Here is a 58,209-nt window from a genome sequence, read left to right on the forward strand (position 1 = left end):
GCATTCTGATTCCATCCTAACGTATAGGTATACACAAATCAATTTCTTGTTAATAAATTTGTTATTCCAAGGTATATTATTATATGTTTGAAGGGAAAAAATTAGGTTAAATTATGATTGAAACAATAAAAACTTAAAATAATTTATACAATAGATTAAAGTGATTTGACTTTTAAATGAATTCTACCTCTATTATCTTAATACAAATCCTAATAACAGAACTTAATATATTAAATAATTTTTATTTTATTTAACATTAATTTTTTAAAATTGATAAAATAAAGCAAATTATATTAGAGATATTAAATCTGTAACATACATATAGCAAAAAGACTAATAAAAAATGGACAAAAAACTCTACATATAAATTTAAAATGAGTGATTAATGGGTGAATTTACCCTAAAAAAATATTACAAAATAGTCTAGCATAGTAGAAAGTCTATCATCTTTTTCTACGCTACGCGGTTCAAAGAAAGAGAAATCGAGAATTCCTGATATTCCCGGGAAACACAAGGAAAGAGAAAGAAAAACCCTCTGATTTCTAAAACGAATCGCCGGTTTGTTTGTTTGTTGGTGGTTTCTAAGTCCGGGTGTCATCACCTCCTCTGCAACTTCGCCTCTTTTTTTTTGTTTTTGTATTTTCTGTATATGGTCTGTCTAAGGTAACAACAACTCAACTAACTCTCGTGACCCATTCATCAAATTCTAATTATTAATTTGTTTTCACGTTGCTTTTGCTTCAAGTTTGTCTCTTTCCTAATTCCTTTTCTTCATTTCATCTTCTGCAAGAAAATTAGAATGAAAGAGCTTTGACTGTGATTGTAGTAAGACTGTTTAGCGACTTGTAAAATGATCGATAGTTTCCAAGTAGTAACAGAATTGTAGAGGGTTTCTTTTCTTCTTCAATTCTTTTTAGTTTAATTTTTGTTTTGATTTTGGCTTTTGTTGAATACAGGAACTTTGCAAGTGATGTTTGTTTTTGTTTTCAATCTGAAGCTGAACTTGAATGATGCATGGTTTGTGATTGAAGGACAAAGTGTTTTATTTTATTGAAATTTGGAGAATTTAGGGGTTAGAATTGGATTTTTAGGGTTTTTTCTGCCTACATTGAAGCAGCTGACATCTTTCACTGGGTTTTTATCAAGGAGGAAAGGGTTTTCTTGTATTGATCTGGGTTGTGACTTTTGGATTTTAAGAGGTCGATGAAGCTCTTGTTTTTCTTTACGTTCAATGTTAGATGCTACTACGATCAAGGGTTTACTCTTGATTCAGATTTGTAGATTTGGAACTCGAGAATCTTGATTTACAGCCTTTGGCAAGTTATAGATCCTTATTAGTAAGAGATAATAATCTTCAGTTGCATACGATATATGGGCGGTTGAAGGTTTATTCTTTTGATTGATATTCATTATTGGAGTGAGGATGTTCGTTTCTGTGGTCTGAGAGTTTGATTTGTGGGGTAATTGTTGCAGTTGCTTGACATTTGATTGCTGAGAACCAACTTTAGGGTGTTTGAGATTACATATACTGGAATTTTGGTATGGAGGAAAATCAGGGCAGCTCGAGTTCTCTCCCTCCTTTCATTGCAAAGACATATGAGATGGTGGATGATCCTTCCACGGATTCTATTGTGTCGTGGAGTTCAAGTGATAAAAGTTTCATTGTATGGAATCCACCCGAGTTTGCAAGAGATTTACTTCCCAGATTTTTCAAGCACAATAACTTTTCTAGTTTTATCAGACAGCTTAATACATATGTGAGCCACTTGTTTTTTTGTCTCCCCGCATTTATTATTCGATTACATTTTTGTTTCTTATGGCTTGAATTAAATTATTTCAATATTTTGGCAGGGTTTCAGGAAAATTGATCCCGAACAGTGGGAGTTTGCGAATGAGGATTTTATAAGAGGTCAGCCCAATCTTCTGAAAAACATACACAGGCGCAAACCAGTTCATAGCCATTCCATGCAGAATCACATAGGACAAGGAGCTTCTTCATTAACAGAAACAGAGAGACGGCATCTAAGGGATGAGATTGAGAGACTTAGGAATGAAAAAGGGTCGCTTGCTTTAGAGATAAAGAGGAATGAACAGGCACGACAAGGATTTCAGATGCAAATGCAGCTTTTGAGGGAGCGTTTATTGAATATGGAACAGCGGCAGCGAAAAATGATATCTTCTGTGGCTCAAGTCTTGCAGAAACCAGGGCTTGCTATAAATCCGACACCACAATTGGAGGCTAATGACAGAAAGAGAAGGTTGCCTAGAATTGCTTACTTATATGATGAAGCTGGGATTGAAGATAGTCAGACAGGCAATTCCCTAATCGCTAGAGAAAATGCAAATTTCGCACCGTTGTCCAACATCAAGCCATTTGAACAATTAGAGTCATCTATGGTGTTTTGGGAGAATGTGGTACATGATTTTGGTCACACTAGCGTTCAAGGTAATTCAAACCTTGAATTAGATGAATCAACAAGTTGTGCAGAAACCCCATCAATATCTTGCATACAGCTTAATATTGATGCTCGTCCTAAATCCCCCAGGATTGACATGAACTCTGAGCCTGCCCTCGTTGTTACATCTGAGCCTATTACAGAAAAAGAACAACCTGCAAGAACTACCGAACGTCCAAGAGCTGGGGTCAATGATATGTTCTGGGAACAATTTTTGACTGAAAATCCTGGTTCAACTGATACACAGGAAATCCAGTCAGAAAGAAACGATTCGGATGCTAAAAAGAATGAAAGCAAACCTGGTGATCAGAGAAGATTTTGGTGGAATGTGAAGAATGTAAATAACCTTACAGAGCAGATGAGGCATCTAACTCCTGCAGATAGAACTTGATATTTGTTGATTATTTTTCACGGCTTTTGGTGCCTCAATAGTTCAGTGTATTAAATCTAGGTATGACCGGTGTGATGTGGAAATAAGTAGATAAGTTATGTTTGAGTTCATCTTCTCAAGCATGTCATTAACGTTCACATGTTCAATTGTTTTTTGGTGCTATACAGCTATAGTGTGATTTAGATGGCCTTTTTTGTCTGCTTCCATATAGTTCAGATTCACATAATTTTTTGAGAGAATAACGCTGACTGATTTTATAGTGTATTTGCAAAGTTGTCTTGTTCCTGTACTTCATGGCAATGGCATATGTGATGATTATCTTCAGTCTGCATGCTTTGTTAAAATCTTGAAAATATGTACCAACGGTGATTAACAATATGAGTTTTTTGTCTATAAATCCTTTTTTCTCACCATTGTCATCTTCTAAGCTTCAACCTATTGGTATACGGTTTACCTAATCCTATTATATGCATGTTAGGCTATTGAAAGGCACTGACTTCTTCAGGTAGTAGGAAATTTTCCAGATCCTCTACATATTACCTTTGAAGTGTTTGTAGTGTAGTGTAGTGTACTTCTATTGATTGGTGTAACTTTACTGCTTCGACTCTGTTAAATCTGTTTTTTCTACTGAATATCATCTGTATCACTCTTTTTTCAACCATCCAGTCGTGGTTGACGATTATGGGGGTTCAGCAAACTATTGAATAATAATGCTTCATGGTGGATCTCCTAGATGAGGCGGGATTTGTTCATCATCCGTTGGAAAATTTATTGGTCGCATGAACATTGTTCACTCTGTAAGTCTGTGTCATAACCGGTCCGATCTGGGTTGAACCATACCTGATGAAATACTTTGATGATAAGAGCATGGTCTTCATCAAATTTTAGTTTCAGATAACATGCCAAGAGTTTTCTAGTTCTGGTTGGCTGATCTATTTCTGCTACTGGAGTCTAGTTCTTAAATCAGAGTTAGGATCCATGGCACTCCAGATATTGATGCTTTATCTGATAATCACCAGTTACCTTCAAGAGCCTCCCTTTCAATCGTGAAATTTTCTCACAGGCTTTAGTTCCATGGTGTGCTTTATTGCAAAATTTTCTGCTTTTGATCCACAACTGCCATGAGTGTGTAGAATCAAGTTCATCATCTGAATTATTATACCAATCCTACTATCAGCACTATCTTCCCCAAATGACAGTCCCCAGAATGCATCAGCAGAACTATAAAACTTTGGCCAGCGCACTGGTATTCTATGAATGCTGGGCGCAGGTATATTCAATTTTTCATACCTATGGGTCATTTGGACATAGATCTCTGTTGAATATATCTGGAGGGTTGTCATTGGATCATATTCCCATATGGATAATTCTGATACGAGTCGCTCCGATATGGATAATTCAGCCGGAACAACATGCCATGTTCCTTTTTTTGTGTGTGATTAATTTGGGGGTAAGTAAGGTATATATGTTCACAAGCATTTGATATTGAATGCTCACCCTGATATGATATTCTTGATGCTTGAACCTGAAAAATAACAATTCCAAGACGTGGTTCATGCTCCAAATAATAGAAAAGTTGGTAAAACACATGATTTTGGATTTGCAGAGTGTTGCAGGCAAATCCAAAATTAAGTGTTTTACCATCTTTTCTATTTATTTGAAATATGGAGACCTTGGGTTGAAGAAACAAGCTCGTTTCAATGGAACATAAATTGGTTGCAGATTTTGTCATTCAATCAAATATCGTTGACAGTTCATCAGGCGTTGCAGGTGAAGAGTTTTTTAGAAGGCGAGAATATTAAAATATTTTGTATTTCCCTGCTGACTGCCTGAGGAGGAGATAGCGGTCACATACTGATAAAAATGACGGCTTTATATAACTATAACCAATTCAATTGTGTACAAGTTACTATTAATGCTCATTTGAAACATTGTTTCCTGTCGCTTACAAGTTTCGACAGAAAACCGAATTATTTTATGGGTAAACTACATAGTTAGTCACCAAACTTTAATTTCTATATCAATTTAGTTATTAAATTTTAGAAAGTTTCACTGTAACCGTTATACTTTTGACATTGGTTGTTTTTGCTACCGGATTGTTAAATCCTCAGTGATGTGATTTTTCTTCTTTTATTTTTTTTTTCAAAAATTTGTCACTTCTTTGGTCATTGTTGTTTGTCAATTGCAATTTGTTGTTAGTAGTCTTCTCTAGAAAGATTGGTACTGAAATGTTTATATTTTACCATTCTTTCTTGTCGAAATATTTTTTTTTCTGAAATCGAAAATTTGAAAGTTTGATGTTTTAATATATGGGCCTCAATCGAAGATCATACGATAAGTCTAATTTTGAGATATATTATTCCTCTTGAAAGAAAATTATCAATGTTAAAATTTTTTAACAAAAATATTAAATCTTTTAACATTTGAGAAAGTCTTTAAACCTTTAAAATTGGTAGCTAGTTGTTTAAATTTATAAATTTTAATGAGATTTTTAAAAAATCTAAATCAATAAAATAGTAGAGGACAATAAGACATTCGAGAATAAATATTTTAAGTAATGACCGAAAATAAATAGGTAAAAAAACTTATCTTAAAAGAAGGAAGATATGAAATAGAAACATTTTTTTAACTTTTATGTTAGCATTAAACTGTCATACCATATGATTGTTAATAATTTAATGATCCAATAATAAAAAAAAATCAATGTTGAAAGTTTTTTTATTAATAACAAAGCAAAACAAGTTGGGTTAAAAGATTAATGGTAAAAATGAAGCTTTTTAAGATTCAATGACCAACTCGATATGTAGACTAAAGTCTAGTGACTAACCTTATAGTTTATAAATTAGTTAATTTTCAAGTGGGATAAAAGTCGTACGCTCATCAATGTGCATTCGGCCATTGGCCCCATAACCACAATAAATCTTTCGTCCTTACAATTAAGCAATTATTAGGAAGAAGATATGTGTGGTCGCTGCTGCGTTTGCTTTACAATCAATATATGCAGTAATGAATCTTCAAGCATCTTAAAATGCACAAATACAGCATTCAAGGTTGTTTCATGAGCTGTCTCAATATGCAAAAGTTTAAGTTCTAATGTTTCTAAATGAGTAGTTGATATCAAACAATTAGACCTTTTAACAAGTCGAATTCGGGTCTATAAATAGGATACAATTGCAGGTGAAGCAAAAAGTAGGCATCATTCCACTTGTACAGACACCAATGGTTATCAAAGGAAGTTGGCAATCCCCCTGCCCCACTTGGTGCTTCTCCCATTCAATAAAAAATGGAAATACCATTGGAGAAGGCCATACCCCACTGAGCAAACACCATTACCATAATATCAGAGCAATGATGCTTGATGACATGTATCAGCAATAAGAATCTAATGGGCCAAATAGTCTCCACTAAATCTTGATATCACTCATGGGACAAGAAAATTCTAGATTCCAAGCAAAATTCAGCTGGTTTAAGTGCTAAATTGTCCATGAACTTGTAACACTTTTTCAGTATTATTGGATCAATGTGCTCCAATTACACTGGATTTACATATATATATAAGATCAATGTAATTTAAACAGTACACTTCTATGAACTCTTTTTCTTCGAAATATCAATGAAAGAATCTGTAAAATGTATTTGCCAACAAAAATGGGAACTGGTATAGGTGATTACAGTACTGAAACGGACATAGAGACGGATACATCGCCGGGTAGACTTGAATTGTTCATGGCTGAGTTGTCTGCAAATGCATATCTGACATCCGATTGTCCAAATTGTAAAGATGCATACTCGCACCTCTGGAACACTCTGGCAAGTGATGCAGCCTTTCTTCTTGCTCGCTTTGTACCGGTGAACAACAATGCCTGAAGCAGTCCGGCTAATGCAGGGGCCTTAAGTACTCTTTTAGTTGCGGCAGCCCCACTGGTGCGGCAAAACTCAAGCAATGCCGCGACGGCATTCTCTTTTCCTCTTGGTGTTCCGCATCGCATCATCGATATTAGCCCTGCTACAGCCGTTTCTTCCTTCCCCACCGCTTCGGCCCCGACTGGCTGCCTGACGATTAAGGCCAATGCACCCGCTGCTTCCTCAGCCACCCCTTCATCTTCCAAAGCTCTTACAAGCGCTGTAACGGCTCCAGCTTCTATCATTCTCGCACAATTGTCGGAGTGAGTCGCCAGATTAAATAAAGCAGTCACGGCATCCTTCTTCCCCCTTGGTGCCCCCACTCTCAACAACTCCGCTAAGGCTTCAACTGCCTCTTCTTGATCAGCTATTCTCTTCTTATATTCATGAACAGCGGAGAGGCTGAACAATGTTGCTGCAGCATTTTGCCTGGCTTCCATTGTGAGCCCGTGCCTCAATACTTCAACGATCGATCCTAGACAACCATCCTCGTCAATAATTCGACTTTTGTTCTTCTCATAAATGGATAAGTTCAGCATTGCAGTAACAGAATTCTCTTGAGCAACAGGGTTTGAGGATGACAGCAACTTTCGTAAGTGCGGTATCGCCCCAGCCTCTGCAATAATAGCACGGTTTTCCTTTCCTGTTTTAGCCAGCAAGCGAACTTCACGAGCAGCTACAGTCTGAGCTCCCTGAGATCCATTTTCTAGTTGTTTAATAAGAAGTGTTGCTGCAGCTCTATTGGCTTCAGTTGCTGCTTTGATCGGCAAAGCCGCAGCAAAAGTCTCGGCAGATGCATCTGTGCTCTCCGGAGGATTGTATGGAACCCCATGAGCAGTGCACCACTGCATGATCAAATTCCTCAAAGCCCGATTAGGAACAAGGCGATTATGGATGAGTGTTTGCCCTGTCTTTGGACAAGTACAATGCCCTTCCTCCATCCACCGTGCGATCGAACTCCGATCATAAGTCTGCCCTGTCGATATTATCACAGGGTCTCTCATCAAGTCCAAAGATATAGGACAACAAAAGTCTTTCGGAATAGTTAAAAACGTATCCGCAATCTCCCGAGCAATCAACCCTTTTCTCGGTTTCTTCTTATTCCCAAAAGACAACTGCAACTCATCTTCCTCGAAACCGAACAGCAAAAACCTACAATATCTGGCAATCGCAACAAATCCATTAAGCACAGAAGCCGTAGGTTCGATATCTCCTTCGTGATTAACAATCTGCTCCTCCAAAAACTCGATTTCGGAGCTGCAACTCTTGGCATCCTTAATCCCCAATCTCTCCACAAAGAACAACCTCAACTCGACATGATTCGGTATCCTCCCATTCTCAAATTCATCGAGAAATGAATAGAATGCAAGCCTTAAATTCTCATCACTTTTATCAACATACAATATTGCTTTCCTAACCTGTTTCTGCAACAGCTCAACTTGTTCCCTAACATCATCACTCAAATTGATTTCTTTTATTGGAAAAACATCCAAAAGGGTAGAAATCTCTTGGTTCAAGTCATGGAAATGGCCCGAAATCGAATGGTTTTGAAGCAAGAGCCACAACTTACTGGATTGAGAGCAATAATCAAGCAGTATCTTGGACCTATAAATCAAAAAATAAAGCTCCTTGAAGCACAATACGGCTTTTGAAGGCAGATCCGACATGAACCCAGAACCCGAATCCCTCAAATACTCCAAAAGGAGGAGGAAAACTTCAACCTTCCGAATCAAAGATCGAGAATTTCTCCGTTGAAAGAAAAAAACATTGTTGGAATAGCAAGAAACAAGGTCGGACAAGAGCGTTGCCAACGTTTGAACGAGGGCTACCTCGGTTAAGTCAACGGGGGCCAAAAACGCCTCCAGAGACGGCGACCTTCTCCTCCTTAGAGAAGAGAAAATAGCTGCCGACGCCATTGCTGATAAAACCAAAGCTGAATTCTAAAAACAAATTGGTTCTTCAACAAGCAAATGAAATGAGGAAAAACAAAAAAAAAAGCACCCAAGATTCTCAGCCTTATCCTAGTCTTTGGGTCGCTGGTAGAATCTTCGAAGGATGTTTGTATATAGATGAAATAGCAAAAGATTTGGTTTTCAACACACAAAAGAGATAGATGTCTTCTATAGAGTAAGTGAAAACCGGGGATTCTTTTTAAAGAGTGGAATCCGCGTTTCGCTTCTTCTTGTTTTTTTCCTTGCTTGTGTAAGGATTTCAATGGAGTTGCTGTGAAAAAATAATGAACGGTGCGGCTTTGACTGATGATAATCAATCTTTCTCCAGACTTTTGTCCATAGTATACAGTATGAGAAAGAGAAATGGGTATTTAAATGTGTAGAGCTTTGATTACTTTACCCTTTTCTGGTTTGTTTGTAGAACTGGACTTTGTTACAATGTAAAGGACGGCCCTTTTTTTTAGAGTTTTTAAGACAGGTGATGTCACTTTGTCTGGTTAGAGTTGTTTTAGACCCTTTGCCTCTTCTAGGGTTTGGTTTTTACAATGTTGTTGTTCGGTGGCATTTTGTATTTTTCCCTGGTTTTATTGAATATTATTTATTTTATATAACGATTAATAGGTTATTTTTATAGAAATAAACACATATTTCAAACTTATTTAATTAAATAATATGAAAATTAAATTTAGAAAGTGGCATTCTTTCGGTAAAAATATATTATCTTGATCTCATTTTTATAAGATGTATCTTTATTTACATGACAATAATGTTGGATGTAACTTTTAATATTTGTAACATATATAAGATTGAAAAAAATAAAACAAAAATAATGTCAAAAATATTAAAATATTTGTATGAATTGTATCTAAAAAAGAAATATGCAATGAATATGAGCTAATCAAATCGACCCGTATGTGTAAATATTATCTTCACCAATTAGTATATATTTAAAATATTATATTTAAATTTTTGAAGAAAAATTATATCTAAATAACGTGAGTTTTGCTAGTCTCATAACGACATTTAAATTAAAATTTTAAATAAAATTAAAACTTTCATAATATTATTTTTATTATTCACAAAATATAAACTCAGATTTTTTTTAAATGATATCAACTTCTTGAACATATATATGACCTAACGAATGATGATAATGACGTAAGATTTACTTCAATGCAAGGGTTGACCCTTTGGAAAAGCAAAGGTCCACGCGCCTTTTAGGTGCGTGAATTACGAAGTCATTAGCTTTATGCCTTTATCTCTTTTCAGTTAATTGCCTACACCGTTTTGGCAATTTTTCCTTTTATTTTTTCTTGGAAAATGGTGAAAACAACCTTTGGTCCATAAACTTGACTATTTTTTAATTTGGTCCCTATATCTCTTCCATATATATTAATCTTTTAATTTTGTCATTTTTAATAGGGTAAACTATACAAGAAACCACCTAACTATAACACCTTTTCATTTTAACCATCATTTTTTAATTTTTGTCAACCAGGTCACTCAAATATTTAAATACATTCAATCAAGCCACTTGTCGTTAACCGTTAACGATTGTGCTGATGTGTCAGTTAGAATAATTTATATAATTATACATTTAGTCCTTATTATTTATATATTTCATCATTTTGATAATAATTTTAGCTTAATTCAATATATTAATCCTCCAATAATATTAGAAAATATGTCATGAGACAATTGGAAGACTTTTTTATATTTAATTTAAATATTTTTTTTCTCCAGTGACAAGGAAAGGAAAATAAACAAAAAAAAAAGGAAGAAGCTTATTTGAACCTGGGAAGGAGAGATGAATCACGCTACAACCACTGCACCAACACCTACATTTGCTAATAACTTGCAGCATATTTTTTCTGTAGAGAAAGTAGAGATAAAAATATATTAAACTTATTTTTATTTTAAATATTATATTGAATTTATTTTAGTTTAAAAATATTACATTTTTTATTTTAAATATTATATTATTAAATATATATATATAACGTATTCAATTATAATTTAAGAATTAGATTTTCTTTAATGATTTAAATGTTTTTATATTCCTAATAGACTTAGGCTTGAGTCCTTTAATTATTATTTTTATTTTCATTTTCTGGCATTACTTATAATATAAAATAAATAAAGAAAACTGTAAGTTTATAAACAATTGTGGTTGTTGGTGCAATGGTTTTAGCTTGTTTTACCCCTCCTACAGACCTTGGTTTGATTCCCTCCTGCAACAGGCTTCTTTCTTGTTTCTTTTCTTTTCCTCTCACCATCTGGTTGGAGAAAAATATTTAAATTAAATATAAAAAAAGTCTTCCAATTGTCTCATGACACACGTCCTCATAATGTCCTCATAATATTGGAGGATTAATATATTAAATTAAACTAAAATTATGATCAAATTGATTAAATATATAAATAATAAAGACTAAATGTGTAATTATAAAAATCATTTTAATTGCCATGTCAACACATCCGTTAACGGCAAGTGATTTGATTGAATGTATTTAAATAATTGAATGATCTAATTGACAAAAATTTAAAAATAATAGTCAAAATGAATGTGCTATAGTTATGTAGCTTCCGATATAGTTTATCCTTTTTAATAATGAAATATTTCTGGACCGTCTCACGTGATATGATCTTATAGTGAGCGTCATGTTAACAAAATGTCATAAATGAAAAAAGAAATCATATAATCTTAAATAAAAAACTAAGAATTAAATAAAAACATAAAATTTAAGGACTGAATATTATTTAATCCATTAGAAAACTACTTTAACTAAAAATGTCTTCCCACAAGTTATAAGCTGACCTTGTAAACACATATAGGCTAAACTAAGAGTGTAGTGTGATATTCTCCCTTAATGTTTTGGATTTGAATAATTATATTAGTAAGATATGTGTATATATTATTAATGATTAAAAATATTAAAATTTTTATTAATTTACAATCATTTCAAACTAATAAGAAAATGGGTAAAGAATACAAATGGTCCCTTATAGAGTAATAAAGCTTTATTATATTCATCGATTATTAAAATTTACATTTTTATTTTCTTATAATTTGGTCTTAAATTATAATGTAAAAATAAAAAATCAAATATAATTATTAACAACTTCATTAAAAATCATATAATACAATCTTTACTTTATTTCTCTAAATATTTTTTACAATATATATTTCTATGTTTTTCATTATAATAATCCCTATTTTTTCAGTGTTGGTCAAACCAAACATACAGCTAACCAGAAAAAAAAGTCATTAAATCTGACAAAAATTAATTGTTTGGTGTTTTCAAGGAAAATCGAGTGGTTCGTGATACTGGATGGACACAGCTGGCTCAACCCTCTCGTCGGCTGAATCGTACGCTTCCACGTGTATTTTAACCACACCGTTGCCCCCAATCACACGTCGGAAAGCCACGTGTTGCGTTTCCTTTCCGTCAAACCGTAAATTACTGTTATCGGCTACGATTAAGCCACGTACGTAGAATGTGGTCAAGCCCTTTTTTAAAAAAAGAAAAAAAGTCAAAGAAATGTTTGGACCGTAAGAAGCCAACACACACCGACTTAGGGGTTGTTAAACTTTTAAACTCAAAACGGATTAAGAGAGATTTATTTATCAAGAGTTAATATTTTATTATATTTAATCCCATTAATTATTTAATATTTTTTCTAAATATCGACATCATAGTTTTTATTATAATAAATTAAAGTATATAATACAACTCTTTAATTTTCATAAAATAAAAGGATGAAATTCAAAAGTAAATAAAGAAAAAGATAGTATTAATATTTTATCAAAATATTATAACTACGGCCCAAAGATCGTCATATGGTCCAAATCCTTCCACACGGCTACATTATGACATTGATAAAATAATGGGATAATTTTATTTTGTCTTTGTTATTGTCAAATTCTATGTCTAAACTGTTGTAATATCAATATTAAGGTATGACAAGACGTGTGACCTTAGACATTTTTTGATACTTCTGGATCTTCTCTGTGACTAAGTAAGCCTTACTTAAGATTAATAAGCATGTAAACCCAACCAAACCCTCAAAACTTTTAGTATGCAGAAACTTTAATACCAACATGACTACTCAAAGCCACCAAGGTTGGACTATGATGTGCAAATACAAGTGTGACTACTCCTGACCACCGAGAGAAACATCAAACACCAAGAGAATAAAGAACAAATAACATAAGAACTAGAGTAAATGCATCAGAGTTTTATTATTCTTTTCCAAGAGAATGGAGGAATGAATACAAATGAGGATGAGAGGCTCTCTATTTATAGTTGAGCTCCCTCTCAATCAATGATCTAGATCGATTTACATCAACGACTGAGATCTGTCCAATTAATACAAAATCCCCTAAATCAATGATACCCAACCCAATCCTATCTAATTACATCCATTAGTAGTATTCTTTCTTTGGATAAATGTTCACACTGAATATGGTAAGATTCACCAACTATTTTCTTGATTCGTTGTCTCTTGCAATAATTATTGAGTTCTTGTGATCATCTTCAAATATGATGTCACTTTCTTTTTTTGCACGACCAATGTGAATAGACCCCACAACATTCTCCAAGTGATGAACCAAGTTTGATGGCCTTGACAAACTCACACTCTGCATAGAATCTCTTTAACAGATACTTTTACTAATATCTCAGATCCAATGATCATGGCCCACGACATTATAAATAAACTGTTAATTTGTGTATAAAACGTTTTCATTAAAATAATATGTATAAATTAACGCAATGTTTATTTAATTAGTAAAAAATGTGTTTTATTTAAATATTATATTATATAATTTCTGTGTTTGAACTATGAACTTGAATTATGGAAAATCCTTTCAATAACTTTGGCTACGGAACAAGAAGAAATATTTAATTTATATATTTTAAATAATTAAAATTATATTTAGGATAAAAAGAGTGCAATTTTACTATTGTATTCAATTAAAACTTCACAATTTTTGAAGGGAGTGAATAAAAAATATACCATTTTTTTGAGGTCAAGGCACCTACCAGCCCTTGGCTCCATTGGAGGGGATTATATCAACAAAGTCTCGATGACAAAAACAAGTCCAGAAAACTTGGGGTCTAATGAGTTTTATCATGTGTTGGTTTGATCCGAATTTATTCAGGATCCACAACAAAATTAAAATATTCCGGGATGAAAGTGGAAGGGAGCCTAATAACTTTCATGATTGCATAAACTAGAAGTACGAGTTTGCACTATATTTTTCTCATCGGAAAGGATTTGTAATGATTTATTCAAAGAAAATGAATTTGACACATTTGAACTTACCTTGTGAACCGGCAAGAAAATAGCTAATTACAAATGTAAATATGAATTCAATCTAGTCATGCACCAAATCTTCCTTGTCGTACCTACCTCGGAGATTTAGACGAGAGACATTTTGCACATGCGATGAGCTTCAACAATGAGCGTGGTCTTCGTGTCCGGATTTTCAAGCGTGAGAGCTGTGGGACATAAGGAAGCGTCTTAGAAAAGGGTGGACCAAATAATCATACATTTTCTTCAGGTAAGATAGTATATGGATTACCTTCCGACGAGTTACTCTAGTTGCTTTCCAGCAAAGCAAGCTTTTCGACCTAGGTTCCAATCTCCTGAAAGTGACCGATATGACGTTAATTCATAGTTGAAGATGATATGAAAAGATATTCAGCTGTTTAACGATGAATTGAACACTAGATGCACACATACAGGTTCTCTTGTTCGAGCATTTCTGCAATGGAGACTGCTTTCAGTTTGGACCACCCATTTTGTTGTGTGCATCCTTCTGCCTGCTGAATTACGTGTGCGGGGGACACCTTACTCCTAACGATGCTCCGACTTTGACCTAGTTCCCCAGGTTTCCGTCTTCCTGACATAGACACCAATGTTGGTTTCCTATAAGCCGTAGCATCAGCCAGTGTTAAACCTCTTCTGCTTAAGTTATCAGCGCGTTCGTTACCCTTGGATTCTCTTGGAGAAGCTGGTATTTCAACAATTTCACCCCCTGCATCAAGAGATTCGTGGTGCAACGGTTGAACTTGAGAGCCGACCCCAGCTCTATGCATCCTATTCCTAGAATTAGACTCTGGATCCATAACCATCTGAGATGGACCACCCTCGGAAGCTGGTAAACTGAGAAGTCCATGAAACCCAGTTCCAGCATCGTTCTTCGCTTCACATCTAATTTCAATCGTCACGGACGAACCAAGAACAGACTCAAATGCTTGCGAAATATGCCCCATAAATTTCTCAGCCTTAGATTTGGTCATACGTGAACTGAACATCAACTGTACAGTTGGAGCTGGAAGTAAAGAACGATCGATTAAAAGGAGAAGAAGCACTCCTCCGGTAGAGAGTTGGACTCTTAGTTCCAACGACAAAGATTCAAATCCCGAAAGAGCTCAAGTAACAAAAGAAAAAATATGTATAAAGCATCAAGCAACCATCATGACGAAGCTACAATCTAGATGAGAAAGAACAATTGAAATCTACTTGCGGGATATCTTGTTCTGCCATGATCTTCGATAAATTCCATAAACCATTAAAACATGTGTTATGGCTTCAAGTTTGCTAAGGTTTCTTGAATATAGTAATTTTAGAAAGTAACAGGCAACAATTACCATCTAAAAGTACGTTAAAGCTGTATGATCAAGGCATGCAAAGATGAGCATGGTGCGAAGTAGGATGTACCTGCATCGAAACTGACTGAGATCAGCTTTCCTTCTTTATATAAGAACTCTTTCAGACTACTAACTAGAATCTTCTCGAGCACCTGAAACCAAATTTCTTCGATTCCCGTACAGTTTTTGACCAGATTCTGCCTCCCAGTAGGGGCTGTGGAGGTTTTTTGAGGAGCCATCCCGGGAACAACATGCCTCTTCTTATCAAAATGTATACCGTTGACGTTGCTAGTTCCAAAATCCCCTGAATTTCCAGCATGGAGATTTTCCGACCTAGAATTTTTTGGCAGGCCTCTAGAACCATTACGGAGCTCATCTCTTCTGTCCACATCGCTTAGAAGCAAGGGGATATGATGAGAACTAGTGCCACTGGAAGATGTAGGCAATATATACTGCTGATCAGGAGCAAGTTGAAGCAAAGTGGCGGTTAGCCATGTTAGTTTGTCATTTGACATCCTCAGTTGTTTTTCCGCCTCGGATAATGTTTTCAAAGCTTGGCGTAGTTTCTCCATATCTTCTTTGGACACTGCATAGCATACATCGGTTAATGATCAAGAAGCAACACTGAGTAAGATTCACAGATATGAAACTTTATCGGGAGCATATATACAACTACTACGGTACTACGGAGTTCAAGATGAAATGAATTATTTAGTATTATAAAACAGAAGATTAAATTTCCATTTTAAGACTCTCACACGGTTTTCGTCGAAAGAACTTCCTTCTATGCCTTTCTTTAGTGAAATTGTAACTGCCAGCAAGAATGTCTGTAATCACTGTAGCAAGCTGTGACATCAAAGCTAAAGGCTCCACACCAGTTTCCATTATCACCCTCAAACTCTTTACAGTGTTTACGGTGTCCGCAGATAATGCAAGATCGAGAAGGTCCACCAGCTTTTCATCAGAGATAAGCCCAACCTGTGAATCAGATCCATAATATTACAACAGGCTATAAAAATACCACTGCATGGTGTTATCCGCTATTATACTGTAGTCTATAAACTCACCAGTTCCTGAACCAGAAGAACAGAGATTTTTTGCCCGAGCAAACTGAGCTGCTCAAGTGTCATTTCTGCATCCCTCAGTGATCCGTCGGATCGAGATGCAATCAGTTTAAGTGCATCTTTCTCAATTCCGATGTCCTCTCTGGATGCAATCCACTGCACGGTATAAATGATATCCGCATCCTTCAGTTTGGGGAAGAAAAATTTCTGACACCTGGACACGATTATATGAGGCAGAATATCAAGACTTGAACTGACAAGAATGAAAACCACACGCCTGGGCACTCGATCAATGACCTTTGATATGTCACTCCAACAGTCGGGGGACAAAGTATCACAGTCATCAAATATGAAAACCCTGTACGGTGAAGGCAACTGAGACATGACCATATTATCCAGGAGGTCCATGATACTTTCAAAGTCAAAATTACTTATAGGACCAACTTCCCGAATATTTTGATTCTTTCCCATATCATGTGAAATACAAGAATTGCAAAAGCTACACGGTTTAGGCTGTTTAGGCGACTGACAATTCAAAGCTCTGGCAAATATCCGAGCACAGGAAGTTTTTCCAGTTCCATGAGGTCCATAAAAGACATAAAGGAATCCAACCTTCCTTTTCATAACGGCATTGGAAAGGGCTTGTGATACCAAGTTTTGTCCAACAAGGTCTCTAAAAGTTCTTGGCATATATTTTTGTGTTATATTTTGGTGCCTGCCACAAAGGTTCCCACTCAGTTTGCGTTGTTCACTGAATCTAGCTTCAGAGGCAAGGTTGGAATCAGCATTATGCTTCAATAAGTTATCAGCAAATATACCTAACTCCCCAGAATAGTCATTCACCCAACGAGCATTCTCAGGGCTGTCCAGAGATCCAGATGCCTCGATTAGAAGAGGCAGCACCTCCGCCTCGGATTTTGCAGATAAGCTTGATGGATCAGATTCCACAGGCATTTCAGGAGCATTTCTTCCATGGGAACCTGCTCGACCTTTCCTTAATCTAGAATCCGATAAACCACAAGAAAAGCTCCTCCCTGCTATGTCAAGGAAAGTTTTACCCCGGTGATGAATTCTGGACCAATTAAAAGGGATCCCACACCCATTTCTAGGGGCCCTAGTTACATTTCGATCATCATATTCATTTTCTTCCTCTTCCATACCATACTTTTGATGCAAAGAACCCTGAGCAAATGAATTAGAAGCCATTGACAAATCATTTTGGCCTCCAACCTCTCTAGAGGAAGGAGCAGCCCGAGCTCTTCTTGTCCCTCGAAACTTGCATCTTCTCCTCCTGTTTAATCCACTTGACTGACCACGTATGACAACTTCAGGTTCCCCACGAGTTATCTCTGGTCTAATATGCCTTCCACAAAGGTTGGCATTTGAAGATGCTACATCATCATTATCCACGGGGACATCATTCAATTGCTCAGACAGAATCTTGATCTGAAAACCTTTTGCTTGCTTCCCCTTAGCTTTTTTACTCTTTCTATTTTTAAGTCTGGAATTACCAGAGATTGCATCAGGAGGCAAATCATTACCATCTTGCTCCATTACAGGCTCCTTGGTTTCACCCATAAGGTCAACCCTACTACTTCTCCTACCAGATTCTTCTCTCATTCTTCTACTATCTCTAGCTCCACTCTTATTATTACGATCACTAGTTGCCGGTACTGCACTAGCTTCACCCATTGCAACTTTTGAAGCTGCAAAATTATCTAAAGGCGGTGAGCTTGCTGAGAGCCTCCTTCCATCACTCTGCTTATCGACGCTCAAAGACCTTCTCGCCTCCCGAACAGCATCCTTATTACCCTTCTTGTAAAGAAAATCAACAACTGATGGAGAGTGCCAAGAGGGAGGACTAGCAGTAGGGTCCCTGAGGGAGCGCGACCATTGAAGGACTATAAGGTCCCTCATAAGCGATCGGTCGGCCAACATGGGGCTGTGCTTATGCATATGATTCTTCAAGTGAATACAGTTAGTTAAATGAATGTGATTTCGAAGATGATCACTAACGTTAACATTCGCATCCTTGAGTACCCTATCTCCAACACCCCTGGTCATGGTCAAAGCATTAACGCGTTCCTCCGTAGAATCTCTTTTAACTTAAACAAACAAATAAAAAGAAATCGCAATTCCATTACTCTACTTGATTATGACCATTACAACAGCACCTAAATTCTCACATCCCATCAATTATCCAGCAAAACTGTCCGAAGCACCAAGCTTGAAGCTCTCACAGTCTTTTCGTCGAAAACAAAGCTTTCATTTTCAAGGGCCAGTGCCCCATTCAAGATAATCAAGCCACAAACATTAAAATTTCCAGTCAAGCACAACAAACCCTTTAAGCTAGTCATCTTGTACTCAAATACATAGACCTACAAGCATCAAACTAAAATAAGTATACAGAAATACCTCAAAATCCAAGTAATTCAAGCTTGAAAACCCAGAGATGCAAGAGCTAACTCCACTGGGATGCAAGAAGAGCTCTTTGGACCAAAAGTTTCAAACTTTTCAAACAAGCAAAAAAAAAGGAATCATTGAATCAAACAAAAAAGGGAATAAAGAAACCCACTAGCTCAAATTGTATAGCTTTAGATTCCTCAAAATTGTAGCCTTTTTGGAAAGAAATGGACACTGAGAAAGAAAGAAAAAAAAAGAGAGCTGGGGACTAAAAACCCATGATTTCAACGTCCATAAAAAAAGTGAAATAAGCAAAGAGGATGAAGAAGAAGAAGAAAAAGAGGGTATTTTCAACTGCATTCATCTGATAAATCCCAAAAAGCAAAAACGAACCGTTGCCATCATTAAGAACCCATAGATCTCTCACTAGTTTTACAATCTCTCTTACTGTTTCGTCACCTCACTTCACATGTTTCACAAAAATGGTCCCTGGGTATATATTTCAAGAGAAAACGATAGTCAGCCACAGCAAATAAAATAAAGAGAAAATAACATCAGTGACAAAAAATCACATATAATATACAATTTTAATCAATTTTTTTCGGATTTGTCAAAATGACCAACAAAATTGCAATGCGATCGCTAATTCGCAACGCGATCTCCATTATCGCAAATTCGCGTTGTATTTTCGCAATGCGATAGTTGAAAATCGCGTTGTGATGGTCTACAGTATCATTGTGATTTTCCCAATTCGCAATGCGAATAAGTAAATCGCAACGCGAATTGGGAAAATCGCAATGCGAATAAGTAAATCGCAACGCGAATTGGGAAAATCGCAATGCGATACTTACTATCGCAATGCGATAATACAAAATCGCAACGAGATACTTACTTTCGCAACGCGATACTGACTTTCGCAACGCGATTTACATAATCGCAATGCGATTTTCAAAGCGCCATTAGTATCCTGTCCAAGTATTTTATTTTTAAATTCCAAACATGAATATTAATATATTGGAACACTGAACTGTCCACAGTATATCCGGTAATCGCAACTCATAACCTAAAACCTAAAATCACAACTCAGTCCCATCTCCATCTCTCACTCTCTCACCCATCTCCGACGAAATCCGTCCCCATCTCCGGCGAAATCCGTCTATCTAAATCTCTCAGAGCCACCCTCACAATCAGAAATGGAAAATCAACCAAATCAACCAACGAGGGTTAGTTTTTTTAATTATTTTCTTTTTGAAATTTTTGCATTATTATTAGGTTTTTCATATTGAAATTGATGATAAGTTTACTGGTAATTTCAATAATAGATTAACCATTTCACTTAGATTGCTTATTAAATCAACCAAGAATCGCAACGCGAAATGCAAATCGCAACGCGATTTTAGTTTCGCGTTGCGATTCTCTCGTTGCGATAGTCATTTTCGTGTTGCGATTTTCATTTTCAGAAACTATTCTTCTTCTGCAAATTGAAACTTGAATGAATTGCATTACTTCAACCAAAAAACAAAGACAAATACGAAATTCACAGTGTTGCATATTTAAGTTTGAAGAATAAACTACTACTATTTATGTTTATTATTGTTTTTGGTATATCTTCACAGTGTAGTTTTTGGTATATCTAATTTAGTATGTTTATTGTTTTTGTAGAACTTTTATTCGGCTCAATTGACCTTGAGAAATAAAGTCAGCCTGGCCAAAACAATTGCGTCGAAGCTTTCACCTGCACAAAGAAAAATGTTTGAGGATACATGCTTCGGGCCATGGCTGAAAGTACAACATCACGGTGGAGATGCGATGTTGACACACCTGTTTCTTCAAACCATGACTAGAGATCTACCAGAGACTATACAACGTCGTGATGAAGAGATATGGTTTGATTTTCCACCGGCGTATACGTGTTTTGGGCGGGAGGAGTTTTGCTTAATCACCGGTCTACGCTTCGGACACGATGATGTAGGTCGGTACACTAGACACATTACCCGCCCATCATGGCTATCCCGGGTTTTTCCTGAGCTGGAGAGGCCGAGTCTACACGTAGAAGACCTGACAAGATTTTTGAATAATAAAGATGGTTTTACTCGGATGGATGACATCGACGTTGTCCGAGTATGCCTTCTAATTCTTTTGCATGCCAGCTTTTTAGGCAGAGAGGCCAGACAACCTATTCCAAATGATCTAATCAAATTGGTAGAAGACCTAAATGCGTGGAACCTGTTTCCGTGGGGCTCGTATTTATGGAAAGCTACATGGAATAAGTTATCGTCTGCCTTGGATGATCGAAAAAGTTTGCATGGCGATGGTTCCAAATACACTTTGACAGGCTTTATTTGGGCCTTTAAGGTAAGAATTTTTATATAATGTTTCCAAAATTATAAGTAATTATTTAACAATTACTAATGTTTGTTATTATATTGTTTGTAGATTTGGATATTTGAGGCCTTTCCCGCCATGAAGACATATGCAATAAAAACTTCAAATAATATTCCCAGGGCTATTTCCTGGAAGAGGAAACGAACCTTGCAATGGGAAGATTTACTACGGTATACGACAATAAATAATGTAAGTTAACATAAATACTACCATATGTTTATAAACAAGTTATTACTAGTACACATTTAACTTTGTTTGAGCTTTTATATTGTTAGGAGGCCAACACTCCTCTACAGAGGCTGACACCCACGGAAGCTGAGCTTGCCACTGATTGGTGGCAAGCTAGTAAGCGTTTTTTTGATGGAACGGTTGATGAGCAGCCTCCACTTCGGGAGCCATCACCTCGCCCAGAGCTATCATCCCACCCAGAGCCATCATCTGATCGACCCGGCTATACACCTCCACAACGACAGCCATCACCTATTCTGTCACATCATCGAGCCTCTTCTCCACCATCACCGCAAGATAGGCGACCGGCAAAGATGCCACGACGTTTATCTCCCTGTTCTCCACCTCCACCTCAACGGGATGAGTTAGGGGAGTTACGTGATGAGGTCAATGCCTTGCGTGAGGAGGTCGGTACTTTACGCAAAGACGATGGTGCATGGCGTGTTGAGGTGTCTACATTACGCGGTGAGGTAGCCGCTCTACGTGAGATGGTAGCATCGTTGCAGAATGAGGTTCATACTCTACGCAACGAGGTAAGTTTAAGATTTTTCATACTCGTAATTCATTCGGTTGCTGCCAATCTGGTTTTGTTAGTATTTGTTTTTGGTTTTGTTTTTGTCTTTTGGTTGAAGTAATGCAATCCATTCAAGTTTCAATTTGCAGAAGAAGAATAGTTTACTTTCGCAACACGAAATGACTATCGCAACGCGGAAATGGCTATCGCAATGCGAAATGAAAATCGCAACGACAAAATCGCAACGCGAAATGAAATCGCAACGACAAAATCGCAACGCGAAATGAAAATCGCAATGCGATTTGTGTTTCGCGTTGCGATTTTGTCGTTGCGATTTCATTTCGCGTTGCGATTTTGTCGTTGCGATTTTCATTTCGCATTGCGATAGCCATTTCCGCGTTGCGATAGTCATTTCGCGTTGCGATTTTAAGTTTCGTGTTGCGAAAGTAAACTATTCTTCTTCTGGAATGTTTATATATGTTGTCCTTTTAAATGTTTATATAAGTGCTTACTTCTGGAATGTTATCTGAGCATTTTGTGAACTATGATAGAATAATGATTTGGGTGAATACAATGCTAGTTTGAAACATATTTGTCTTTGTTTAATATCATGTCTGTTTATTTACTGATTTATGTATTAATTTTTTTTAGCGGCCCGATAAGGTGGATGCTTTACGTCGGGTTTTCCTTGCACGACGGAGTTCACGCATCAGACGGCGTGGACGTGCTATTACGTCTCCGTTCACCCCAATGGTGCGAAGACTCCGCAAGAAGAAGCCCGACTCACCGGTCATCCCTCAAGAGTCCCCTCCAATCGTTCAAGAGGCCCCTATTCTCACTCAAGATTCCCCCCCCCCCACCGTTCAAGAGGCCACTGTCATCGTTGAAGAGGTCCCTCCCACCATTCCAGAGCCCGATTCACATGGGGTAATATCGAAGTATTGAGAAACCCCCACCGGTTCCGGACATGATGGATGAGAGTTGGCTCTCGTATGAGTTACCGGCTAGTACCCTTCCGGTATCTGAAGTGGAGAGGAGACAACTACCGAAAACAATTGTGGATAATACCCTTTGGGCTAAGACCGCAGTTGATTTTTATCTACATGAGCGGAGCCAAGGGTGTTACACTGACATCAGCAAACTCAACGATGAAATGTTTTTGTTGCTTGATCGGTCTTGGTGGGGTGTGCTATTAGGGGTTGAAGACAGTGGCTATTTGGATGGGGAGGTAAGACTATATTTGTCTTATATATGATTTTGATTAATTTGTTTAAAAATTAATGTAATTCACTAATATATGTATTTTTTTGTAAAATAGCATATCGATGCGTGGGTGTCACGTCTACTAATAATAAGGAAGCTTAGGAAAAATAAAAAAAAATTCGCTATATACAATAATGCCGATGGCTTTTCACACAGTTCACTTGAAGAATCAACGAGATGAATCATTTTTGTTGGGCAATGGACAAGCTAAACTTTATCCTGCATGGTGGGAGGTCGATAAGGTTAGTGTTTATTTTTTAAATTTTTTAAAGGTGTTAATAAATAAGTGCGCAAATAAATGAATTATTACTTATGATCGCAGGTGTTTATCCCTGTTTTGGAACGTCGTCACTGGCTTCTCGTCCAACTTCAGCTCCCATCCCTGAAGATAATAGTGTATGACAGCATGATCAATTACATATCACTGTCTGATTTGAGAGATATTTTCAAGGGATGGAGCTCTCATTTGGCTAAATTCTTGGATGGGATTAAGTATTGGAGTCATTCTGGACACAAGAAGCCAAAGAAGTTCAATGTCACAGTTGTCAGAGACGAGACCGCGCCACAGCAATCGCCGGGAGCCAGAGGGGATTGTGGTCCTCTCGTATGCCTTTGCTTGGCGCGTTTGACGACGGGAAGCACAGAGTTTTTACCTCCCACCGATAGAGATAAAGCTGCAGTAGGCTTATGGTTTCGGCATTATATGGCTAGAGCAATATATTCGAGACGCTGCCTACCTGCATCCGCGTTATGAAAGTGTCCATTGTTAATTGGTAAGTCAAATGCAAGTTTTGTTAACATATATACTCCTTTTGGTTTGAAAATGTTTGGTTAAGTACCTAGAATTCAATAATTTGCTGTTTGTAGGTTTTAGATGTGTAGGAAGTCTTGTTTGAGCAAATGTTTGGTTTCTGCAGGTTAATCCTTAAGTGAGCTGCGTGAAATGGATGTACGGGGTCACAAAATTGTTGATTCATTGATTCAATAATTGATGAAGAAATAAGAATAATTATTATTTTTTGATTGTTTAATTGATTTGTAAAAGATGATTTGTAAATCTTGATTTGTTTAATTGATGTGTACATAATTTGTGTTGAAATGTAATAGTTGATTTGTTGATTTTCAATCTGCTTTATGTTGAAGGCAAAATAGACTATCGCAACGCGAAATGAAAATCACAACGAGAAAATCGCAATGCGAAATGAAAATCGCAACGAGAAAATCGCAATGCGAAATGAAAATCGCAACGAGAAAATCGCAATGCGATTTTCATTTCGCATTGCAATTTTCTCGTTGCGATAACCATTTTCGCGTTGCGATAGCCATTTTCGCGTTGCGATAGTCAAATGAATGTCTAATAAGTGATGACAACTGAACAGATCATAGCAATGTTCAAACTCAAGTTACTAATACATGCCTAACTGAAAATGTTAAAAGTGCACACATAAAATACACATAATGCAAGTTTTGTTAACATATATACTCCTTTTGGTTTGAAAATGTTTGGTTAAGTACCTAGAATTCAATAATAATTGTTAAAAGTTTATGCATATTAATCCTCGTTGCCTTTTTCATTTCGCATTGCGATTCTATCGTTGCGATTTGCATTTCGCATTGCGATGGTCAAATGATTGCCTTTCGCAACGCGATTCTGACTTTCGCAACGAGATAATACAGAATCACAATGCGAGTTTCAAAGTTCGCAACAGGTTTTAGTTTCGCAAGCCAAATTTTGAGTGTATATATATACGCAGAAGCAACAACTCATAACCTAAATCCCTAAATCGCAACTCATTCCATCTCCATCTATCACTCTCTCCGACGACATTCGTTCAAATATCCAACGACATCCTTCCTCATCCGGCAACAGGTCTTAGTTTCGCATCTCGTTTGTTTAGTTACAACCATGAAATCATCTAATGTTGATCATGTTTGGATAGATTTGTGTTTTGGAGGGTTATGGGAGAATGTTCATGGTGTTTTACAATATATGCCTTTACCCATGAATCTTCAACTAAAACTGTCATTAAAGAAGTTAACTTATGAAACCCTAATGTTACGTGTTTCAAATAAATTGAATTTAGAGCCCCTAAGTGGATTTAGGTTATCTTATCAGAGAAATGGTAAAGTTTATTTGTTAACCGACAATGAAGATGTTGAACGATTCATTGCTTATATTAATGTTTCAAGTGATGATGTTACATTGTATGTTGTTGAACCTAGAAGTAGTATTGTTGGGTCAGTGGCGGGTAGTAATCAACTAAGTGGGTCAAAAAACCCACAGCCTTTCTCTAATCCAAATCCAAATCAACTTTCAGCACCAAATTCCGGTTTTCGTATTGACCAATTAGACGATGATGAGCCAAGAGAAAAAATTGTGAGTACTAGTCAGTATTCGAAATTTGATCTTGGTCAATACCCGGACTTTGATATTGGTCAATACACGAATTTTGATGATGTTTCAGAAGAAGAAATAGACCCTGCGTGTAATGATTTTGATATTGGTCAATACCCGAATTTTGATGATGAAACACCCGTTGCCGAGGAAGATGTTGTTGATGATAATGAGGAGGAAGTTACGACTGTGAATGAACATGTTGAACATCCATTCTGTAATTCATATAATCCTGAAGAAGAAAAAGAAGAAGAAAAAGTCCCCGAAGAAAAGAAAATGCCACGGGAGTATAACTGGAATATGCCAGAATTACTTCAGTTACCGGAAGAAGAGTTGGCAAAGAAAGCAGTTGATTGTTACACAAAAGTTATTCGTATCAAGAAAGATGATTGTTTTGATACAAAGAAAGACTTGAAGATAGCTTTGTATACGAAATGTGTGGAAGATGGCTATCAACTAAAAGTTAACAAATCAAGCAAAGATCGTTTCGAAACAAGGTGTACGATTGACAAAAACTGTACGTGGCGTATGATTGCAAAGAGGATAAAAGATTGTGCAATGTTTCAAGTTAGGACTTTTATTGATAAACATACATGTTCAAGAACCCAAGTTTTTCCTCACCATAGACAGGCAAACAAAAGGTGTTGGGTGGTTTTCTGGCTGAGTTAATGTTTTTGAATGGCAGGGTATATCGGGGACATGAAATTATGACTGACATGAATGCTCGGTTCAAGATTAGTATATCATATTCTCAAGCTTGGAGAGCCAAATGTTATGCCTTGGAATTGTTGAGGGGGTCACCAGAAGCATCGTTTGCCCAACTGCCGGCTTATTGTCACAATTTAAAGCTGAAAAATCCTGGGTCGGTAACTCATATCAAAACAGATAGAGATGGACGCTTTGAGTTGCTGTTTATCGCCATTGGTGCTGTGGTTAGTAAATCAATATAATTCTGTTGACTCATTTCTGTTAGTTACATGCATTTCACATTTAAATGATTATATTTCTTGTGTATATTATTTTGTAGATTCGTTCGTTTATTACTTGCATGCGCCCAGTTATTATAGTTGACGGAGCACATTTGAAAGGTCGATACCTTGGAGTAAACTTATTAGTAGTAGCCATGGATGCTAACAATGGGATATTGCCAATAGCTTACGGGGTTGGCAAATCTGAAACCTCTGATTCATGGACATGGTTTATGGGGCATCTTAGGGATTGCATAGGTCCTATTAGCAATCTGACAATCATATCCGATAGGGCAAACTCAATTGACAACGCTGTTAGAAGGTGTTTCCCAGATGCTTTTCATGGACTTTGTGGTGTTCATTTGTATAGAAATCTAAAATCAAGGTCTGCTGGTATAAAAAAGCACAAATAGACATACTGGAAGGCTGTAAAGGCTTATCGGGAAGTGGATTTCAATAAGCATATAAACTGTTTAAGACGTGTTTTGCCTCAGTATGCTCAAACACTAGAAGATGTCGGGTTTGAAAGATGGTCAAGAGTACATCAACTTGGAGCAAGATATGGTTTCATGACGTCTAATAGTGCAGAATCAATTAACGCTCTAAGTCGTCATTCCCGGAAATTACCCATTACTATGTTAATGGAGTTTTTTCGAGCCTCTATTCAACAGTGGTACTACAAGAAAAGAAACCATGCAGGTATTATTTCTTTGAATTCGTAACTTATCATATATTTTACTAAGTATTATTTATTTAAATTTACAGGAACATTGGAACATCGTGTTACACCATGGACTGAAAAAAAGATAACGAAACGTGTTGTGAAGTCAACGTCATGGAGAGTTGAACCATGTTCAAACACTTTGTTTGAAGTACTGGATAATAACTTAAATGGGCTTGTCGATCTAAATGCAAGGACGTGTAGTTGTATGAAATGGCAAACATCTGGTTATCCATGTGGCCATGTTATAAAAGTTGCTCTTCATCTAAACCAAGATGATTCAAGCACATACGCTATGGATTGCTACACTACAGAAGTATATCGACAGACTTATGCCGAGATTGTCTACCCTATTTCACATACTTTTGAGTGGGACATACCAGATGACTTACAAACAGTTTTGCCACCAGCCATGGACAGAAGGCTACCTGGCCGACAAAAAAGTCACGATCGTATACCGTCTAAGGGTGAAGAGAAGAAGAGATCGACATGTAGTCGGTGCAAGGAAAGTGGTCATACAAGGTTGACATGTAGATCACCAGTGCCATCGCAATCATCTTTTCCTCTACCAAAATATGGATCATCATCAAAATCCAAAGCTCATATGGTGTCAAGAAAAAGGCAATCAAAATCACAATCATCTTTAAAATCCCAATCACAACTGGCTTCACCTTTTGGGACTGTTAACTTAGGTGATTTTTAAATGCAAACGTTGTATTATATAGATTTTATGTGTGAACTTTTAACATTTTTAGTTAGGCATGTATTAGTAACTTGAGTTTGAAAATTGCTATGATCTGTTCCTTGTTATCACTTAATAGGCAATCATCTTAATGTCCATCGCAACGCGGAAATTACTATCGCAATGCGAAATGAAAATTGCAACGAGAGAATCGCAATGCGAAATGAAAATCGCAACGCTAATTTCGCAATGCGAAATGAAAATCGCAACGAGGGAATCGCAATGCGAAATGAAAATCGCAACGCGAATTTAATTTCGTGTTGCGATTTTCATTTTCGCGTTGCAATTCTCTCGTTGCGATTTTCATTTCGCATTGCGATAGTACTTTTTGCCTTCAAACATAATGCAGATTGAAATCAACAAAATCAACCATTACATTTCAATCAATTAAACAAGCACAAATAAGAATTATGTTAACATCAATTAAACAAATCAACTTTTACAAATCACCTTTTACAAATCAATTAAACAATAACACTTATACATACCAAACATTTTGAATCAATTAAATAAGCAATAATTATTAGAGAAAATAACACTTATACTATTGAATCAACTTTTGCAGCCATACATCATTTTCACGCAGCTCACTTCTGAGATTAACCTGCATAAACCAAACATTTGCTCAAACAACACTTTCTACACATCTAAAACCTACAAACAGCAAATTATTGAATTCTAGGTACTTAACCAAACATTTTCAAACCACAAGCCTATAAACATACCAATTGTTTATGGACATTTTTATAACGCGGATGCAGGTAGGCAGCGTCTCGTATATATCGATCTAGCCATATAATGTCGAAACCACAAGCCTACTGCAGCTCTATCTATATCAGTGGGAGGTAGATACTTTATACTTCCTGTGATCAAACGGTCCAACGCCAAGCATACGAGAGGACCACAATCCCCTCTGGGTCCTTTCGTTTGTTGTGGTGCGGTCTCGTCTCTGCTAACTGTAATATTGAGCTTCTTTGGCTTCTTGTTTCCAGAAAGAGTCCAATAATTTATCGCATCCAAGTATTTAGCCAAATAAGAGCTCCATCCCTTAATAATATCTCTTAAATCAGCCAATGATATGTAATTTATCATGCTGTCATATACTATTGCCTTAAGGGATGGGATCTGAAGCTCGACGAGAAGCCAATGGTTACATTCCAAAACAGGGATAAACACCTGCAATCATAAGTAATAATTCATTCATTTGCGCACTTATTTATGAATACCTTTAAACTCAATCTAAAATAAACACTAACCTTATCGACCTCCCACCATGCAGGATAAAGTTTAGCTTGTCCATTGCCCAACGCAAATGATTCATCTCGTTGATTCTTCAAGTGAACTGCGTTAAAAGCCGTCGGCATTATTATATACCGTGTATTTTTTTTATTTTCCTTAAGTTTCCTAATTATTAGTAGACGTGACACCCACGCATCGATATGCTGTTTTACAAAAAAATACATATATTAGTGAATTACATTAATTTTTAAACAAATTAATCAAATGAAAATATAAGAAAAATATAAGACTTACTCCTCCATCGAAATAGCCATTGTCTTCGACCCCTAATAATACGCCCCACCAAGACCGATCAAGCAACAAATAGATATCATCATTGAGCTTGCATATGTCAGTGAAACACCCCTGGCTTCGCTCATGTAGATAAAAATCAACTGCGGTCTTAGCCCAAAGGGTGTTATCCAGAATTGTGTCCGGTAGTTGTTTCCTCTCATCTTCAGATACCGGTATGGTACTGGCCGGTAACTCATACGAGAGCCAACTTGAATCCATCATGTCCGGCACGTCAGAGGGTTTCTCAAGAATCCTATATATGACGCCATGTGAATCGGGCTCTTGAATGGTGGGAGGGACCTCTTCAACGATGACAGTGGCCTCTTGAACGGTGGGAGGGGACTCTCGAGGAATGATAGGGGCCTCTTCAACGATAGGAGTGGACTCTTGAGGGATGATAGGCGAGTCGGGCTTCTTCTTGCGGTGTCTTCGCACTATTGGGGTATACGGAGACTTAATAGCACGTGCACGCTGTCTGATGCGTGAACTCTGTCGTGCAAGAAAAACCCGACGTAAAGCATCCACCTTATCGGTCCGCTAAATAAAAATACAAATATCAGTAAATAAACAGACATGATATTTAAACAGTGAAAACAAAGATAAATATATTTCAAACTTTCAACCAAAAGACAAAACAAAGACAAATACTAACTTCACAGTGTTAAAGTAAAAAGTTTAGCAGTTTTGGCAGCAACCGAATAAATTTACTAAGCAATCTAAGTGAAATGGTTAATTTAAGTGAAATTACGAGTAAATTTATCATCAAGTTAAATATGGAAAATCTTAAACTTACCTCATTGCGTAGAGTATGAACCTCATTCTGCAACGATACTACCATCTCACGTAGAGCGGCAACCTCACCACGTAAAGTAGACACCTCCACACGCCATGCACCATCGTTATCGCGTAGAGTACCGATCTCCTCACGCAAGGCATTGACCTCATCACGTAACTCCCTTGACTCATCCCGTGGAGGTGGAGAACAGGGAGATAGAAGTCGTGGCATCTTTGTCGGTCGCCTATCATGAGGTGATGGTGGAGAAGAGACTCGATGATGTGACGGGATAGGTGATGGCTCTCGTTGTAGAGGTGTATAGTCGGGTCGATCAGGTGATGGCTCTGGGTGAGGTGATGGCTCTCGAAGTGGAGGAAGTGGAGGCTGCTCATCATTCGTGCCATCAAAAAAACGCTGACTAGCTTGCCACCAATCAGTGGCAAGCTCAGCCTCCGTGGGTGTCAGTCTCATTAATGGAGTGTTGGCCTCCTAAAAATATAAAAACTAAACAAAGTTAAACGTCTACTATTAATAACTTGTTTATATATGATATTATTTGTGTTAACTTACATTATTTATTGTCGCATATGGCCTCCTAGGAATATCATCTGAGGATTTTAATGCATATGTCCGCATGCTGGGGAAAGCCTCGAATATCCAAATCTACAAACAATATAATAACAAACATTAGTAATTGTTAAATAATTAATTATAATTTTGAAAACATTATATGGAAATTCTTACCTTAAAGGCCCAAACAAAGCCTGACAAAGTGTATTTCGACCCATCGCCCCGCAAACTTTTGCGGTCATCAAAGGCAGACGACAACTTAGTCCAGGTAGCTTTCCATATATACGAACCCCACGGAAATAGATTACATGCATTTAGGTCCTCTACCAATAATATTAGCTCCTGAGGAATAGGTTGTCTGGCCTCTCTGCCTAGAAAGCCGGCATACAAAAGTAGTAGAAGGCATACTCGGACAACATCGACGTCATTCATCCGAGTAAAACCATCTTTCTTACTAAACAATTTCTTCATGTCGTCGACGTGTAAGTTCGGCTTCTCTATTGACTCATCAGGAAAAACCCTGGATAACCATGATGGGCGGGTGATATGACGAGTGTACCGGCCTACATCATCGTGTCCGAATCGTAGACCAGTGATTAAGCAGAACTCCTTCCGCCCAAAACAAGTATACGCCGGTGGAAAATGAAACCATATCTCTTCCTCACCACGTTGTATACTGTTGGGTAGATCGCTAGTCATGGTCTGAAGCCACAAATGGGTCAAACTAGCATCTCCACTCGGATGCTGTACTCTCAGCCATGGCCCGAAGCAGGTTTCTTCAAACAATTTTCTTTGTGCAGGTGAAAGCTTCGAAGCAATTGTAGTGGCTAGGCTAACTTTATTCCTTAATGTCAATGAAGCCGAAAAAAATTTCTACAAAAAAACAATAAACATACCAAGTTAGATATACCAAAAATTACACTGTCAAGATATACCAAAAACAAAACAATAAACATAAATAGTAGTTTATTCTTGAAACTAAAATTTGCAACACTGTTTTTGTCTTTTGGTTGAAATGAAAATCGCAACGAGATAATGAGAATCGCAACGCGGAAATGACTATCGCAACGAGAGAATCGCAACGCGAAATGACTATCGCGACCAGACAATCGCAACCGCGAAATAAAAATCGCAACGCGAAATGAAAATCGCAATGCGAAATGAAAATCGCAATGCGATTTTGGTTTCGCGTTGCGATTTTTATTTCGCGTTGCGATAGTTATTTCCGCGTTGCGATTTTCATTCTCAAAACTATTCTTCTTCTGCATTACTTCAACCAAAAGACAAAGCAAAGACAAATACTAACTTCACAGGCTAAACAGTTTAGCAGTATTGGCAGCAATCGAATGAATTTAATAAGAAATCTAAGTGAAATGGTTAATCTATTATTGAAATTACCAGTAAACTTATCATCAATCTCAATATGAAAAACCTAAAATAATGCAAAAATTTCAAAATAAAAATAAAAAAAACTAACCCTCGGAGGTTGATTTTCCATTTCTGAATGATTGTGAGGGATTTTTGACTGTGAATGGTTGTGAGGGATTTCGCCGGCGATGGGGACGGAAATCTTCGGAGATGGGTACGGATTTCGCCGTAGAGAGTGAGAGATGGAGATGGGACTGAGTGTTGTGTTTTTGGGTTTGAGGTTATGAGTTGCGATTACTGTGGACGGTTCATTTTCCGATTTATTAAGAAAAAATACGTGTTTGGAATTTGAAAAAAAAATACGCGTTAATACGAATGGCGCTATGTAAATCACGTTGCGAAAGTCAGTATCGCGTTGCGAAAGTAAGTATCTCGTTGCGATTTTGTATTATCGTATTGCGATAGTAAGTATCGCATTGCGATTTTCCCAATTCGCGTTGCGATTTACTTATTCGCATTGCGAATTGGGAAAATCGCAACGATACTGTAGACCATCGCAACGCGATTTTCAACTATCGCATTGCGAAAATGCAACGCGAATTTGCGATAATGGAGATCGCGTTGCGAATTAGCGATCGCATTGCGATTTTGTTGGTCATTTTGGCAAATCCGGAAAAAAGTTGGTTAAAATCGTATATTATATGGGATTTTTGGTCACTGAGGTTATTTTCTCTAAAATAAATTATTAAATACAAAGCCCAGAGACAGAATTCGGGTTCCTTTTCATTTTCTCCTTTAGACAAAGAGAAAGAGATAAGAGAGTAGTTGACTCGAAACGAAAGAATCTAAAGAAAGAAAGGGATGATCTTTTTTTTAAGTGTTTTGGTGTAAATTTTTTTTTTGAACTGGAAAAATCTTATATTCCAATAGCATCATCAATTACAACTTGTTTAATACATTCAGGTTCATCAAAGAAAACTAAACTGGATTGTTGTTCGATAAAGCCCAATGCGCAAGGGAATGAGCAACACGATTAGCTTCCCTGCAAACATAATGCACTTTAAAGGTAGGGAATCTTACTAACATTTGTCTAGCTTCATTGAGCAGCAATCCAATTGTAGATAAATCCTGAATCTTCCCCGTCACCTGGTTAGCCAACCTGTGGACAATGGAAATAGCGTCACCTTCAATGACAACTTTATTCCACCCATTCTCGGACGCCATTCTGATGCCTTCCGTAAACGCAGCAACTTCCGCAGATTCGACCGAAAACGGAGGGTTAATCTTTTTAGTGAAACCCCCAATCACCATACCATACGAATCCCTAGCCACAACCCCGATTGCCGTAATTCTAGAATCCTTGCAAAATGCCCCATCCACATTAATTTTTACTTCGTCCTGAACCGGCTTTAACCAAACCCGATGCCGACTGATAACTTCATCATCCCTAGCAACCCCACCAACCTTAGCCACTCTATGATACTCCCCAATCAAACTCGAGGAACTAACAATAATGTCCCTGTCCGATTGCGACTCCCCATTATGCACCAAGTTATTGCGCCGATTCCAAAGATTCCAAAGTAACGCAAGGAAAATATCAAAACCTTCATTAATTAATTTGGAATGGGCAAAGGCAAGCCATGATAAAGGAGAAGTCCCACTCCAATCAACAATCACCTGAGAAAGCCCCGACAAAACCAGAACCGACTTAACTTTGGGGCAATCTTTAATAGCATGCAGAATGGTTTCCAATTCCCGATTACACAGCGGGCAAACACCATTTCCAATATTTGCTTGAACCAATTTAGCACCCACAGGGATAGCATCATGACAAACACGCCATCCAAAGATTCTAATCTTTGGGAGAACCCGTGCTCTTGCAACTCTGTTCCAAATACCATCCACCACCAAGGTCGGGCTATTTCGAAGAATCAGCCAATTATATCCAGATTTAGCGGAATAAAACCCCGAACCATGGTGTTTCCAAAGCATCATATCCCCTCTAATTGGGGCAATTAACGTCTTGAGAACTTGCACAGCATCTTCCGTCCGAAGCACTCCGAGCACCTTTGACTCATCCCACCTAGCACACCCAGGAATCATGAAATCTGCAACCCGAACCGGTCGAACAGCATTATCCACATATCTTTCCCTCCATTTGATAGGGCAAGCATCCCCCCAGTTCTCCTCAAACATGTGAATCCCACTATCAATACCCACTCTCCAGAAAAATCCATCATTGAGTTCTTCTTTAACCTTTATAAGACTGGCCCAAGCATAAGAAAAATTGGCCCCAAGCCTTGCCTCAAAAAACGATGAACTCGGGAAGTATTTAGCTTTAATGACCTTAAACGCCAACGAGTTCTCATCTTGAATAAATCTCCAAATCTGGTTCCCAAGCAACGCCACATTAAACATTCTAAGATCCCTAAACCCCATCCCACCAAATTTTTTTGCCTGACAAATTCTATCCCAAGCAACCATAGCCCAGTCTCTAGAATTCTGTTTTCCGGACCACCAAAAAGACCTAGCTTGAGATTTAATGTCCTCAATAACCCCATCCGGAATCAGATAGCAAGTCATAGCATAAGCAGAAAGAGCCTGAACCACCGACTTGATGAACACCTCTCGACCTCCAAACGACAGCAATCTTTTCGTCCACCCCTGAATCATTCTTTCAGTTCTATCTTTGATGAAATTGAAAGCCGCCCTTTTTCTTTTCCCCACAACCAGCGGAAGCCCAAGGTAACTCCCCAGCTCCGGGGCCTCAACAACACCAAGCTCACTCAAAAAGGACCCCCTATCAATAGACGGGGTATTAGGACTGAAGTAGATACTGGATTTCTCATAATTCACCTTTTGTCCGGACGCTTTCTCATATTGAGCAAGAATACTCTTAACTCTTCTCACTTCCGCCAATGAATTCTTCACGAACAATAGACTATCATTCGCATAAAACATATGGGTAACCCTCGGACCTCTCATGCTAGCTCTAATGCCCTTGATCTCATTCCGCCTTTGGGCTTTGAGGAGCAACGCTGAAAGGCCCTGAGCACAGAACAAAAATAGATAGGGGGATAAAGGATCTCCTTGATGGAGACCCCTCTGAGGAACAAAAGCATCAGATAACACTCCATTGATACGGATTTGGAAAGACACAGTGGAAATACATTTGCGAATAAGATTAACAAAGGGATTACAAAAACCCAACCTTGTCATAACATTCAATAAAAAATCCCATTCCACCCTATCATATGCTTTTTCCATATCTAACTTTAAAGCAGCACCCTTGTTTGGACCATTTTTAGAACGTTTAAGATAATGAAAAATTTCATGCGCCACAAGGAAATTATCAGAGATACTACGACCTGGGACGAAAGCACATTGATTCTCAGAGACACAAGCATTCATCAACGGTTTAAGACGATTAACTATAACTTTTGACACAACTTTGTAGATGATCGAGCAAAGGCTAATCGGTCTAAAATGCTTCATTAATTTCGGGCTATCAACCTTAGGAATGAGAACAACAATAGTACGATTAACATAATCAAAATCCATCGTACCATTCAAAAGGCTAAGACAAAGATTTACAAAATCACATCCAACAATATTCCAGAAAGATCGAAAGAATTGACCTGGAAGACCATCAAACCTTGGAGCTTTCGAAGGGTTAACTTGGGAAAATGCAGTGGTAACCTCCTCAGCAGAGAATTCTCGACAAAGCATATCGTTATCACATGGCTCAATACATTGTTCAATGGCTTGGAAGATCTCCTCATCGGGGTTCGCAGCAGATGAACGAAAGAGAGAGGAAAAATAGCTCGAAGCAATCCCAAAGATTTCTTCCAACCTTTCGCACCAAACCCCTCCTTCATTCTACAACCCCTCAATCCAATTCTTTTTCCGACGACCATTAGCTCTCGCGTGAAAAAATGAAGAATTGCGATCTCCATCCTTACGTCACGCCACACGAGATCTTTGAAGCCAAAACATTTCATATTTATCCATAACATCCTTCAGCTCAGCCATAGCTTTCCTCCGAAGGTCACATGACTCCTCAGTGAACGGTCCAGAATCAAACTTAAGTATAGCTCCCCTTAACCGCTTCTCTTCCCTCTTGGCTTTTGATCTTCTCATCATTTGCCATTCACCCAACGTATTCCCCAACTTTCCCACTTTGGTCTCAAAAGAGTCTTCCACATTCACCCAAGCCCGTTGCACAATATCCCTGCATTTCTCTTCATTAGCCCAACAAGCATCAAACTTAAAGTAATCCCTCCTAGCCGAACGCATCACCGCAATACCCTCCAAGCTTAAGATAATTTCCGAATGGTCAGAAGATGCCATCGGGACCGTGTCAACTCTAGCCTCCGGGAAAAGAAATCTCCAATCATTCTTCGCGAAAAATCTATCAATTCTTTCGCACACGAACAATCTAGCTCGGGTTCCACTGGCCCAAGTAAACCACCCAGTCCTAGGGCGAATGTCCCACACCTCAGCATTCCGAAGGCACTGCTTGAACTCCTCCATTTGCCTCATGATCGGATTCCTCCCTCCACTCTTTTCGTTCACATGGATAACTTCATTAAAATCTCCTCCAACGCACCAAGGAAGAGAAGAAATGGAAGCCAAATGAGAAATCATCTCCCAATTAAGCCTTTTGTTCGCCCACTCACTGCGCCCATAAAAACCCGTAAAACGGAATTTCTTATCCTTCCAAACCACCTCCACATCAATATGAATATTTGAGTAACTCTGGAGCGTGACGTCAAAACCCTCCTTCCACAGCAACATCAACCCCACACATCGTTCCGATCTTTCAACTTCAAAACACCCACCCATCTTTGTAGCCACTCTGATAGCCTCCGTTTTATTCTTCCGTAATTTCGTTTCAGATACAAAAACCAACATCGGGTCCTTATCGGAGATCATTCTCCTAAGTTCTCGAACTGTCGCTGGGTTCCCAAGCCCCCGGCAGTTCCAACAAAATATCGTCATGGCTCATGGCAGGGCTGAACCTCAGCCTCCGCCAATAACTGAATATCCCCAACACCATCCTCCAGTATTTCACTTGGATCTTCCTCCTCGCTCGTACCCACCTTAGAGTTCAAAGTCGAATCCGAAATGTGCACCACTTTTCGATTGACTCTCTTCACTTTCCTTTTTCCTTTAATCATATCCCCGATCTTCCTCTTCCCCGAGCTATATGACCCAACTTCAGCCCTCACGCTTTCCACCCGATTATCCTGAAGTTCCTCAATCAATTCTTGGTTACATCGGACAAAAACATCAGGAAACGTCCGAGGAAGAGAACTATCCGTCCCTGTAGGGTCCGAAGGGTCTGAATCTTCTTGATTAGAGCTTGACAAAATTAACAAGTCACGTCCAGGCATCCACGGTCTTTCTCGGGGAGTCCTAGTTCCCCTATCCGAACTAGGAGTGTTAGCCGAGCTTGTCAAGGTCATTCCATTGATATCCCCATCGACATAAATAATCCCCTCTTTCCTCCTAGAATTGCTCTCATCCGGTCTCTTAATAGGAAACACTCTAAGCCATTCCCCAAATTGAAGTTGCTGCTACAGTTGATCCGAAAACCCCGGACACTCCGTGAGCACATGTCCAATGATTCCATACTTATGACAAAATGATGGCAGCCTCTCATACTTTAGAAGATACTTCCTCGGATCTCCATTCGCAAACATGCCCATTTTAACACATCTTCTCAACGATTTAGAACTATCAATCTCAACTCTCACCCTTAGAAAATCCCCCATTCTACCATCTCCTGGTCTAGTGTCGGTAGCAATCGACTTTCCAATTCTATTTCCAATCTTTTCAGCAGTCTCTATTTTCATATATCCCAACGGTAATTCATAGATTCTCACCCACACCGCTAGGGGCCGGAAATCAAACTCTTCTAGACTCAACTTAGGATCAAAATGAACAATGGCTAAGAGCATACCTTCAAAACTCCATGGAGTACGTTTCATAATGGCAAGCTTATCCATGATCGTCTTGAACTTGAAGAGGAACATATTGTCTTTCAAAATACTAGATTCTGAAAGTCTAGAATGACCCCAGATGGATCGAAACACCCGCAACACCGCCTCGCTTTCCACTTTTTTGTAACCTATGATCCTCGCCACAATCCATTTGTCCATTTCCAAAGCATCATCTTCAGTAGTCAACCTTGGTGGAGAAATATCCTCAGACTCCTCCTCCGTAAACGTCAATTGTTTCATTAAAAACGCAACCTCCTCAGACATCTCCAAAGAACTATAATCAACCGTGAGAAAAAAGCAATTTTCACCCTTACAACCTCTAATTTCAGCAACTGTTCCGATTGTACTTATTTGAATAACAAATGAGACAAAAGATATATTTCCTCTCCTTTTAATATTCAGCAGACACCTATCTCTCTCTACCCTCCACCACGTATCCCTCATATAAAACTTACTTTCCTCCACTTGCCTTAAATCCAACCGATTTGACTTTCTCCTCTTATCCATAAGGCCTATTTCCAATAGCCTTTTAAAATATCTTCCCAATAAAAAACTCATATCAAATCTATTATTAATAAAAAGATCCCCAATAATATCAAATCGCCCTCCATAATTCCAGCAACGTGTTCTGACCGTACAGTGATTAGCGCCTACAACACTGTAGCCATCGCAAACTGCCAGCTGGTCGGCCTGGCTGAACCGAGAACTCCCATCCCCTGCAATAACCCTGCCACACTCACCTATAGACTGCACCGAGTAGCAAGTGGAGTAGCCCATTTCCCTTCCGATCCCATCAACCGCCTGCACCAAGAAACAAATTACTTTTCTCAACCCATGACTTGACACCTTGATCACCCATTTCCAGATTTTTCTATATTGAAAATATCTTCTAAAATAACTTAGTTCAATCTCAACCCAAACCGAACTATCTCTCTTAACTCCTTGTTTATCATAACCGAACAACCCCAAATCCATGTTATACATCCAAACAACAACTGTAGCAATCAAAAATCTATCTCTATACTTTCCAACAACACCCCATCTGACTTTGGAAAGCCTACTTCGATGCTCATCTTCGAACTCAATGTCTTTGCTAACTTGAATCTTCATCCCCAAACTCCTCTCTAAACCTTTATCAATCTTCAGTTTCCCCATCTTACTCGTTCTTCCATTCCCCTCCCACTTCCTATAACTTATTTCCCCGACTTCCTCAATCACCACCGTCCCACCTTTCCATACTTGTAATATCTCTAAATCAAACTTCCCTCTCTCTTTATCGATCCATCTGCTGCTACTTACCTTAAGAAGATCCTGCAAATCATAAAACACGAAAAAATTCCGATTATGAAAACAAGAAATGCTTTTACCTTCGATTTCTCTAGCTGGAGACGAACACCGAGAATGACACAGGTATTCAAGATATCAATCAAATCCTAATAACCTAAGATTTTGACAACTAATAAACCGGATTTTGAGAAACCATAACCATTTTGAACTCCAAAAATGGAGTTCTACAACCGGGGGACCATGAGAAACCATGGACGAAACCAGTAGACCAACCAAAAATTGTATCTTTAGATTAGAACTGTTAAAGACAGTAAACACATAAACATCTCTCGAAACAAGACATGGTACCAATTAGGCGGTTTTGCCCGTCTGGTTTTCAGCATGCAAACTCACTTTGTGCAGGTTTAAGGATTAATTTCATCGTAAGTATTTAAATGTGTTAATTAAATCCTTAAAGCATCATTATTTTGTCAATCAGATCTTTCTGCCAGATTAGGAACTTTAAGTTGGAGTATGATGAAATTAAAAAAGTGGGGGCTAAATTTATAATTTTTTGTTGTTGAAATAGCTTAAATTGAATTAATAAATTTTAGGATGGGTCAAAATTGAGGATTTTTTATTTAATAAAGTGTTAAAAGAGATCAAATTGAATTAATTAAATTTAATGGAGACTAAACATTCCATTAGACCAATCAACCAAGGGGAACAAAGTCGTTAAATGCAAACTCAAACAGAAGATGGAGTTAAATATGTAGATTATTAAATGAGAAAATCGCCTCAGTGACCAAAAATGCCTTATAATATACGATTTTAACCAACTTTTTTTGGATTTGCCAAAATGACCAACAAAATCGCAACGCGAAATAAAAATCGCAACGCGATCCCCAGAATCGCAAACCAGTTTCCAAAATCGCAACGCGATTCTTGACAATCGCAATGCGATAGTACAAATTCGCATTGCGATTTTACAGAATCGCAACGCGAATATGAAAATCGCAACGCGAACACATAAATCGCAACGCGAACACATAAATCGTAACGCGTATCCGTAAATCGCAACGTGTATCCGTAAATCGCAACGCGTATCCGTAAATCGCAATGCGTATCCGTATATCGCAACGCGTATCCGTAAATCGCAACGATAATCAGTAAATCGCAACGAGAATCTGTAAATCGCAACGATAATCCGTAAATCGCAACGAGAATCTGTAAATCACAACACTGAAATTTTGGGTATATAACTACGCAACAGCAGCAAATCATAAACTAAATCCCTAAATCGCAACTCATTCCATCTCCATCTATCACTCTCTCCGGCGACATCCGTTCCTATATCCAACGACATCCTTCTCAATCCGGCAACAGGTTTTAGTTTCGCAGCTCGTCTGTTTAGTAAATTAATTTACAACCATGAAATCATCTAATGTTGATCATGTTTGGATAGATTTGTGTTTTGGAGGGTCATGGGATAATGTTCATGGTGTTTTACAATATATGCCTTTACCCATGAATCTTCAACTAAAATTGTATTTACAAAAGTTAACTTATGAAACTCTAATGCTACGTGTTTCAAATAAATTGAATTTAGAGCCCCTAAGTGGATTTAGGCTATCTTATCAGAGAAATGGTAAAGTTTATTTGTTAACCGACAATGAAGATGTTGAACGATTCATTGCTTACATTAGTGTTTCACAAGATGATGTTACATTGTATGTTGTTGAACCTAGAAGTAGTATTGTTGGGTCAGTAGCGGGTAGTAATCAACTAAGTTTTTCTCAAAACCCACAACCTTTCTCTAATCCAAATCCCAATCAACTTTCAGCACCAAATTCCGGTTTTCGTATTGACCAGTTAGACGATGATGAGCCAACAGAAAAAATTGTGAGTACTAGTCAGTATTCGAAATTTGGTCTTGGTCAATATCCGGACTTTGATATTGGTCAATACACGGATTTTGATGATGTTTCAGAAGAAGAAACAGACCCTGCGTGTAATGATTTTGATATTGGTTAATACCCGAATTTTGATGATGAAACAGCCGTTGTCGAAGAATGTATTGTTGATGATAATGAGGAGGAAGTTACGACTTTGAATGAACATGTTGAACATCCATTCTGTAATTCATATAATCCTGAAGAAGAAAAAGAAGAAGAAAAAGTCCCCGAAGAAAAGAAAATGCCACGGGCGTATAACTGGAATATGCCAGAATTACTTCAGATACCGGAAGAAGAGTTGGTAAAGAAAGCAGTTGATTGTTACACAAAAGTTATTCGTATCAAGAAAGATGATTGTTTTGATACAAAGGAAGACTTGAAGATATCTTTGTATACGAAATGTGTGGAAGATGGCTATCAACTAAAAGTTAACAAATCAAGTAAAGATCGTTTCGAAACAAGGTGTATGATTGACAAAAACTGTACGTGGCGTATGATTGCAAAGAGAATAAAAGATTGCGAAGTGTTTCAAGTTAGGACTTTTATTGATAAACATACATGTTCAAGAACCCAAGTTTTTCCTCACCATAGACAGGCAAACAAAAAGGTGTTGGGTGATTTTCTGGCTGAGTTAATGTTTTTGAATGGCAGGGTATATCGAGGACATGAAATTATGACTGACATGAATGCTCGATTCAAGATTAGTATATCATATTCTCAAGCTTGGAGAGCCAAATGTTATGCCTTGGAATTGTTGAGGGGGTCGCCAGAAGCATCGTTTGCCCAACTGCCGGCTTATTGTCACAATTTAAAGCTGAAAAATCCTGGGTCGGTAACTCATATCAAAACAGATAGAGATGGACACTTTGAGTTGCTGTTTATCGCCATTGGTGCTACGGTTAGTAAATCAATATAATTTTGTTGACTCATTTTTTTTAGTTACATGCATTTCACATTTAAATGATTATATTTCTTGTGTATATTATTTTGTAGATTCGTTCGTTTATTACTTGCATGCGCCCAGTTATTATAGTTGACGGAGCACATTTGAAAGGTCGATACCTTGGAGTAAACTTATTAGCAGTAGTCATGGATGCTAACAATGGGATATTGCCAATAGCTTACGGGGTTGGCAAATCTGAAACCTCTGATTCATGGACATGGTTTATGGGGCATCTTAGGGATTGCATAGGTCATATTAGCAATCTGACAATCATATCCGATAGGGCAAACTCAATTGACAACGCTGTTAGAAGGTGTTTCCCAGATGCTTTTCATGGACTTTGTGGTGTTCATTTGTATAGAAATCTAAAATCAAGGTCTGCTGGTATAAAAAAGCACAAATGGACATACTGGAAGGCTGTAAAAGCTTATCGGGAAGTGGATTTCAATAAGCATATAAATTGTTTAAGACGTGTTTTGCCTCAGTGTGCTCAAACACTAGATGATGTCGGGTTTGAAAGATGGTCAAGAGTACATCAACTTGGAGCAAGATATGGTTTCATGACGTCTAATAGTGCAGAATCAATCAACGCTCTAAGTCGTCATTCCCGGAAATTACCCATTACTATGTTAATGGAGTTTTTTCGAGCCTCTATTCAACAGTGGTACTACAAGAAAAGAAACCATGCAGGTATTATTTCTTTGAATTCGTAACTTATCATATTTATATATTTTACTAAGTATTGTTTATTTAAATTTACAGGAACATTGGAACATCGTGTTACACCATGGACTGAAAAAAAGATAACGAAACGTGTTGTGAAGTCAACGTCATGGAGAGTTGAACCATGTTCAAACACTTTGTTTCAAGTACTGGATAATAACTTAAATGGGCTAGTCGATCTAAATGCAAAGACGTGTAGTTGTATGAAATGGCAAACATCTGGTTATCCGTGTGGCCATGTTATAAAAGTTGCTCTTCATCTAAACCAAGATGATTCAAGCGCATACGCTATGGATTGCTACACTACAGAAGTTTATCGACAGACTTATGCCGAGATTGTCTACCCTATTCCACATCCTTCTGAGTGGGACATACCAGATGACTTACAAACAGTTTTGCCACCAGCCATGGACAGAAGGCTACCTGGCCGACCAAAAAGTCACGATCGTATACCGTCTAAGGGTGAAGAGAAGAAGAGATCGATATATAGTCGGTGCAAGGAAAGTGGTCATACAAGGTTGACATGTGGATCACCAGTGCCATCAAAATCATCTTTTCCTCTACCAAAATATGGATCCTCATCAAAATCCAAAGCTCATATGGTGTCAAGCAAAAGGCAATCATCTTTAAAATCTCAATCACAATTGGCTTCACCTTTTGGGACTGTTAACTTAGGTGATTTTTAAATGCAAACGTTGTATTATGTGGATTTTATGTGTGAACTTTTAACATTTTCAGTTGAATTAATGACTCAGGCCAACCATTTTGACTAAACCAACTCTTGTTATTCAGTTGTTATCACTTATTAGGCATGCATTTGACTATCGCAACACGGAAATTACAATCGCAACGAGAGAATCGCAATGCGAAATGAAAATCCCAACAAGAAAATCGCAATGCGGAAATGAAAATCGCAATGCGAAATGAAAATCGCAACGAGAGAATCGCAATGCGGAAATGAAAATCGCAATGCGAAATGAAAATCGCAACGAGAGAATCGCAATGCGAAATGAAAATCGCAATGCGAAATGAAAATCGCAACGAGAGAATCGCAATGCGGAAATGAAAATCGCAATGCGAAATGAAAATCGCATTGCGATTCTCTCGTTGCGATTTTCATTTCCGCATTGCGATTTTCATTTCGCATTGCGATTCTCTCGTTGCGATTTTCATTTCGCATTACGATTTTCATTTCAACATAATGCAGATTGAAATCAACAAAATCAACCATTACATTTCAATCAATTAAACAAGCACAAATAAGAATTATGTTCGCATCAATTACACAAATCAACTTTTACAAATCATCTTTTACAAATCAATTAAACAATCAAAAAATAAGCAATAATTCTTATTTCCAATCATCTACTATTGAATCAACTTTTACAAATCAATTAAACAATCAAAAAACAATCAATTAAACTATTGAATCAACTTTTGCAGCCATACATCATTTTCACGCAGTTCACTTCTGAGATTAACCTGCAGAAACCAAACATTTGCTCAAATAACACTTTATACACATCTAAAACCTACAAACAGCAAATTATTCTATTCTAGGTACTTAACCAAACATTTTCAAACCAAAAGTCTATAAACTTACCAATTGTTTATGGGCATTTTTATAACGCGGATGCAGGTAGGCAGCGTCTCGTATATATCGATTTAGCCATATAATGCCGAAACCACAAGCCTACTGCAGCTCTATCTCTATCGGTGGGAGGTAGATACTTGATGCTTCTCGTCGTCAAACGCTCCAACGCCAAGCATACGAGAGGACCACAATCTCCTCTGGCTCCTCCCGTTTGTTGTGGTGCGGTCTCGTCTCTAATAACTGTAATATTGAGCTTCTTTGGCTTCTTGTTTCCAGAACGAGTCCAATAATTGATCGCATCAAAGAATTTAGCCAAATGAGAGCTCCATCCCTTAATAATATCTCTTAAATCAGCCAATGATATGTAATTTATCATGCTGTCATACACTATTGTCTTAAGGGATGGGAGCTGAAGCTCGACGAGAATCCAATGTTTACGTTCCAAAACAGGGATAAACACCTGCAATCATAAGTAATAATTCATTCATTTGCGCACTTATTTCATAAAACCTTTAAACTCAATCTAAAATAAATACTAACCTTATCGACCTCCCACCATGCAGGATAAAGTTTAGCTTGTCCATTGCCCAAATCAAATGATTCATCTCGTGCATTCTTCAAGTGAACGGCGTTAAAAGACGACGGCATAATTGTATATCGTATATTTTTATTTTTCTTAAGTTTTCTTATTATTAGAAGACGTGTCACCCACGCATCGATATGCTGTTTTACAAAAAAAGACATATATTAGTGACTTACATAAATTTAAAAAAAAATTAATCAAATTGAAATATAAGAAAAATATAAGACTTACCCCCCCATCGAAATAGCCATTGTCTTCGACCCCTAATAATACGCCCCACCAAGACCGATCAAGCAACAAATAGATATCATCGGTGAGCTTGCATATGTCAGTGAAACACCCCTGGCTCAGCTCATGTAGATAAAAATCAACTGCGGTCTTAGCCCAAAGGGTGTTATCCAGAATTGTGTCCTGTAGTTCTTCCCTCTCCTCTTCAGATACCGGTATGGTACTGGCCGGTAACTCATACGAGAGCCAACTTGAATCCATCATGTCCGGCACGTCAGAGGGTTTCTCAAGAAGCCTACATATGACGCCATGTGAATCGGGCTCTTGAATGGTGGGAGGGACCTCTTCAATGATGACAGTGGCCTCTTGAACGGTGGGAGGGGACTCTCGAGGAATGATAGGGGCCGCCTCTTCAACGATAGGAGTGGACTCTTGAGGGATGACAGGAGAGTCGGGCTTCTTCTTGCGGTGTCTTCGCACTATTGGGGTGTACGGAGACTTAATAGCACGTGCACGCTGTCTGATGCGTGAACTCCGTCGTGCAAGCATAACCCGACGTAAAGCATCCACTCTATCGGGCCGCTAAATAATTAAATACAAAAATCAGTAAATAAACAGACATGATATTTAAACAGTGAAAACAAAGACACATATGTTTCAAACTTGCATTGTATTCACCCAAGTCATTATTCTATCATAGTTCACAAAATGAATCAGATAACAAAGAAAAATATGTTTCAAACTAATACCCTGAAGTTAGTATTTGTCTTTGTTTTGTCTATTGGTTGAAGTAATGCAATCCATTCAAGTTTCAATTTGCAGAAGAAGAAATAGTTTACTTTCGCAACACGAAACTTAAAATCGCAACGCGAAATGAGAATCGCAACGAGAAACCAAAATCGCAACGCGAAATGAAAATCGCAACGACAGAATCGCAATGCGAAATGAAAATCGCAACGAGAGAATCGCAACGCGAAATGAAAATCGCAATGCGATTTTGGTTTCGCGTTGCGATTTTGTCGTTGCGATTTTGGTTTCGCGTTGCGATTCTGTCGTTGCGATTTTCATTTCGCGTTGCGATTCTCTCGTTGCGATTTTAAGTTTCGTGTTGCGAAAGTAAACTATTTCTTCTTCTGCAAATTGAAACTTGAATGGATTGCATTACTTCAACCAATAGACAAAACAAAGACAAATAATGACTTTAGGGTATTAGTTTAGCAGAATTGGCAGCAACCGAACAAATTTACTTTCAACCAAAAGACAAAACAAAGACAAATACTATTTCACAGTGTTAAAGAATACACAGTTTAGCAGAATTGGCAGCAACCGAACAAATTTACTTTCAACCAAAAGACAAAACAAAGACAAATACTATTTCACAGTGTTAAAGAATACACAGTTTAGCAGAATTGGCAGCAACCGAACAAATTTACTTTCAACCAAAAGACAAAACAAAGACAAAGACTATTTCACAGTGTTAAAGAATACACAGTTTAGCAGAATTGGCAGCAACCGAATAAATTTACTAAGCAATCTAAGTGAAATGGCTAATCTAAGTGAAATTACGAGTAAATTTATCATTAAGTTAAATATGGAAAATCTTAAACTTACCTCGTTGCGTAGAGTATGAACCTCATTCTGCAACGATACTATCATCTCACGTAGAGCGGCAACCTCACCACGTAAAGTTGACACCTCCACACGCCATGCACCATCGTTATCGCGTAGAGTACCGATCTCCTCACGCAAGGCATTGACCTCATCATGTAACTCATCCCGTGGAGGTGGAGAACAAGGAGATAAATGTCGTGGCCTCTTTACCGGGCGCCTATCATGAGGTGATGGTGGAGAAGAGGCTCGATGATGTGACGGGATAGGTGATGGCTCTCGTTCTAGAGGTGTATAGTCGGGTCGATCGGGTGATGGCTCTGGGTGAGGTGATGGCTCTCGAATTGGAGGAAGTGGATGATGCTCATCATCCGTGCCATCAAAAAAACTCTGACTAGCTTGCCACCAATCAGTGGCAAGCTCTTCCTCCGTGGGTGTCAGTCTTTGTAATGGAATGTTGGCCTCCTAACAATATAAAAACTCAAACAAAGTTAAACGTCTACTATTAATAACTTGTTTATATATTATATGAAAGTATTTGTGTTAACTTACATTATTTATTGTCGCATATGGTATTAAGTCTTCCCAATCCAACAGATTTTTCCTCTTCCAGGAAATAGCCCTGGGAATATCATTTGACATTTTTATTGCATATGTACGCATGCTGGGGAAAGCCTCGAATATCCAAATCTACAAACAATATAATAACAAAATTAGTAATTGTTAAATAATTAATTATAATTTTAGAAACATTATATAGAAATTCTTACCTTAAAGGCCCAAACAAAGCCTGACAAAGTGTATTTCGACCCATCGCCACACAAACTTTTGCGGTCATCAAAGGCAGTAGACAACTTAGTCCAAGTAGCTTTCCATATATACGAACCCCACGGAAACAGATTCCATGCATTCAGGTCCTCTACCAATATTATTAGCTCCCGAGGAATAGGTTGTCTGGCCTCTCTGCCTAAAAAGCCGGCATACACAAGTAGTAGAAGGCATACTCGGACAACATCGACGTCATCCATCCGAGTGAAACCAGCTTTCTTATTAAACAATTTCTTCAGGTCGTCGACGTGTAGGTTCGGCTTCTCCATTGACTCATCCGGAAACACCCGGGATAACCATGATGGGCGGGCGATATGATGAGTGTACCGGCCTACATCATCGTGTCCGAATCGTAGACCAGTGATTAAGCAGAACTCCTTCCGCCCAAAACAAGTATACGCTGGTGGAAAATGAAACCATATCTCTTCCTCACCACGTTGTATACTGTCGGGTAGATTTGATGTCATGGTCTGAAGCCACAAATGGGTCAAATTAGCATCTCCACCCGGATGCTGTACTCTCAGCCATGGCCCGAAGCAGGTTTCCTCAAACAATTGTCTTTGTGCAGGTGAAAGCTTTGAAGCAATTGTAGTGGCTAGGCTAACTTTATTCCTTAATGTCAATGAAGCCGAAAAAAATTTATACAAAAACAATAAACATACCAAGTTAGATATACCAAAAACTACACTGTGAAGATATACCAAAAACAATAAACATAAAAAGTAGTAGTTTATTCTTGAAACTAAAATTTGCAACACTGTTTTGTCTTTTGGTTGAAATGAAAATCGCAACGAGAGAATGACTGTCGCAACGAGAGAAATGAAAATCGCAACGAGAGAATCGCAACGCGAAATGAAAATCGCAACGCGAAATGAAAATCGCAATGCGATTTTGGTTTCGCGTTGCGATTCTCTCGTTGCGATTTTCATTTCGCGTTGCGATTCTCTCGTTGCGATTTTCATTTTTCTCGTTGCAGATAGTCATTTTCACGTTGCGATTTTCATTTATTTCGTTGCGACTCTTCTGCAAATTGAAACTTGAATGGATTGCATTACTTCAACCAAAAGACAGAACAAAGACAAAGACAAATACTAACTTGAAAATCGCAACGAGAGAATAGCAACGCGAAATGAAAATCGCAACGAGAGAATCGTAACGCGAAATGAAATCTAAGTGAAATGGTTAATCTATTATTGAAATGACCAGTAAACATATCATCAGTTTCAATATAAAAAAACCTACAATAATGCAAAAATTTCAAAATAAAAATAATTAAAAAAACTAACCCTCGGAGGTTGATTTTCCATTTCTGAATATTGTGAGGGATTTCTGACCGTGAATGGTTGTGAGGGATTTCGCCGGAGATGGGGACGGAAATCTTCGGAGATGGGGACGGATTTCGCCGTAGAGAGTGAGAGATGGAGATGGGACTGAGTTGTGATTTTAGGTTTTAGGTTATGAGTTGCGATTACGGGATTTTGTCTTAATATTCGTTTTTGTAATTTGAAAATAAAATACGCGTAGCGATTATAATGGCGCTTTAAAAATCGCGTTGCGATTTACGGATACGCGTTGCGATATACAGATACGCATTGCGATTTACGGATACGCGTTGCGATTTACGGATACACGTTGCGATTTACAGATACGCGTTGCGATTTATGTGTTCGCGTTGCGATTTTCATATTCGCGTTGCGATTCTTGAAAATCGCAATGCGAATTTGTACTATCGCATTGCGATTGTCAAGAATCGCGTTGCGATTTTGGAAACTGATTTGCGATTCTGGGGATCGCGTTGCGATTTTGTTGGTCATTTTGGCAAATCCAAAAAAAGTTGGTTAAAATCGTATATTATAAGGCATTTTTGGTCACTAAGACGATTTTCTCTTATTAAATATGTGTATTAATAGCCGAAAGTAGATAGTTGCATGGTAAATTGTTACTTTAGTCCTTTTGAATTTTAAAGCTTTATAAACTAATGATAAAGTTACATTTTTACTCATCTAGATGATAAAATTTTAATTTAATCCTTTTAACATTTATAAAGTTATCATCTAAGTAATGATAAAATTATATTTTAATCCTTGATAATTTAATAATTTTCTTCTATTCCCCTCAAAATAATTTAGGTCTTCGTCCCTTTTGTGTATCTATTACATAGATAATTTAGATCTAATATTTTTTTTTAAAAATATCAATTGTTTTACTAACATTTCTGCAATAACTGCACACATATTTATGATATGATATGATATGGATTTTCATTAAATTTGACGATTGATAGGATAATGATACTTTCGGTTTTTAATTATAGTATTTTAAAGTTTAAAGATTGATTTGGAATTTTAATTATAATATGGAAATGTCTAGTTTAATTCATCTTATATTTATTTTATTTATTTTTAAATTTAAATGAAAAAAATTAATAACTATGCGTATATTTATTTATTTTAATTTACAAAAAAAGAACCCATGATATATATGTACACACATATTGTTGCTCTTTTGGAGGCATTAAATTTACCGCATGTTTCCATGGGTTTATAGTTGGTAAAACTATTATTTATGTGCACAATCTTGGAATAAATAAATATATATATATATATATATATATGTGTGTGTGTGTGTGTAGCAAATCACATTTAAATATTCTTTTTCTTATCTTTTTTATTGATAGAAGTTTCCATCAAGCAAGCTTCATCATGATATGCACAAAAAGAGTGATTTCTTCATTTATTTTGGAAGGTATCTACCCTTTTAATTTCGAGTAATCAATGATCATCACTAGTAGGGGTTCAAACGGTTAATTCGATCATCTATCGAATCAAATTTCCATTATTAAATTATTCAAACTTTTTTTAACCATTAATTGAACCGTTTTTTTTAATATTAACCGAATAAAGTTTGGTTACTTCGATCGGTTAATCAAATTAACAAAATTTTTTTAAAACATTTTTAATTAGATTATTTTGGATATAATATAAGTTTTTTTATTTAGGTTAAAATTTAATTAGATATTGATAATTTAATGAGTCTAGCGTGGTTAAAAAATAATTGAGTCTTAATTCTTAATTGGTTTGACCTTAAAAATATGTATTTAATATATATAATATATATAATATTTATTGGTTTTGGTTAATTCGATTAATTAACTGATTTTGAATCGAATTAACTGTCAATCGAATATTGAAAAAATATTAATTATTCTGATTAAACTAATTCGGTGGCCAACTGAATTAACCAAACTAAGTCGGTGGCCAACTGAATTAACCAAACTAAGTCGGTTCGGTCTATTAATTGGTTAAAACCAAAAATTGAATACCCTAATGACTACTCAATTTGTTTTTTTTTAAAATATTTTTATCTAATTATTTGAATTTGATTTATTAAAATTTTAATTTAATTTCGATTATGAGAAAATAAAATTTTCTTTCAAATTGACAAAAATGCATTTGAGGTCCTCACAAATCGATTATTTTACGATAACTTAACATAAGCATTGACGTATAAGATTTCAAAGGTACAATTCTAATCCAATAGTGGATGCAGATGAAAAACCTAACTTGTGACTTTCATCCAATAATGGATTTAGAAGAAAACCCTAACGGGCGTAGTTGTAGTTTTATTGTTGTTGTGGTTGAAGAGTAATAACAAAAAGGGGACCCTCAGGGGGTCCGTAATCCGTATAAATATATCTACCTTCGATTTCATGGCCTAATGGGCATTAAAAAAAAGTGAGATTTTGTATTAAATTTATTCCCTTTAGGGTTGGGAGACGGTCCAAAGCGGACAAGACATTGGTCATTGAAATATTAGGTGGATTTCCTTTGCAGACCAATATTACTGCAGAGAGAGAGGAATAGTTTTGTCATTCGGCTTGAAGTGAAATTCAATTCCGTACCAAAATGTTGGGACGCTGTTGCATAACGTAGCTCAACATATCTACTTGTAATCAGTAACTCAACATATCTAATTAGAGTTTCATATGAAGATTTGAGAATGTCGTTGCTCTGCCTCTAATGGGATGGATTTTGTTTCTGATCAAAACAACAGGGCAAGCGAAGTGAACCATTGGCAATGCCCATATTTTGTGATCTCATACGAAAGCAAAGGAATTGGCAGGTCAAACTGTAGTTTTCGTTGGATTCTCCAAATGTTAAACCAGGTCAAGACTGGACCACATGCTTGTTGCCTTGGGAAATGAATCTCTGCATGTTGTGTTGTGCCCTATCACTCTCCTCTAGGATTCCGCTTTTAATACCATTCCTGTTTTGAATCTATATACAAGTTCTGGGTTTATAATTTTAAATTTATAAAAATCAATCATTATTAATATTAATTGAATTTTCCATGAATGCCTGGATTCCTCATTTTATGAAGATGGGAGTAGGGGGCATCATTTTTAGTTTGGGGAAAAGGTTTTTCATGTCTAGTTCCCAAGTAACAATGTTCCAAGCCCTAAATCTGCCTACTTTTGCGGCGATCATTGAATTTGCTACCCATCTTCTAGGTTTGTAGGGTGTTGAAATGATTGATTAGGGAAAAAGTTGGGTAAATGCCTAATCTTGCACGCTTGCTGTTTAATAATAACCCCAAAACCCCTTTCATCCGAACCCCCCTTAAAACCCTCTTTCATCAAATAGAAATATCGCATACTTGTTTTGCATCCAACAAACTTACAGCTAGAAAGCAATTCTTACTTTGAACTAGTTTTGAATCGACTCAGTCTGAATCGGATTTAAATTTTAGATTTCTTAAGCAATTCTTACTTTGAATTAGTTTCAGATTTATACTATTCAAGTCATTTGGAGTTTGAGACTCACTTCAAGGTCAGATAATTTCGAATCACTTGTTCATATGATCTCGGGTTTTGGGCTTGACCTGTTTTAGACTCAAGATCAGGCCATGTATGAATTTTCGAGTTCGAATCAACACCGACAATGGTTAGGAAGAAAATGCTTGAATCCGTAGTACGCAACAAATTTACGGATATTATCTTATAGTCCCCTTTAGCATGATGAACTCTTCAGCTCAATCCCACAACGTTTTACAAAGCTGAAACTTTTGGTGACGCTAACTACACAAGTGGGGATTTTATATCTGGAGGGTTATAAGCTTGACTTTACATTCTAAAAATGAATTGTTTTGTACCCTTTGGTCCCTGTGTCAGTTCTTGGGAATCAAGTTGATCGGCTCGCTCAAGATGTACTTCGGTAGTTCATACCCGGCGCCTGTGAATGTAGTTTTATGATCGGTGTAAACTATGGAGAAACAAACTCCGTAGGAGAAAAGAAATTAATGGTTTATTTGTTTGGTTGTAATTAGTTTTTCGAAAAATGAATTACTGAAATTTGAATTACTGAAATATGAATTATTAGAATTTGAATTCTGAAAAATGTTTTTCGGAAAATGTTTTCCGTAAAATGAATTACATTTTTCTGAAAAACATCTGGAAAACGTTTTATGATGTTTGGAAGATGTTATTTAAACTTTTTTTTCCACTATTTGAAGATTTTTTTAAAAATTATTTATTACAAACATTAAATATAATAAATAATATTATTTATCATAAAACTTACTATTATTATTTTAAAATATTAAAATAATTTATTTATTATTAAATATTATTTTTATATTTTTATTAATAAAAATATTAATATTGGTATATTTTAGTGAAATAAAATATTATAAATTATATTAATTATTTATTAAAGTAATAGTGTTATATTATATTTTAAGAATATTAATTAGTATATTTTAAATATCTTTATTAAAATATTATTAAAATATATAAATAATATTATTCATTATTAAATATATAAAAAATTTATTATATATTATTAAAATAAAAATATAATATCTTATATTATTATAATATAATTGATTATTTTATATAATATTAAAAATATAATATCTTATATTATTATAATATAATTGATTATTTTATATAATATTAAAAATATAATATCTTATATTATTATAATATAATTGATTATTTTATATAATATTAATAATATAATATAATATTATTATAAATATTAATAAATATATTCTAATAACTAATATTTTTATGAAAATGATATTAAAATATTTTATTAATATTAAATTCATAAAATAAAATTATTTTGAATATTTATTTTTTGAAGTGAAAAGTTCGGAAAATGACTTACGAAATTTGAATCCGTAAGTTATTTTACAGAAAGCACAAAGGAAATTATGTTACTAAGAAAATGAATTACATTCCGGAAAACGAATTACGTGAAACAAACACGGGAAAACATTTTTAGGAAAACGAATTACGTGAAACAAACACGGGAAAACATTTTCCAGAAAACGAATTACGTAAAACAAACACATGATTTCGGGAAAAACCAATTTCGTAATTGGTTTTACGGCAAACAAATAGACCCTAAGAGTCGATTACCAATACACACCTCGCTCGTCATAGCAAATTGTTAGATCCAAGTTCTGAACAATCACCTTAGCACTATCGATAATTGCTTGCGCGATGCTTAATTCGGATTCTGCTGCAACTCGAAGAGCATCCCATATCTCTAGTGACAAAACACTAGTTCTAAAGAGAGCAGAAAATATTATCGGACAAGAAACATATAAAAAGGCGTTCAACCGGGGGACAAAATTTCATTTGCGAGATATCAATACAATGAATTGCATCTCATTGAAGAGTAATGAGAAAAGAATCTATGACATTGAAACATCGCTCTCAGGAGACACTCCTGGAACTCGTTTTAGTTTATACCTATAAGCTTCGGGTACTTTTTTCTAGCACTAAGATGAGATAACAAAATTAGCAGATGGAAAGAACTTAAATTTCCGATGAAAAGAAAATAGTTCACAAATGTAAAGAATGACAGTTAACGTTGGCGACTGAACTATTGTTGTGATAACGGGCTAATTAACTCAGGAAATCAACAAGTAGTAAAGCAAATAAAGAACACAAGATTTAACAAGGTTCGACAATGTGCCTACGTCCTCGGGAGCGATGAGCGGCTGTTCTCTTTATTATTCGCAATAATACAAAATTAGGTTACAATTACAATATATAAGAGTAACCACAATACAATTATGTTTGCTTCGCTCACTCCGCTCCAGCACCTGTCCTCCAACTGGTATATGATCAATACCTAACAAATCTCTACCTTGGCGAATATCCCTCTTAGGAGATGAAATATAAAAAACCAGAAGTTTATCAAACATCAAAGTAGGTTGGGTTACCATGCTTCTCTAGCAACTGTAAACATTCAACAAGTCCAAGTAATGCATAAATTTGTGAGTAGTAACTGGCTTGGTCAACATATCAACTGCATTCTCACTAGTATGAAACTTCTGTAACAATATCTCTCTAGATGCAATAATCTCTCTAATTTTGTAAAACCTCACATCAATATGCTTAGTTATAGCATGATACGCCTGATTCTTAGCCAAATGAATATCACTTTGGCTGTCACAATGCAACTGAACTCCACCTTGTTGAACACCCAATTCCTTTACTAGCCCAATAAGCCATAAATCTTCTTTTATAGCTTCGGCTGTTGTCATGTATTCTTCTTCAGTTGTAGATAATGCCACAATAGACTAAACAATTGACTTCCAACATATAGGCCATCCACCAAGAGTAAAAACATACACGGTTATAGATCTTCTATCATCCAACTCACCTGCATAGTCTGAATTCACATATCCTACAACCAAAGGATTATCCTGTTGACTACAAAAAATAATTCCATTTCCTATAGCGCCCTTCAAATACCTGAAAATCAACTTGAATGCTTCCCAATGTCGTCTACCTATTTTAGACATGTATTTACAAACTTGACTAATAGCATGGGCTAAATCAGGGCGAGTACATACCATTGCATACATCAAACAACCTACAACACTAACATATGGAACCTTTGTCATGTCAACAACTTCCTTATCTGTCTTAGGGCATTATTATGATGAAAGCTTAAAATGACTTGCTAATAGAGTGCTTACCGACTTTGCATTGCTCATCACAAACCTGTAACACTTTCTTAACATAGCCCTATTGAGATAACCACAGTTTCTTTGAGCCTCTATCCTTGTGAAACTCTATTCCAAGAATTTTCTTTGCAGCACATATATCTTTCATATCAAATTCATGGCTCAATAAAGCTTTCAAACCAACAACATCATACATATTCTTTACAGCAATTAACATATCATCAACATACGGTAGCAGAAAAATAAAAGAACCATCATCAAGGCTCCTAACATAAACACAACAATCATACTCACATCACTTTTAGTCAATTTTAATCATATAAGAGTCGAACCGTTTATACTGTTGTCTTGAAGACTACTTCAACCCATATAAGGATTTCTTCAACCTGCAAACCAAATGCTCATGTCCAGGTTGACTGAACCCTTTTGGCTACTGCATATAAATCTGCTTATCTAAATCACCATGCAGAAGGACAATTTTGACATTCATATGCTTTAAATGCAAATCTCAACTAGCTACCAATGCAAGTACTATCCTGATTGAAGTATGCCTAACCACATAAGAAAATATTTCATCATAATCTAGTCATTTCTGTTGTGAAAAACCCTTTGCAACCAATCAGGCTTGAACTTTTCCCTTCTTTTTTGATATTGTTGGTTTCCTTTTATACACCCATTTGCAACCAATAACCTTCTTTCCTTCAGAAAGACGACTAGCTCCCATGTACGATTTTTCTGCAAAGACTCCATCTCCTCAACCATTGCAACCATCCATTTTCCTTTCTCATGACTAGTAATAGCTCCTTGGAAAGTAGTTCGATAATCACTACTAATATGAGTGTAAATGAGACCATGTCTTCAAAACTCAATCTGTTTGGAGCTTTTATATCCGTACGCCTCTCTATGTCTCTGGCTAGTTTATAATCACGCAAATCAACTGTACTAGAACCACCAGAAGTTGGATTAAAACTTTTCTCTCTCTCAACTGTTACTAGATATTGTTCTATATCCATCATTACCTTGTGTTGGTTCTGCTGTAACATGAATTGTTCATTACAGACCACATATCTATTGATCACTACTTTCTTTGCAATCAAATCCCAAAACTTGTATCCTTTGACACATTTCTTGTACCCCAGAAAAATACACTTTTTCGAATTTGCCTTAAGCTTTGATCTCTCATCACCAAGTACTTGCACATAAACAGGACAACAAAAAATTCGTAAGTGACCAAAATCAACTGAATTACCTGTCCATACCTCTTCTGCAACCTTGCCACCCAATGATGCTCTCGGTGATCTATTAATGAGGTAGCATGTCATGCTCACAACCTTTGCATAGAAGCTTTTAGGAAGCCTTGCATTCAGTCTCAAACATCTTGCCCTTTCATTCAATGACATGTTCATCATTTCTGCAACATCATTTTGCTGTGGTGTTTTCCGTACCGTAAAATGCTTTTGAATCCTATGCTCCTTACAGAATTTCTGAAACTGTGGATATGTGTACTCTATGCCATTATCAAACCTCAAATACTTGATCTTTCTACAAGTTTGGTTATCCACCTCATCTTTCCATAGCTTGAACTTGGCAAAAACTTCAGATTTCTGTTTCATGAAGTACACCTAAACTTTCCTAGAAAAATCATCAATAAATGTAACATAATACATAGATCCACCCAATAATGATTTTATGGTAGCCCCCCATACATCAGAATGCACATAATCAATAATCTCTTCAGTTTTGTGTTTTCCACTCTTGAAACTAACTCTAGTCTGTTTACCAAGAACACAAAACTTGCAAAAATCGAGTTTGCAGCTTTTAACACCATGCAACATATCTTTTTTATGCAATTCGTCCATTCCACATTCACTAAGATAAGTAAGATGCATATGCCATAGTTTTGTATTATTATCATATGACTCAACAGAATGAACTCTACCTACAGTTGTACTTCCTAACAATTTATAGGTATTATCTATAGTCATCTTTCCTTTTATCACAGTCAATGCACCTTTAACAACTCTAATGGTTTCCCTATCCTCATCTACCTTAGGAATAAAATCATTATTATGCAAAGTGCCTAAGGAAATTAGATTTTTCTTCAAATCTGGTATATGCCTAACATCACATAATGTCCTAACAGTACCATCATACATCTTAA

At 36.9% G+C, this 58,209-nt stretch overlaps 3 protein-coding genes across 5 annotated transcripts; 1 reads left to right on the forward strand and 2 right to left on the reverse strand.

Moving 5' to 3' along the window:
- Positions 1–1,298: 1,298 nt before the first annotated feature.
- Positions 1,299–3,051, forward strand: LOC120169747 (heat stress transcription factor A-4c-like). The gene is made up of 2 exons (XM_039177870.1): positions 1,299–1,757; positions 1,852–3,051. The coding sequence occupies exons 1-2, from the start codon at positions 1,542–1,544 to the stop codon at positions 2,845–2,847; spliced, it is 1,212 nt and encodes a 403-aa protein (XP_039033801.1). The 5' UTR covers positions 1,299–1,541; the 3' UTR covers positions 2,848–3,051.
- A 3,408-nt stretch (positions 3,052–6,459) lies between these two features.
- LOC120169746 (U-box domain-containing protein 17-like) lies at positions 6,460–8,687 on the reverse strand. Its single transcript, XM_039177869.1, has one exon. It carries the CDS (start codon positions 8,664–8,666, stop codon positions 6,516–6,518), a length of 2,151 nt encoding a protein of 716 aa, XP_039033800.1. The 5' UTR covers positions 8,667–8,687; the 3' UTR covers positions 6,460–6,515.
- Positions 8,688–13,902: 5,215 nt separating this feature from the next.
- Positions 13,903–31,389, reverse strand: LOC120169931 (protein STICHEL-like 3). Of its 3 annotated transcripts, none has more exons than XM_039177993.1 (7): positions 31,385–31,389; positions 16,429–18,181; positions 16,120–16,339; positions 15,432–15,947; positions 14,451–15,042; positions 14,290–14,353; positions 13,903–14,206 (listed from the first exon to the last, which is right to left on the reverse strand). In XM_039177993.1, the coding sequence occupies exons 1-7, from the start codon at positions 31,387–31,389 to the stop codon at positions 14,114–14,116; spliced, it is 3,243 nt and encodes a 1,080-aa protein (XP_039033924.1). In that variant the 3' UTR covers positions 13,903–14,113. The 3 variants fall into 3 exon arrangements, with proteins under 3 accessions (XP_039033924.1, XP_039033921.1, XP_039033923.1); XM_039177990.1 differs by lacking the exon at positions 31,385–31,389 and adding an exon at positions 19,001–19,079 and having other exon boundaries at positions 16,429–18,767; XM_039177992.1 differs by lacking the exon at positions 31,385–31,389 and adding an exon at positions 18,804–18,951 and having other exon boundaries at positions 16,429–18,767.
- Between the last annotated feature and the right edge of the window lie 26,820 nt (positions 31,390–58,209).

Source organism: Hibiscus syriacus, unplaced genomic scaffold (genome assembly GCF_006381635.1).
Source record: "Hibiscus syriacus cultivar Baekdansim isolate YM2019G1 unplaced genomic scaffold, ASM638163v2 tig00111769_pilon, whole genome shotgun sequence".
NCBI lineage: Eukaryota > Viridiplantae > Streptophyta > Magnoliopsida > Malvales > Malvaceae > Hibiscus > Hibiscus syriacus.

Bases quoted from the DNA above. Each gene is read 5' to 3' on its own strand.
- LOC120169747 (XM_039177870.1), top strand. From the start codon at position 1,542: ATGGAGGAAAATCAGGGCAGCTCGAGTTCTCTCCCTCCTTTCATTGCA. The intron at 1,758-1,851 runs GTGAGCCACTTG...ATATTTTGGCAG, and splicing joins TCAGACAGCTTAATACATAT to GGTTTCAGGAAAATTGATCC.
- LOC120169746 (XM_039177869.1), bottom strand. From the start codon at position 8,666: ATGGCGTCGGCAGCTATTTTCTCTTCTCTAAGGAGGAGAAGGTCGCCG.
- LOC120169931 (XM_039177990.1), bottom strand. From the start codon at position 18,489: ATGACCAGGGGTGTTGGAGATAGGGTACTCAAGGATGCGAATGTTAAC. The intron at 16,340-16,428 runs GTGAGTTTATAG...TCTGATTCACAG, and splicing joins TTCTTCTGGTTCAGGAACTG to GTTGGGCTTATCTCTGATGA. The intron at 15,948-16,119 runs GTGAGAGTCTTA...TATGCTATGCAG, and splicing joins GTTCTTTCGACGAAAACCGT to TGTCCAAAGAAGATATGGAG.